A 52529-nucleotide genomic window follows, 5' to 3' on the forward strand; every position below is an offset into this window, starting at 1 on the left:
TTGTTCTTGATAAGGTTACGCATTTGTGCAGTGAAATAGAGTTTATTCTTCAGCAATCAGGTTACATGAGGTTATTTAACGTCACGAAAAGACACTGGTAGCTTAATTATACAGGCAAGGGAGGTGCTGAGTTAATACAATACAGTGTGATCTATTTTTTTGTTTGTTTGTTTTTTGAGACAGAGTCTCATTATATCGCCCTGTCGTCCTCGGTATAGTGCCGTGATGTCACAGCTCACGGCAACCTCAAACTCTTGGGCTTAAGTAATTCTCTTGACTCAGCCTCCCAAGTAGCTGGGACTATAGGCACCCGCCACAATGCCTGGCTACTTTTTGTCACAGTTGTCATTGTTGTTTAGCTGGCCTGGGCCAGTTTCGAACCCACCACCCTGGGTATACTGGTTGGCACTGTAACCACTGTTCTATGGGTTCCGAGCCAGTGTGATCTATTTTTGTTAGAACACAGTAAAGGGGTAATGTGTTTCACGTGGCTATACATCATTAAGTCAAATACAGCTCAAGATTGTATTTGTTATGAAAATGGTGTGGAGGGAGAGGGAGGGGAGGCATGGGCAGAGGATGGGTGGAGGGAGGGTGATTGGTGGGATTACACCTACAGTGCATCTTACAAGGGTGCATGTGAAACTTAGTAACTGTAGAATATAAATGTCTTAACACAATAACTAAGAAAATGCCAGGAAGGCTATGTTGACCAGTGTGATGAAAATATGTCAAATGGTCTATGAAACCAGTGTATAGTGCCCCATGAGCGTATTAATGTAGACGGCTATGATGTAATTTTTAAAAAAGTAAAAAGAAAAAAAAAAGAAAATGGTGTGGATAATGTAAGATGCGATAGGAAACTACTAAACCTAGTTCAACCTATAAATTCTATAAATTTATAGATTAAATTAAAGTCTATTAAATTAAAAGCTATTAAATTCCTATAAATTCTGTTTATCCTGATGATGTTAAGATAAAGGATTTTGGGTGGTTTTTTTTGTTTGTTTTGTTTTTTGTTTGTTTTTTGTGAGACAAGTCTCACTATGCCGCACTTGGTAGAGTGCTGTGGCATCACAGCTCACAGCAACCTCTAACTCTCTTGGGCTTAAGCAATTCTCTTGCCTCAGCCTCCTGAGTAGCTGGGACTACAGGTGCCCACCAAAACGCCTGGCTATTTTTTGTTGCTCTTGTCATTGTTGTTTAGCTGGCCCAGGCTGGGTTCAAACCCACCGCCCTCAGTGTATATGGCTGGCACCATAACCACTGTGCTATCGGTGCTGAGCCAAGATAAAGGTTTTGTTGTTGTTGTTTGGGGAGCTTTTTTTTTTTTTTTTTTTTGAGACAGAGTCTCACTGCATGCCCTAGGTACAGTGCTGTGGCATCATAGCTCACGGCAACCTCAAACTCTTGGGCTCTAGCTATCCTCTTGCCTCAGCTTCCTGAGTGGCTGGGACTACAGGCGCCAGTCACAATGCCCTGCTAGTTTTTTCTAGGGGCCCAGACTACAGGCACCTGTCACAATACCCTGCTAGTTTTTTCTATTTTTAGTAGAGACAAGGAGTCTCCTTCCTGCTCAGGCTGGTCTGGAACTCCTGAGCTCAAGCAATCCATCCACCTCAACCTCCCAGAATGCTGGAATAACAGGCATGAGCCACAGCACCCAGCCAAGATAAACAATTTGAAATGCAGCTTCTCAGTTACTGTGCCAAAACATTTACATTATGATTTAATAAAAAAAAAAAAAGAAAGAAAAAAAAGAAAGGAAATGCAGCTTCCTGTTGGAAGGTGAAATAAAGATGATTCGAGGCTTGGTGCCCATAGCTCAGTGAGTAGGGCACCAGCCACGTACACAAAGGTGGCAGGTTCAAGCCTGGCCGGGGCCTCCTAAACACCAATGACAACTGCAACTGAAAAATAGCCGGGCTTTGTGGCGGGCGCCTGTAGTCCCAGCTACTCAGGAGGCTGAGGCAAGAGAATCGCTTAAGCTCAAGAGTTTGAGGTTTCTGTGAGCTGCGATGCCATGGCACTCTACCAAGGGCGACATACTGAGACTCTGTCTCTAAAAAAATAAATAAATAAAAATAAATAAAGGTTATTTTAATAGCTTTTTGGATCCAAACCTCAAAGCTTATTTTGCCTAATTATATCTTCTGTCTTTAGAGACCCAAGCCTCAAGCTTTCCAGCAGCATCCAACTCCAAGTGCTCTCCATCATACACACACAACCTACTCTTCACATCGCAGGGATGTCTGGAGGCCGGTCAGTCACTCTAAGAACTGGAGAACTTTCCAGGGGTCTACGCATGTATGATTTTTTTCTACTATTCATGTTTGGGTTGGACAAGACCATGCAAAGCGGCCTACACCACTCTTTCAAAAGAAAGTCGTGTTTCTTCTCTCTTCTCTGAAAAGTCGTGGTTCTGATTTCTCATGATTTGCAGACTCAGCCTTGTCCCCGTGGCCCTTAGACACAACCCTTGTGTATACAAAAAGTGCCATTAGAGAGTGGGTAGAACTCAAGGGGTGGAGCCTCAGTCCTTGCGCCAAAAGCTACTGTCCCTTAGTGCGCCTGCGAGACTCCCACGCCCCGGGAGGGATTCCTATCGATTTGTTCTGCGCTCGGCAGCTCTTTCTGGTAGCAGGCGGCCATCTTGCCTGGAGCCTGAGAAAGAGAAGAGAGACAGAAGGAACGGGGTGGCAGTGGTCTCAGGGCCGCCCCGGGGGCCTCAAGAGGCGGAGGCAGCCCCGGAGGTGGTCCCAGATTCCGGGCTATGCTCTTGGACCTGAGAAGGGAAGGCGGAGGGCGGTGGGGACAAGATGGGTGGGAAATGTCAAGCAAGGATTGCTAGACGGGGGAGGGGCGTTGCCGTGGCGACCGGGGAGGGGCGTTGTCAGGTCTGAATAGCTGCTGTGTGTCATGCGGGCGCTGCCCAGGAAGGGCAGGGCTGGGGTGATGGCCATAGTAACAGCTGGGTGGGATTTCGCGACACCTCCGGCGCTGAGGGATTCGGTGTCAATGGTAGTGGTCGCCTGGCGAAAGGGGCGGGACTAGATCCCTTCATTTGGAACGCTGACTTTCCATGCCCTTTTCTTGCAGGCTCCCGTGGGCGGACACGCCAGGGGAGGAGGCCGGGGAATGGCCGCGGTGTGGCAGCAAGTCTTAGCAGTGGACGCAAGGTGAGGCGTGAAGTCGAAGCCTGTGGGAGCAGAACTTACTGTGGTGCATGCGCAATGGCGATAAGTGAGGCTGGGAGAACTTACGCGGCTGGGGGGCATGCTGGAGGTGAGCATGCGCAGTAGCAAGGTGTGGGTCATACCAGAAGTGAGATGGCACCAGCACTGCCTGGCTGGGAAAAGGGCCAGATAGAGTTCAAAGAGCATGCTAGGAAAATGCGGCCAGGTGTGGGCATGAGCAAGCCTTTTGGGGGGAGGGGGGTGGGATGAAGCTCAGCTTGGTGACAAGCTGGCCCCCATGGGTGCTCCCAGACTTCTATTACCATCATCACTTCCCCATTCTGACCTTGTTGCCACCCCACACTGGTTCCCCATTGTCATGTCAGTTTGACTTATGTTATCATGCCAGATTGACCCCAATAGTCACCCCATACTGATTCCAGCAGAGCTGCAGACTGACTCTATTGTCCTTACACTGACTCATAATTATGCTCGTTATTACTGTGGAATCACTCTCATCACCACTGCTGATCATTCTTTTCACCCTGACCCCAATCATTGCCACACACCTCATTCTATTGCTCTATTCTTAGAGCTGATTGATTCCGTCTGTCCTGTGCCTACTGCCTGCCCCACCTCCTGACCCCACAGGTACAACGCATACCGCACGCCAACATTTCCACAGTTTCGGACCCAGTATATCCGCCGGCGCAGCCAGCTGCTGCGGGAAAATGCCAAGGCTGGGCACCCCCCAGCACTGCGTCGGCAATACCTGAGGCTTCGGGGGCAGCTATTGGGCCAACGCTACGGTCCCCTCTCTGAGCCAGGCAGTGCTCGTGCCTATAGCAACAGCATCGTCCGCAGCAGCCGTACTACCCTTGACCGCATGGAGGTGAGCTCCTGGCCACACTGCCTGGTGTGTACACCACCTGCTTCCACACATTCACTCCTCAGATTTTTGTCAAGCACCTGCTGTGTGTGACTACTGTTTCAGGCTCTTAGCATCAGCAAAGGACAAAAAGAGATAAATATCAAATAAGTCAGTAAACAGACAATAAACTTGATAAATAGGTCAATAAACAGCAAACATCTTGAGTATCTGCTAGGTGTGGCGAGGGTGGGAACAGTAGAACTAGTGAAGAAGCCACTTCAGTGAGAGCATGGAGACAGAGATGCTATTGATAGGGGGGACATGGTAAAAGGGGATCTGGTTCTAGTTTTGAAGGCTCCACACTTCAAAAGTTCTCAGGAGCTCTATTTGGGATGTGCCAACCTGACCCTCTCCATTTGTAGGACTTTGAGGATGATCCTCGGGCGCTAGGGGCCCGTGGGCACCGCCGTTCCGTCAGCCGTGGCTCCTACCAGCTGCAGGCGCAGATGAACCGTGCCGTCTTTGAGGACAGGTATGCACCAGGAGGCAGCGAGGGCTGAGGGATTTGTGAGGAGGAGAGGGACCATGGGACAATGGCAGGCCAAACACTCGTACCTACTGTCACCCCTCACTTCCTATTGGGACCCAGGCCCCCTGGCAGCGTGGTGCCCACATCAGCAGCAGAGGCTAGTCGGGCCATGGCCGGGGACACATCACTGAGTGAGAACTACGCCTTTGCGGGCATGTACCATGTTTTTGACCAGCACGTGGATGAGGCAGGTGAGCCAGTGGGTGGCGGGTCCCAACACCAAATGTTTGTCCAACTGTGACAACCACCCAGGGCATCCTTTTCTGAATGCGAGTCCCCTGGCACACCTCTGAAGGAGGAATTACCATCTGTAAAGCTTTTTACAAACTAAAGAGCCCTCTGCAAAGTGGTCTGCAAAGTCCCAGTATACTGTATAGGGCCTCAGAAGCTTAAGAGAGCACTTTGCAGCAGGCTGACTTGGTTCCTGGCTCGCTTGGAAGAGTTCAAAGCCTTTGCTAATGATAAATCCCCTTGCAGTGGGCGGCGCCTGTGGCTCAAGGAGTAGGGCGCCAGTCCCATATGCCGGAGGTGGCGGGTTCAAACCCAGCCCCGGCCAAAAAAAAAAAAAAAAAAAAAATCCCCTTGCAGAGGGCAGAATGGGCTTCAGAGCATCAAGGGCTTTGCAAACTGCCAAGACTTTGGTGATTATAAAGTGCTTTCTGAGATGCAAGAGCTTTTCACCTTGCAGAAGACTTTTGCAATCTGCAGTGTAACTGCTGTGATTCTGGTGGGAGGCTTTTGGCAGAGGGCCTTCTGGGGTTACAACTCTCTTTGTCAGCCAAGGAAAGCCCTTTGCTGAGGCCACTGTGTGTTGTGCATTGGGGCCCCAGCCCCTGGTACATATGTCGGAGCCTTTTATAAACAAAAGTGCCTAGTGAGTGTGCTAACTTCCACAAATGGCTCCTTGGCCTTGCAGTCCCAAGGGTACGCTTCGCCAATGACGACCGGCACCGCCTGGCCTGCTGCTCACTCGACGGCAGCATCTCCCTGTGCCAGCTGGTGCCTGCCCCGCCCACCGTGCTCCGTGTGCTGCGGGGCCATACCCGCGGTGTCTCCGACTTCGCCTGGTCCCTCTCCAATGACATCCTTGTGTCCACCTCACTCGATGCCACCATGCGCATCTGGGCCTCTGAGGACGGCCGCTGCATCCGGGAGATCCCTGACCCCGATGGCGCTGAACTGCTCTGCTGCACCTTCCAGCCCGTCAACAACAACCTCACTGTGGTCAGGCTCCAGGGTGCCCGCTCACCAAGGGCAGCATGCTGGGTCAGGAGGGCTGTCTGAGGGAGTCAGTATAAATGGGGGTGGCCTAGAGGGTCTGGGACCCCCCATTCCCATCACAGCAGTCCTACTATGGTTAAACCGAAAGGAAAACAGGTCAGAGGACGATAATGCAGTCCTTAGTCTGGGCTGGCTTTGCTGTGGTGGACTTCAGGGGAATATCATTTGGGGCTAGGGACATGACTCTGGGGCTCCTGTAGTCCCATCAGCAGCAGTTCTGTTGCAGGATGGTAAGGCTGAAACCTCATCTGGTCTATCAGCAGTAGCCCCATCATGGTCAGACTCCAGAACAGATTGGTCAGAGAGCAGGGGAAAGAAATTAAAAATCTGGCATGGCCCAGGGTAGGGTGGCAGGGACCTGGCCAAGGTCATGTTTGTGGTCGGGGATCCTTCCCATGTCAGCAGCAGCAACCCCACAGGATCTGGGCAAGAGCAGCCAGGAAACAGAGGAAAGCCATTGTTAGAGGCCTAGGAGAGCCCCATGGTTTTCAGACTGCAGGCAGACTGGCTGGGGGACAGCATTCTGGCTCTGAGACCCCGTTAGTTCCATCAGCTATCCTACTCTGGGCACATTGCAAGAGGAGCTAGCTTGAGAGGAGGATTACATGCCTGGGTTACCTGCTCATCTGCCAGCCACAGTCTCACTGTGAGGAGACTGTAGTAGGGACCAGCCAGTCCAATCAATAGCAACCCGATTGTGGTCAGACTCAAGGAGGTACTGTCTGAGAGCAGTATGATGGCATGTGCATTCTACCCACAGGTGGGGAATGCTAAGCACAACGTGCATGTCATGAATATCTCCACGGGCAAAAAAGTGAAGGGCGGCTCCAGCAAGCTAACAGGCCGTGTCCTCGCCCTGTCTTTTGATGCCCCTGGCCGGCTTCTCTGGGCAGGCGATGACCGTGGCAGTGTCTTCTCCTTCCTCTTCGACATGGCCACAGGTAGGCAGGCTATGGGCCTGCATCTGGGGCTCTCACCCTCAGGACTCTGAGGGCCCACCCCATACCCTTCCTTTTGCCTCCTTCCCTCCACTGTTGCAGGGAAGCTGACCAAAGCCAAGCGTCTGGTGGTGCATGAGGGTAGTCCTGTAACCAGCATCTCGGCCCGGTCCTGGGTCAGCCGTGAGGCCCGGGACCCCTCGCTGCTTATCAATGCTTGCCTCAACAAGCTGCTACTCTACAGGTGGGTCCCACCAACAGGGCCACCTGGATAGAGGGCCTGCCTCCTTCAACAGACTGGACAGGAACCAGTTTCTTCCATCAGATTAACTTCACTGATCCCTCAGTAGTAGCGGTAATAGTAATAGCAATAGAGAACACTTATCCAGCAATGGCTGTGTGTTCAAACACCTTCTACGTATCACCTCATTTAATCTTCACAACAACCTGTGAGGTAAGTGCTGTTATTATCTCCATTATACAGTTGAGCAAACTGAGGCAGAAAACAGACTTAGGGCCCCTTTAGAGCAGAGGCCTGTTTTCCTTCCTTTCTTTTTTTTGGGGGGAGTGGGTTTATTTTATTATCCCCACTTGCATCTGTCATGGTACCCAAGTGCAGTTCTCAGCCTGGGTCACACACTGGAATGACCTAAGAGCTTCAAAAAGTCCTACCCAGAGTGAGTCATGGTTCCTGCCTGTAATCCTAGCACTCTGGGAGGCCAAAGGGGATAGATTGCTTGAGCTCAGGAGTTCAAGACCAGCCTGAGCAAGAGCGAGACCCCCATTTCTGAAAAAAATAGAAAACTTACCAAGGCTTGGTGGTGTATGCCTGTAGTCCCAGCTACTTGGGAGGCTGAAGCAGGAGGATCACTTAAACCCAGGAGTTTGAAATTCCTGTGAGCTGTGGTGATGCTCTGCACTCTGTTTAGCCAGTACCACAAAGAAAAACCTGTTGCCAAAAAAATCCTGCCCAGACTCCACTGCAGGCCAGTGGTTTCAGAAGCTCTGGGGTAGACCTGGACTTTGGTAAATAGAAATATTCCCTAATCAATGTCCAGCAGGCCTGAAAACCACTACCTGATAAAATGCTTTTTTTCTTTTTGTTTTTTGAGAGTCTCACTTGTTGCCTTGAACGATTCTCTTGCCTCAGCCTCCTGTGTAGTTGGAACTACAGGCGCCCACCACAACACCCAGCTATTTTTAGAGACGGGGTCTCGCTCTTGCTCAGCCTGGTCTTGAACCTGTGAGCACAGGGCAGTCCACCCACCTCGGCCTCCCAGAGTGCTAGGATTACAGACGTGAGCCACCATGCTTGGCCTGATAAAATGCTTTTTATCATACTTTTTTTTTTTTTTTTTTGAGACAGAGTCTCAAGTTGTCTCCCTGGGTAGAGTGCCATGGCGTCACAGCTCACAGCAACCTCAAACTCCTGGACTTAAGTAGTTCTCTTGCCTTAGCCTCCCAGGTAGCTGGGACTACAGGCACCCGCCACAACACCTGGCTATTTTTTTGTTGCAGTTGTCATTGTTACTTAGCAGGCCTGGGCCGGATTCGAACCCACCAGCCTCAGTGTATATGGATGGTGCCCTACCGCCTGAGCCACAGGTGCCGCCTATTGTAGTATTTTTTTTTTTTTTTTTTTGAGACAGAGTCTCACTTTATCGCCCTTGGTAGAGTGCCGTAGTGTCACACAGCTCACAGCAACCGCCAACTCCTGGACTTAGGCGATTCTCTTGCCTCAGATTCCCGAGTAGCTGGGACTACAGGCGCCCGCCACAACACCCAGCTAGTTTTTTTTTTTTGTAGAGACAGAGTATCACTGTACCGCCCTCGGGTAGAGTGCCATGACGTCACACGGCTCACAGCAACCTCTAACTCTTGGGCTTACGCGATTCTCTTGCCTCAGCCTCCAGAGTAGCTGGGACTACTGGCGCCTGCCACAACGCCCGGCTATTTTTTTGTCGCAGTTTGGCTGGGGCTGGGTTTGAACCCACCACCCTCGGCATAATGGGCCGGCGCCCGCTAGTTTTTTTTTGTTGCAGTTTGACTGGGGCTAGGTTTGAACCTGCCACCCTCTTTATATGGGCCCGGCGCCATAGGCACTGCCTGTGGCTATGGCTTATTGTACTATTTTTGATTGTGCTATTTTAAATTTCTTTTTGTTTTTGTTGTTGTTTTGTTTTTGTTTTTAGAAACAGAGTTTCACTTTGTCACCCTGGCGTCACAGCTCACAGCAACCTCCAGCTCTTGGGCTTAGGCAACTCCCTTGCCTCACCCTCCCAAGTAGCTGGAACCACAGGTGCCCACCACAACGCCCAGCTATTTTTTTGTTGCAGTTTGGCTGGGGCTAGGTTTGAACCCGCCACCCTTGGTATATGGGGCTGGCATCCTACTCACTGAGCCACAGGCACTGCCCCTTTTTTTTTTTTTAAGATAGAGCCTCAAGCTGTCGCCCTAGGTAGAGTGCTGTGGCATCACAGCTCACAGCAACCTCCAACTCCTGGGCTTAGGTGATTCTCTTGCCTCAGCCTCCCAAGTAGCTGGGACTACAGGCGGCCACCACAACACCCGGCTGTGTTTTGATTGTAGTTGTCATTGTTCAGCAAGCCCGGGCTGGATTTGAGCCCGCCAGCTCGAATTTTTCTTTTCTTTTCTTTTCTTTTTTGAGACAGAGTCTCATTCTGCTGTCCAGGCTAGAGTGCTTTGGTGTACAGCCAAGCTTCCAGCACCCTCAAGCTCCTGGGTTCTAGGGATCCTCCTGCCTTAGCCTCCTGTCTAGCTGGGACTGTGGGTACCCACCACATGCCCACCAGCTAATTTTTCTATTTTTATTTTTGAGACAGAGTCTCACTATGTCACCCTTGGTAGTAATTTTTCTATTTTTATTAGAAACAGGTCTTGCTCTTGCTAAGGCTGGTCTCAAATTCCTGAGCTCAAGCCATTCTCCCACCTCAGTCTTCCAGAGTATTAGGATTACAGGTGTGAGCCACCACACCTGGCCACTCTTTAGCCAGTACCACAAAGAAAAACCTGTTGCCAAAAAATCAGACACACACAGGGTGCTAAAAAATGTATACATATTTTTTTTTTTTTTTTTTTTTTGTAGAGACAGAGTCTCACTGTACCGCCCTCTGGTAGAGTGCCGTGGCGTCACACGGCTCACAGCAACCTCTAACTCTTGGGCTTACGTGATTCTCTTGCCTCAGCCTCCCAAGCAGCTGGGACTACAGGCGCCCGCCACAATGCCCAGCTATTTTTTTGTTGCAGTTTGGCCGGGGCTGGGTTTGAACCCACCACCCTCAGCATATGGGGCCGGCGCCCTACTCACTGAGCCACAGGCGCCGCCCAATGTATACATATTTTAAGAAAGGAAAAAACTATTAAATTTGTGATACTCATATTTGTGATACTGATAACATTTGTTATCTTTTTTTATTTTTCCTTTGAGACAGTCTCACTATGTTGCCCTCGGTAGAGTGCTGTGTCATCACAGCTCCAGCAACTACAAACTCTTGGGCTTAAGTGATTCTCTTGCCTCACCCTCCCAAGTAGCTGGGACTGTAGGTGCCCACCACAATGCCTGACTATTTTTTGTTGTTGTTGTCATTGTTGTTTGGCAGGTCCAGGCTGGGTTCAAACCTGCCAGCTCTGGCGTATGTAGTTGATGCCCTAGCCATTGAGCTACAGGCACCGAGCCTATAGATCGTATCTTGTATCTCTTGTAATTACAAAAGAAATTGTAATTTTTTTTTTTTTTTTTGCAGTTTCTGGCCAGGGCTGGGTTTGAACTCGCCACCTCTGGCATATGGGACTGGTGCCTTACTCCTTTGAGCCACAGGTGCTGCCCCCTGTAATTTTTTTTTTTAAACAGTCTCAAGCTATCACCCTGGGTAGAGTGCCATGGGGTCATCATAGATTGCAGCAACCTCCAACTATTGGGCTCAAAGGATCCTCTTACCTCAGTCTTTTTTTTCTATTATTTTTAGTAGAAGACAGGGTCTCACTCTTGCTCAGGCTGGTCTCGAACTCATGAGCTCAAGCAATCCACCTGCCTCAGCCACCCAGAATGCTAGGATTATAGGTATGAGCCACCGGACCTGGCCTGTAATTATAATTTTAAAAGAAATTTTCCGGGCAGCGCCTGTGGCTCAGTGAGCAGGGTGCTGGCCCCATACACTGATGGTGGTGGGTTCAAACCCAGCCCCGGCCAAACTGCAACAAAAAAAAAATAGCCGGGCGTTGTGGCAGGCGCCTGTAGTCCCAGCTACTCTGGAGGCTGAGGCAAGAGAATCGCGTAAACCCAGGAGTTGGAGGTTGCTGTGAGCTGTGATGTCATGGCACTCTACCAAGGGTGGTAAAGTGAGACTCTGTCTCTAAAAAAAAAAAAAAAAAAGAAAGAAAGAAATTTTCCTTTCTGTGCTATTTTTTGGTTGCAGTTGTCATTGTTGTTTTTTTTGTTTGTTTGTTTTCTTTGTAGAGACAGAGTCTCATTTTATCACCCTCGGTAGAGTGCCATGGCCTCACACAGCTCACAGCAATCTCCAACTCCTGGGCCTAGGTGATTCTCTTGCCTCAGCCTCCTGAGTAGCTGGGACTACAGGCGCCCACCACAACACCTGATTATTTTTTGGTTGCAGCTACCGTTGTTTGGCGGGCCTGGGCTGGATTCGAACCCGCCAGCTCAGGTGTATGTGGCTGGTGCCTTAGCTGCTTGAGCCACAGGCGCCGAACCATTCTTTAGCAGACCTGAGCAGGGCTTGAACCCACCAGCTTCGATGTATATGGCTGGCGCCCTACCCACTGAGCTATGGGCGCTGAGCCCTTTCTGTAAAATTTTTAATTTAAGGCCAGATGCAGTGGCTTACGCCTGTAATCCTAACACTCTGGGAGGCCAAGGCAGGTGGATTGCCCTGAGCTCACAGGTTTGAGACCAGCCTGAGCAAGAGCAAGCCCCCATCTCTAAAAATAGCCAGGCATTGTGGCAGGCACCTATAGTCCCACCTACTGGGGAGGCTGAGGCAAGAGAATTGCTTATGCCCAACAGTTGGAGGTTGCTGTGAGCTATTACACCATGGTATTCTACTGAGGGTAACAAAGTAAGACTCCATCTCATAAAAAAAATAAAGGGCGGTGCCTGTGGCTCAAAGGAGTAGGGCATCGGCCCCACATGCCAGAGGTGGCGGGTTCAAACCCAGCTCTGGCCAAAAACTGCAAAAAAAAAATAATAATAAAATAAAATAGCCAGTATGTAGTGGCCAGCACCTGTAGTCCTAGCTACTTGGGAGGCTGAGGCAGGAGGATTTCTTGAACCCAAGAGTTTGAGGTTGACATGAGCTGTGATGCCACAGCCCTCTATCCAGGGCAACAGAGTGAGACTATCTCCAAAAAATTTGATTTAAGTGTATTCTTAAGTTTTTGCCCATTTCTCCCTTCTAATATTCCTCCTTGCCACCCCAGGCCTCCTCCTGCCTCAGTAAAGCATGTTTACAATTATGTATTTTAATATTTAATTTTATCTCCATGAGTTCTAGGTATGTACATGTACCCACATGTTTTGAGGGGGACGTGTTGTACAGAAATGGGTTCCTCCTGCATTCTTTTCCACATTGCGTTTCTCACCAGACGAAGCCCCATGGAAACCCCCCCACCACCACAGTGATGGGCAGTGTGGTTCATTCTCTTTAACAGCTGTGCAGTTTTCCATAGTGGGGGTATACCATGGGGTGTTAATGTCTTCTTTTTGTGCCTGTGTTAACACCAGGGTCTTTTAGAGACCTTAGAAAGAAAAACTAGTAAATGAAACTGCTGAATTGGGCGGCGCCTATGGCTCAGTGAGTAGGGCACCGGCCCCATATACCGAGGGTGGCGGGTTCAAGCCCGGCCCCGGCCGAACTGCAACAAAAAAATGGCTGGGTGTTGTGGCGGGCGCCTGTAGTCCCAGCTACTCGGGAGGCTGAGGCAAGAGAATCGCTTAAGCCCAGGAGTTGGAGGTTGCTGTGAACTGTGTGATGCCATGGCACTCTACCGAGGGCCATAAAGTGAAACTCTGTCTCTACAAAAAAAAAAAAAAAGAAACTGCAGAGTTTTGGAATTATCGCTAACTCACACATCAACCTGTATTTACAGATTTGTGTGGTCATCTCAACACTGGATTTCATAGCCAGGTATTGTGGCGAGTGCCTCCCAGCTACTCGGGAGGCTGAGGCAAGATGATGGCTTCAGCCCAAGAGTTTGAGGTTGCTGTGAGCTATGATGCTAGAGCACTCTACAGAGGGCGACAGAGTGAGACTGTCTCAAAAACAAATCCCCCAAACTGAGTTTCAGTCAGGTACAGTGGCTCTCACCTATAATTCCAGCACCATAGGAGGCCGAGGCAGGAGGATTGCTAGAGGCCAGGAGTTCAAGACCAAGCTGGGCAACATAGTGAGATCCAGTCTCTAAAAAATAAACAAATAAAAACTGGATTTCATGAACCTTGAAAAGAACTCAGGCACAGGGGTGGGGACACAGAGTGGCCCACCACTGGTCCCCCTTCTGGAGCTGCAGCTGCACCCTGACTCACTCTCTTGTCCTTTCAGGGTGGTAGACAACGAGGGGACCCTGCAGCTGAAGAGAAGCTTCCCCATTGAGCAGAGTTCACACCCTGTGCGCAGCATTTTCTGCCCCCTCATGTCTTTCCGCCAAGGGGCCTGTGTGGGTGAGTCGTAAGGACCAGAGGTCTGGGTAGCTGGGAAGGGGCAGGGACCTGGGCTGGTGCCAACTTCGCTCAGACATCATGGTACCCTGATGCTCTGACTTCCTGGGCCTTGCAACCTCTCATGCCCCAACATGCTCATGCTGGGACCCAAAGCCCCAAATGGCCCAGAGAACTCACACTCTGAACATAGACCCAGGGAGAGTCTAGAGCTCTACACTGCACACAGACTCCAAACAGCCATGTGACTGCCCATCCTTAGACCTCCCCAAGCCACGGAACCCCACACCTTGGACATAAACCCCTCAACACTCAGACATCTCAGGAACTTGACACCTAGGGCACCTCTCTCTCTTGCCTTGACAGTGACAGGCAGTGAGGACATGTGCGTGCACTTCTTTGATGTGGAGCGGGCAGCCAAGGCCACTGTCAACAAGCTGCAGGGCCACAGTGCACCTGTGCTTGATGTCAGCTTCAACTGTGATGAGAGCCTGCTGGCCTCCAGTGACGCTAGTGGCATGGTCATCGTCTGGAGGCGGGAGCAGAAGTAGGGTGCTGCACTCTCTGCTGCCCCATCCACCTCGCCTCATGTTGTAAATAAAGATTCTGTGGTGGTGCTGAGGGCCACTCCCAGGTATGCCAGGGGCAGGGCAAGGAAGCAGGAGCTCCAGGACCCACGGTGGAGTGCAGTTCCTTCAGTCCTTCCTGCATCAGTGTTTTCACTCAAACATTTATTGAATGTCTCCTGTATCACAGGCACAGCCTTTAGTGTTTTACACAGTCATGCTTTCAACAGACATTACTGAGTACCGACTGTGCACCAGAACTGTTCTAGTCCCAGCTCAAGTGGGGATACAGCTGTGGCTTAAAGTGATGGAAATCTGTCCTTGCGGGGCCTGCATCTTATTGGAGGCAAGTAGACAATGGACAACATAGATAATATCTTACTAACAATGAGTGATGTAAAGAAAAATAAAGTGAGGATGGGAGACAGCTGCAGGGCAGGTTTGGGCTCCTTTTGGTGACTTGATCAGGGAAGATATTTCTGACAGCGTGAGGTTTAAACCGAGACCTGAATGAAAGTGAGAGAGCATGTGGGGGGGGGCAAAAGTCCTGATGCCAGAAGGATCACTATATAGGCCGGAGTCTTGCTGGACCAGAGTGTGACAGTAGATGACATCAGACAAGCTAGGAATTATAGAGCTTTGTGGGCCATGGCTAGGACTTTGGCTTTTTTTCTAAGTGTGGAGTGAGTTAATCATGGGATGGTTTTAAGCAGAGAAGGGACATAGTCTCACTTGGTAACAGCAGCCTCAATTTGGCTGCTGTGAAGAGAACAGACTGTAGGGGTGAGGGCAGAAGCAGGAGACCACTGCCAGAGCATTGATGGGGACTTGTACCAGGCTCCAGCAGTGGAGGAGATGGGTTGGGAAATGTTGGGTTCAACCCTAGGGTTTCATGATATTAGGCTGTAGGACTCTGCTGGCTCCCCAGCAGCCTGAGGTTCCCAGACTGCCCCACATGGCAGCCCTGCCTGGGCCCCACCCCAGTCTGTGCATCAGGTTGTTTCAAGCAAGCAGGGAGCAGAGGTATTGAGTACTTGGTTCAAGGGTAGCCAGGGCCTACGGCTGAGCTGGGGGATCCTGCTGTGGGGTGGCAGCAATGGGGAGTGTCTCCATCCCATGCCCACCTGGGGCCCAAATTCAAGCCCTGGAACAGCTCAGTGACCAAAAAGTGTTGTTCAGTATTTGAGGGGAGCCCTGAGTGAGAAGTGGAAGCTTGAGCATTGACTATGATAAATAATCAAAATCCCTTGTCAATGGCCCGAATCGATAGAAAATGTCAAAGTTACCAGGAATGTCAATGAGGCTCTTGCTCCACCCCCTCATTTTTCTCAGCTCCATGTACTGCCACATGGTATTGACTGGAACTGTGGCTAACATCTTGGGAGCTCAGGGTCAGTCCACAGAGTTGCAGGGACTCCAACCTGGTCCAATGTTGAGCTGCCGAACCCACACTAGCAGCCTTGTTGGGGGAAGAAATAACCTTCTGTTTGTTCAGTCCACTATTATTCAGCAGTGTGGCCCCTGATACCCAAGAGCGTTTCTGACTGGTACTTTCATCTGACAGAGCTTAGGGCACATGATGATGAGATAGGAGTATTAGTGAGCTGGATGGTTCATATGGTCAGGATTCTGTCTGTGTGTCAGGGTCCCCAATATCACCCCTATGCTCAGTGATTTGCTAGAAGGACTCATGAGATTCAGCATATGGTTGTATTCATGGCTATGATTTATTGTATAAAAAGATAGGAAATTCAACAAAGTGAAATGGTGCATAGAGGTGGGTCCTTTCCTAGTGGAGTCACAGGTTGTGCTCAGTTGCCCCAGTAATAGGTTGTGACAGCATGTGTGAAATGTTACCAACCAGGGAAGCTTAAAAAGAGACTTGGCATCCAAAGTTTTTATTGGGGGCTGGTCACAGGTACCCCTTGCCTGGAACATTCCCAAATCCCAGACTCTCATAGGGAAAACAGGTGTTCAGCATAAACTGCATTGTACAGTTCAGGCACAGTGAGCCACTGTGACCATGTAGGGAATGGTGGGATCCCTCCTGAAATCTGAGTTCTCAGACACAAGCCAAGGGCCAATTTTGAAGCAGGCCTCAGGCCTGCTGTGTGAACTCATTTCTGCACAGTATGCAACAGCAAATAGATGCCCAGTGTCAAGCAAGGTCTGTGGATGGCAAGATAATTTGGGGGAAACCTCAATCTCTAACACTTTCTGCTTTTCTTTGTACTATTCATGTTATTTATTGAGTCTGGACTCACAATGATTGATCATGAATTTTGTGCATGATTTTGGGGGTTTTCTCCTTGTGAAATTTTGAGGTGGCAGAGTTGATGTTCTATTTTAAATTCATCTTTGTAATACTTTTCTTGATTCACAACCTAAGAGGAAATAAATTCATGAGTGAGGTGCTATGGTGACGAAAGAAATAAAAATTAGAAATAATGAGCAAATAATAATGAATAAAAATGTTATTGGTCAAACTTGAGCCTGTGTTAGTTAACTTGCCTGTCATCACTGTGCCTCTGCTTTGACATCAGATGTGGAGCTGTGTTAACCATTCTACCATCAATGCCATACTAGTTTTGCCTCAAATACAGTCCTCCATTAGCTATCCCATGCCTTTGTCTGACTCTGAACCTGTGTGTTAACTACTTCACCATCAACAGCCTCGCTGGGGCCGGGTGCGGTGGCTCACACCTGTAATTGATTACATCTTAGCACTTGCTAGCCTAGCACTCTGGGAGGCTGAGGTGGGTGGATTGCCTTAGCTCATGGGTTCAAGACCAGCCTGAGCAAGAGCGAGACCTCCTCTTTTTTTTTTTATTTGTAGAGACAGAGTCTCACTTTATCACCCTCAGTAGAGTGCCATGGCGTCACACAGCTCACAGCAACCTCCAACTCCTGGGCTTAGGAGATTCTCTTGCCTCAGCTTCCTGAGTAGCTGGGACTACAGGCGCCCACCACAATGCCCAGCTATTTTTTTGTTGCAGTTTGGCCAGTTTGAACCCACCACCCTCGGTATATGGGGCCAGCACCCTACCCACTGAGCCACAGGCACCACCCAAGACCTCCTCTCTAAAAATAGCCAGGCGTTGTGGCAGGTGCCTGTAGTCCCAGCTACTTGAGAGGCTGAGGCAAGAGAATTGCTTGAACCCAAGAGTTTGAGGTTGCTGTGAGCAATGACGGGATCGCACTCTACTATGGGGCAATAGCTTGAGACTCTGTCTCAAAAAAAAAAAAAAGAAAAAAATATGGTTCTTTTTGCCTCTGTAGGTTCCTAATGCCATTTATTTACTGCTGGTTACATCATTATTAATGATGCTACATCATCCATTGAGCTGCCCATGAATAATGGGTACCAATGACTCTTTTGGAATTTGTTACTGTGTTTTTTTTTCTTGTTTGTTTGTTTTGTTTTGTTTTTTTGTAGAGACAGAGTTTCACTCTATGGCCCTAGGTAGAGTGCCGTGGCCTCACACAGCTCACAGCAACCTCCAACTCCTGGGCTCAAGCGATTCCCCTGCCTCAGCCTCCCAAGTAGCTGGGACTACAGGCACCCGCCACAACACCTGGCTATTTTTTTTTGTTGCAGTTTGGCTGGGGCCGGGTTTGAACCCGCCACCCTCGGTATATGGGGCTGGCACCCTACCGACTGAGCCACAGGCACCGCCCTGTTACTGTGTTTGTTGATAAGAACTACAAAGCAAGCCTTACCCAGAGTATGTTTGTGAACAGTACTTCATTTTCTGGTCATGGTAAACTTACTGTTTGAAAAGAAAAATTTTTGACCCTTTTTTTTTTTTGGTAGTTTTTGGCCGGGGCCAGGCTTGAACCCACCACTTCTGGCATATGGGGCCAGCGCCCTACTCCTTTGAGCCACAGCCGCTGCCCCCGCTAATTTTTTTTTTTTTTTGAGACAGAGTCTCACTATGTCGTCCTTGGTAGAGTGCTGTGGCGTTACAACTCACAGCAACCTCAAACTCTTGGGCTTAAGCGATTTTCTTGCTTCAGCCTCCCAAGTAGCTGGGACTATAGGCACCTGCCACAATGCCTGGCTATTTTTTGTTGTAGTTGCCCTTGTTGGTTAGCTGGCCTGGGTCAGGTTCAAACCCTCCACCCTCAGTATATGTGGCTGGTGCCGTAACCACTGTGCTACGGGTGCCAAGCCAGAAAAGAAATTTTTTATTGAGACAGAGTCTTTCTTTGTCACCCTTGGTAAAGTGCTATGGCATCACAGCTTACAGCAACCTCAAATTCCTGGGCTCAAGTGATTCTCTTGCCTCCCAAGTACCTGGGATTACAGGCGCTCAGCATGATGCCCAGCTATTTTTAGAGACTGAGTCTCACTCTTGCTCAGGCTGGTCTCAAACTCCAAAGCTCAAGGGATCCACCTGCCTCGGCCTCCCAGAGTGCTAGGATTATAGGCGTGAGCTATCGTGTCTGGCCCCTACTGTTTGAAATTTTATAACAAATTTAGAACAACACATCTTTTAATCATGTACTCTTTAAACAATAATCATTGTATTCCTAGAATGAGTTATATTTCAAGCTTGACTGCACTCCTGTCTTCCATATACCACTGCCAGTGGGGAGGATAGGCAAGGGACCATGAGCTGAGTGAGAATTAGAGTCCCACTATACAAGGAATGTCCATTCCTCATCTGGCCTCGCTTGAGCCTGAACTGGGGGAACATTGATGGAGTCCAAGAGAGGACATTGAAGTTGAGGCCCCACTGGAGTTTTACAGCAATAATCTTGAAAGTATTTGGAGGTGTGATGGGCTAGAGTACCACCTGACACCTGGTGTGAAGCTGTGGAGGGAATGTCTGTCCTGTGTGCCGGTGGGGGGGAGCAGAGAGGGTAAAGGCACTTGTCACCACCCTTGCCACCTTTGAGTGCTCTAGAGTAGGCAGCCCCTCATGGGTGAGAGATAATAAATACGTGGGCCTACACATTCAGTTCACACCAAAGGGTTGGCAGTAGATTATTGGCAGCCCAGAGCTCTGAACTTGTCTTGTAAATGACATTTAGGAGAGTCACCCAAAGTCAGAGTGTAAGCATCATTATGATGGCCCAATCTCATTAGATCCTCTGAAAGAAATGCCGCACCAGTCAGCAGAGGCAATCCACTTGCCGTGTCACACCCCTGTAACTGGAGCCCTTGAGTCCTGGGACAAGCCCATAGGCATAAGTGCCAGAGATCCTAGCGCATCTGTCTGACCCCATACATAGGGTTGAGGGCAAGTGAGAGCACCTTTAAAAAGGAGAAATAGGATTCAGGACCCAGATGGATCATGGTCTAGGCTCAGAGCACCTCACTCATATAGTATTTCTGGCTCTAGCCAGTGCCAATCACCAAAGGGGATTTAGAGAAGTTTGAGGAAGGCACTCTAAAGCATGAGGTCCTTGAGGCTCAGGTCCTTGCACTGTCTGTGTTTTAAGGTTAAGTCATATTAGGTTCCACATTATTTTTCATTAAGGAAGTTAAACTTTAATATATTAGTGTGGTGCTTTCATAATATGTCCACAAATTCTTTGAAATGCCTCCATTCAAGATATGGTGCCTAATCCATTCCATTTAAGAGGGGGGTTAGCTTGGTAACTCGATTCTAACAAATAGAATTTGGTGAAGTGACAGTATGTAACCTCCAAGACTAGGCCATAAAAGGCATTGCAGCTTCCTTCTTGCTCACTCTCTCAGATCACCTGCTCTGGGGGAAGCCAGATGCCAGGTTGTGGGAGGTATCAAGCAGCCCTACAGAGGAGCCCTCATGGCAAGGAACTGAGCCATGCAGATAAGCTTGGAGCACATCCTCCTGCCCAAATGAGCCTTCAGGTGAGACCACAACCCTAACACTACAATATCCTGAGAGAGCTTGAGCCACCCAGCCAAGGTACTCCTGAACTTCTGGCCCTTAGAAAATGGGCAGGATAATAAATGTTTGTGATTTTCAGTCACCAAGGTTTGGGGACAATTTGTTACATAGCATTTAGTTAGTACAAATACTATTAGTTAAAATTATTTTTATTTATTTATTTGTGAGACAGAGTCTCACTATGTCACCCTCGATAAAGTGCTGTGGCGTCACAGCTCACAGCAACCTCAAACTTTTGGGCTCAGGCAATTCTCTTGCCTCAGCCTCCCAAGTAGCTGGGACTACAGGTGCCTGCCACAATGCCCAGCTATTTTTTGTTGCAGTTGTCTTTGTTTTAGCTGGGCCAGGCTGGATTTGAACCTGCCACCCTCAGTGTATGTGGCTGGCACTTTAACCACTGTGCTACAGGCACCAAGCTGTTAAAATTATTTAATAAAACTATAAATTCAGGCTTCCAGTCCATGGGGGGGGGTGAAGTAGAGAAAAGAGAGGAAGGATGTATTTGACTTTATGAAGTGGAGAGATCTTCATGTTTAAGTATGTGAGCTGCCACCATTTGTAAATTAAAAGTGGTGCTAATTACAGGGGTGTATCATTTTAAAAGGCCCCCAAAGAGCAAGTGAATAATTCTCATTAATCCTGAGTTACTGCATATACTTTGAAGTGTAAAGCTGCATTTTTAAACTATGATTTTTTTGAGACATTATCTCACTCTGTTGCCCAAGCTGAAATGCAGTGACATCATCAAAGCTCACTGCAACCTGAAACTTCTAAGCTCAAATGATCTTTCTGCTTCAAGTAGCTGGAACTACAGGCACTTGCCACCATGTCCAGTGGGGTCTTGCTATCACTTAGGCTGATCTTGAACTCCTGGCCTTGAGTGATCCTCTTGCCTTAGCCTCCCAAAGTGCTTGGATTACAGTGTGAGCCACTACACTGGCCTAAAACCATGCTTTCAAAAACTATAATTAAACTTGCAAATGATTTATATTTGTTTTTTCTTCCAGCTAGGCTTTTTTTTTTTTTTTTTTAAGACAGAGCCTTATTCTGTCACCCAAACTAAAGTGTAGTGGCTTGGGGCAGTGCCTGTAGCTCAGTGGGTAGGGTGCCAGCCACATACATCCAGGCTGACAGGTTCAAACCCAGCCCGGGCCAGCTAAACAATAATGACAACTGCAACAACAACAACAACAAAATAAATAAAAATAAAAATAAACAAAACTTTTACAATAATTAAAAAAAAATAAAAGATAAAGTGTAGTGGCTTCATCACAGCTCACTGAAATTTCAAATTCCTGGACTCAAGCAATCCTCCTGCCTCAGTCTCCCATGTAGGTGGGACTATAGGGATATGTCACCACACCCAGCTAGCTTTTCTATTTTTAGTAGAGAGTTTATTTTTATTTTTTAATATAATTTTTTAATAGAGATGAGGTCTCACTCTTGTTCAAGCTGGCTTCAAACTCCTGACCTCAAGCAAGCCTCCCACCTCAGCCTCCCAGAGTACTAGGATTACAGGCGTGAACCACCGTGCTCAGCCCAGTCAATATTTTTGATGTGTTGCCACAACTTGTTGCTAGAGTAATTAAATGTGTCCTGTGTGACTCATTTGATGATTTGGATGACGGGCTCAATTATTCACTAGAAGGATTTAAAAAGACTCAGCATATAGTTGTACTCATAGCTATGATTTATTACAGCAAAAGGACATAGAGCAAAATCTGCAAAGAGAAAAGGTGCATGTGGCAAAGTCTGGAGGAAACCAGGAGCAAGCTTCTAGGACTCCTCTTCCAATGGACTCACATAGAACATCTTTAATTCCTCCAGCAACAAGTTCTGACGACACTTGGAAATATTGTCTACAAGGTAGTTCACCTGAGCTAAAGAGTCTGGAGATTTAATCAGGGGCCAGCCCCACAGGCAGCCTCTGCCTAGCAGGTACTAAAATCCCAAATCATAGAAGGAGAGCAGGTGTTCAACATAACCCACATTGTTTGCATAAACAGATTAGGCACAGTGCACCACTCTTGTTTAGGGATTGGTGGGACCCTCCCAAAATCTAAATTCCAGATGCCAGCTTTATTAGTCAGCTATTGAAACATATAGATAACTAACGTATATATAACTAAATCTGATCACAACGCAAAATTCATAGTTTAAGATAACACTATACAAGACATCATTGAAAATTTTCTGCACAGATGTTAACAAGCTCAGCCCCCTCACCATGTGATGCTGTGTAAAACCTCGGGACTTTGTCGAGTCCCTACCAGCAAGAAGGCTCTAACCAACGGTGTTCCCACCACTTTGGATTTCTCAGCCTCCTCAACTGTTAAAGAAATCATTTCCATAAGAATTATGTGTCCAAGAGAAGAATCAGTAGGCTGGCCAGGAATGACTCTTGGGCTTAAGGAATTTTTTTTTTTTGTATGTGTGGGAACTGTATATTTAATCTTTCTGTTATTTATTTTTTCAATTGGTCAATGGGGCTAATTCATGGAATAATTGTGAAAATAGTATGTGCTTCAAGACTTCCGAGTGAATATAATAAAATAGAATTTTTGCTACATGTCCTCTCTCAAATCTTTTCAAAAGGAAAATGCAAAGAACAAACTAAGAAATAAACAATACAACAAATAATTTCCTTGGCTCCAAGTGATAAAAAGTGAGAAGCCAGAACTGAAACATTGCTGTGAGTTCCCAGTGCCATCTCAGATATTGTAAAAGTTAAGGCTCAATATTCTGAAAAGCATAGCTGGGCGTTGTGGTAGGTACCTGTAGTCCCAGCTACTCAGGAGGCTGAGGCAAGAGAATAGCTTAAGCCCAAGAGTTGGAGTTTGCTGTGAGCTGTGATGCCACAGCATTCTACCAACAGTGACAGAGTGAGACTCTGTCTCAAAAAAAAAAAATTATGAAATTTTTGAAAAGCATAATTTTCAAATATTTATGAAAAGCATAATTAACATCTCTCTTATTGAAACCCCTTGAGATCTCGGGTCATAAGAAAGGTTAGGGAGGTCAATTCAGAGGCTGCAGTATGATAACACAGAGCCACAGGGCAGGGGTGTTAAAGAAAAACATGTAAGATATACGACTGTTATGTACCTATAATTATTAAAAATAAAAACAATTTAAAAAGAAAAAAATTTTTCTACACAATTATAAGAGGGACTTTACCTAACAAATACAATCAGTGTAACCTGGTTCTTTGTACCCTCAATGAATCCTCAACAATAAAAAAAAGGAGGGTGGCGCCTGTGGCTCAGTGAGTAGGGTGCGGGCCCCATATACCGAGGGTGGCGGGTTCAAGCCCAGCCCCGGCCAAACTGCAACAACAACAACAAAAAATATCAGGGCGTTGTGGTGGGCGCCTGTAGTTCCAGCTGCTCGGTAGGCTGAGGCAGGAGAATCGCGGAAGCCCAAGAGCTGGAGGTTGCTGTGAGTCCTGTGACGTCATGGCACTCTACGGAGGGCGGTAAAGTGAGACTCTGTCTCTAAAAAAAAAAAAAAAAAGGAAAAATTGGGCAGCATCTGTGGCTCAAAGGAGTCGGGCGCCGGCCCCATATACTGGGGTGGTGGGTTGAAACCTGGCCCCAGCCAAAAACTGCAAAAAAAAGGAAAAATTTCTAAACAACTTAAAATACCAAAACTGAAGTCAATAGACAAATGATGAACTGTGGAAAATATTTGCAACACGTGACAGATGAAGGGCTAACTTCTTTAATTTATAAATAAGAAAAACACAAAGTAAATAAACGATGGACAAAATAGATGAATGAAAAGTTCACAAAAAAAAAAAAAAGACAAATAACCAACAAACATGAAAATACGAGTTCTGACAAGTTTGTAAACTTCCCACTGTGTTTGCTTAAGTTGACAGCACTGGACAAACAGCTCAGTGAAATTTCATAACCTTGTACAGCAATGTCTCACAACTGTGTTTGTGTTGACATGTGGCAGTGTCTTGCTGAGTGGTATTATTATTGTTGTTGCAAGTTTTTATGTGCCATTGTGAGAATGTTGGAGCTTGAATTACAGCAACGAACAAACATTTATAAATTTCTTGTTAAACTTGGCAAGAGTGGAAGTGAAATGAACATGTTAGTCCAAGTTTATGGGATAATGCCATAAAGAAAATGGCAGTACAGAAATGGATTAAATGTCTATTTTTTTAATTAAGTCACATATACATAGATCATGAATACATTTATGCTTTTGTGGGATTCAATGTGTTGATTATTTGTACAAATTGGAGTGCTAACATCCTACTAATTAACATAGCTTTCACCTCATTTACTTAATCAGATTAAATGTTTTTCTTTTTCTTTTTTTTTTTTTTTTGTGGTTTTTGGCCGGGGCTGGGTTTGAACCTGCCACCTCCAGCATATGGGACTGGTGCCCTACTCCTTGAGCCACAGGCGCCACCCAGATTAAATGTTTTTCTTAGGGGAGAGAAAGTGTTACAGATGAGGAGAGGTCAGAGTAGCCAATAACAAGCAGAAATGATGAAAACACGCAAAAATTTGTCGAATTGTGCATCAAAATCATCAGATGATTGTGAGAAGCATAGGAGACCAAGGAAATATCAATAGAGAAACAGGAAACTCTTAAATGAAAATCTTGGCATGCGGGCGGCGCCTGTGGCTCAGTCGGTAAGGCGCCAGCCCCATATACCAAGGGTGACGGGTTCAAACCCAGGCCCCGGCCAAACTGCAACCAAAAAATAGCCGGACGTTGTGGCGGGCGCCTGTAGTCCCAGCTACTCGGGAGGCTGAGGCAAGAGAATCGCTTAAGCCCAGGAGTTGGAGGTTGCTGTGAGCCGTGTGAGGCCATGGCACTCTACCGAGGGCCATAAAAGTGAGACCCTGTCTCTACAAAAAAAAAAAAAAAAAAAAAGAAAATCTTGGCATGAGAAAGATGTGTGCAAAAATGGCCCAAAGGAACTCACTTATGAAGAAAAGCAACTGAGAGTTGAACCTTGCCAAGACCTTTTGGAGAGGCAAGATGTTTTGGGCTGTGTGATGAAACATGGATGTACCAATATGACTCTGCAACAAAGCATGAAAGTGCACAAGGGAAATCAGCCAATTCTCCACTACCAAAAAAAGTTGCATCAGTCTAAATCAAGAGTCAAAATGATGTTGCTAACCTTTTTTGATAGCAGAGGGATTGTTCTTAATTAATTTATACCAACCAGATAAACAGATGATCAACTTTACCATTTGGAAATGCTGAAAAAGCTGCATGAAAAAGTTAGATGAGGGCGGCGCCTGTGGCTCAGTCGGTAAGGCGCCAGCCCCATATACCGAGGGTGGCGGGTTTAAACCCGGCCCCTGCCAAACTGCAACCAGAAAAAAAAAAATAGCCGGGCGTTGTGGCAGGCGCCTGTAGTCCCAGCTACTCGGGAGGCTGAGGCAAGAGAATCGCTTAATCCCAGGAGTTGGAGGTTGCTGTGAGCTGCGTGAGGCCACAGCACCTATCAAGGGCCATAAAGTGAGACTCTGTCTCTACAAAAAAAAAAAAAAAAGGAAAAGTTAGATGAAAAAGACCTTAGCTCAGTGCCCGTTGCTCAGTGGTTAGGGTGCCAGCCATACACACCAGAACTGGTGGGTTCAAACCCGGCCTAGGCCTGATAAACAACAATGACAGCAACAACAAGAAAAAATAGCCAGGAGTTGTGGCTGGCGCCTGTAGTCCCAGCTACTTGGGAGTCTGAGGCAAGAGAATCGCTTAAGCCCAAGTGTTTGAGGTTGCTGTGAGTTGTGACGCCACGGCTCTCTGCTGAAGGTGACATAGTGAGACTCTGTCTCAAAAAAGAAAAAAAGAATAATAACTGCAATTAATTGAAATATATTAACTAGGGCAGCGCCTGTGGCTCAGTGGGTAGGGTGCCAGTGGGTAGGGTGCCAGCCCCATATACTGAGGGTGGCGGGTTCAAACCCGGCCCCAGCCAAACCGCAACAAAAAAATAGCCAGACATTGTGGTGAGAGCCTGTAGTCTCAGCTACTTGGGAGGCTGAGGCAAGAGAATCGCCTAAGCCCAGGAGTTGGAGGTTGCTGTGAGCTGTGATGCGACAGCACTCTAAAAAAAAAAAAAAAAAAAGGAAAGAAAGAAATATATCTGTAAGATCATAAAATTGCTACAAAATCTCACTGGCCACCCTTGGAGGATGCTAAGAAGGCAAGTAATTATTCTGACAACTGGCAAATAAGGAGAAAGAGACAAAATGACTAACTGGATAATTAATGACATTAAAGAATTATTGTTAATTTTTTGAGATATGATCACAATTATGAATATAACTGTAATTTGTTGTTGTTATTGTAGCAGTTTGGCTGGGGCGGGTTTGAACCCGCCACCCTCAGTATATGGGGCCAGCACCCTACCCACTGGGCCACAGGCACTGCCCAGATATAACTGTAATTTGTTCTAAAGAGTTTTTTTTTATTTTTTCTTTCTTTCTTAATTATATAATTGAACAGAGAAATACATGTCTACAATAATTGTTCAGAGTTCAATATCCTCATAATTTTTCCCTCATATTTTTTCTTTTTTTATTATATAATTGAACAGAGAAATACATTTCTACAATAATTGCTCAGAGTTCAATATCTCACTTTCAATAATGGATAGATAAGTTAAAAAAATAAAGGACTTAAATAATACAATAAATCAACGAGATCTGACAGACGGATACAGACCACTCTCCCAAACAACAGCAAACACATTGTTCTCAGTCTCCCTGGGACATTTTCCAGGATAGACCCTATGTGAGGCCATAAATTAAGTCCTAATAGATTTTTTTTTTTTTTTTTAGTTTTTTGAACCAGGTTACATTGATTGGTTTGTTAGGTAAAGTCCCTCTTATAACTGTGTCCCACCCCCAAAGGGTGTGTCATATACCATGACCCCCTAACCCTTCTCTCTACTCTCCCCTTCCCCCACCCCTCACAGTGTACTAGGTCATTAATTGTCCTTATATTAGAATTGAGTACATGGGATTCTTGCTTCTCCATTCTTGTGATGCTTTACTAAGAATGACGTGTTCCACTTCCATCCAGGTTAATACAAAAGATGTAAAGTCTCCATCTTTTTTAATGGCTAATACCATGATATACATATGCCACAGCTTGTTAATCCATTCCTGGGTTGGGGGGCATTTAGGCTGTTTCCACATTTTGGCGATTGTAAATTGAACTGCGATAAACTGTCTAGTGCAAGTGTCCTTATGGTAAAAGGATTTGCTACCATTACTGGTAGATGCCCAGTAATGGGAATGCAGGATCAAATGGTAGGTCTAGCTTGAGTGCTTTGAGGTTTCTCCATACTGCCTTCCAAAAGGGTTGTACTAGTTTGCAGTCCCACCAGCAGTGTAAAAGTGTTCCCTTCTCTCCACATCCATGCCAGCATCTGCAGTTTTGAGATTTTGTGATGTGGGCTATTCTCGCTGGGGTTAGGTCCCTCATAAGTTTTGCTTTTCCTTCTGCTGATAGGCCAAACTAATATTTTCTTCTCTTTAAATGTTAGATATGTGCCTTTGCAAAATATTTAAAATACAAAAAAAGCAGACAATTCTATGAGCAGTATTTTACTTGAAGTTACTTGGATTCAGTAACAGATGACGGTGTGACTTGAGTTAATCAATTCTACAGGCTCTCACACAACTTTTTATCTAAGAGCCTTTCTGCAAATAAATGCCCATCATTTGAGGAATGCATTTATGTGTTTTATTTTGAATAGAATATTTTGCAGTTTGAAAAATAAAGGGCAAGGCTGCCAGCTTCTCCCAGATGGAGCCCTTGTCTTGTCCTCGTCACAGTCCCAGGGCCTGAGAAAGACCACCCCAAACCGTCTGAAGGCCTAAACGGTTTGTTTGTTTTTTTTCCATATTCAGGGGTATCCATAACATGCCGGGGAAAGCCTCTTCTATAATTTCCATCTTCACCCCTCCTCAAAAATGCTCTGCAGCTGCGTCTCCATTGGAACCATCCCTGCCTTCCCAGGGCGCCCGGCATGGCCGGGCCAGGCTTCGGGAATAAAGGGACTGAGGGGCCAGGACCTCGTTTACAGCAACATCTTGAGACACGTATGGATAAAATGAAATCATATCTGTGTTTTGCTTTAAAATAATCCAGTGGGAAAGATCAGTGCCGTGGCTCACACCTGTAATCTCAGCACTTTGAGAGGCCCAGGAAGAAGCATCATTTGAGGCCTGCAATTCAAGGTTGCAGTGAGCTGTGATCGAGCCACTGCATTCCTGTCTGGGCAACAGAGTGAGACCCTGTCTCCAAAATCAATAACACCAACAAACAAAATAATCTAGCGGGGATGGGGAAGAAGGTAGAGGACATAGAAAAAACAAGATTAGCTGCAAACTGATAAACATTGAATTGGGTGATGAATACTTTATTATACTGTTCTTTCTACTTTTCTATACGTTTGAAATTTTCCATACCAAGGAAATAATTTTATGGAGACAAAAAGCTATAAACAGTGTTCTGTGCCTATATTGAGAGCATGACTCAGGCCCACACTGTAGCCATGCTGGCTTAAATTGCGGAAAGCCAGAATTAAGCAATGTCTTGACAAAGCAAGTAAGTTTTGCATGGGTAGGCAAATATCTGTCATTTCTGGCAGAACTGCAAAGAGTTTCCTGGAACCAGGCAGACGTGCTCTAAATACTTTCTCCATATGAATTCACTAACACTTTCATGAAATAGGTACTATTATTTCCATTACACAGATGAATTACAGAGAGGATGAGTAACTTGCCCAGGGTCACACAATGAGAAAGTGACAGAACTGCGATTTCAAGCCAGCTATGTTCATAGTGCTTTAAATTGTCCCATTTCAATCTGTAGGGGTAGTCTTCAAGTTGGCTTCTGGGTTTTCCTTTTCTTTCTTTCTTTCTTTCTTTCTTTTTTTTTTTTCTTTTTATAAGATGACACCTCACTCTGTCGCCCTGGGTAGAGTGCTATGGGGTCATAGCTCACAGCAACCTCAAACTCTTTTTTTTGAGACAGAGCCTCAAGCTGTGGCCCTGGGTAGAATGCCGTAGCATCACAGCTCACAGCAGCCTCCAACTCCTGGGCTCAAGCGATTCTTCTGCCTCCACCTCCCAAGTAGCTGGGACTACAGGCGCCCACCACAACGCCCGGCTATTTTTTAGTTGCATCCGTCATTGTTGTTTGACGGGCCTAGGCTGGATTCGAACCTGCCCGCTCAGCTGTATGTGGCTGGCGCCTTAGCCGCTTGAGCCACAAGCGCCGAGCCCAACCTCAAATTCTTGGCCTCAAGCGAGGCCCTTGCCTCAGCCTCCCAGTAGTTGGGACTACAGGTGCCGCCACACCCAGTGGCCTCTGGCTCTTTTTCACGGTTTCTCTTTTCTAGCATTGCAGGCTTATCTTGTTTATCCACATAGCTTGAGTTTAATTATCACAGGTTCCTCTTGGTGACAGTGTTGCTCCAGAAACAACAAAAAGGCTCACGCTCCCTCACCCCGCCCCTAAATCTATGGCCTCTCCTCCCGCCTTTTGAGTCTGAAAAAAACGCCGCGGAGCCAGGCGTGCAGCTCGCTCTGCGGGAAACCTGCTCACTGCGCCCGCCCCCGCCGCTGCAGCAGCTGCAGCTGCTGTCGCTGTGACAGTTCTGTTTCCTCTTTGAATCTGAAATCCTTCTGAAGTCTAAACTGTGAGCTCTCGTCCGACATCGCATCTATAATTCCATTTATACTCGGTTTGGATGTGTGCGTCCGCGTCGGTTCACTGCACGTTAGTTAGTTCCCAGCAGTTTTCCTGTTTGGCAACTTGCCAGATTGAGGGAGCCAGCAAGGTACACCCAAAGCCCTAGGCCCAGAGGAGGACATTACCATCCACTGATTAAGGAGGCCCAGGGCTTCATGCCCCTTGCAGGCTCCAGGTGCCCGCCATTTGCTAACCCAGACGCTGGGCCAGTAGTTCTCAAAGTGGGATTCCCGGACCAGCAGCAGCCGCATTTCTGGAAACTTGTTTTGTTTTGTTTTTGTAGAGACAGAGTCTCGCTTTATGGCCCTCGGTAGAGTTGCTATGGCATCACACAGCTTACAGCAACCTCCAACTCCTGGGCTTAAGCGATTCTCTTGCCTCAGCCTCCGGAGTAGCTGGGACTACAGGCGCCCGCCACAACGCCCAGCTATTTTGGTTGCAGTTCAGCCGGGGCCGGGTTTGAACCCGCCACCCTCGGTATATGGGGCCGGGTTTGAACCCGCCACCCTCGGTATATGGGGCCGGCGCCTTACCGACTGAGCCACAGGCCCCGCCCTGGAAACTTGTTAGAAACTTGTTCTCAACCCCCCACCCTCAGGACTCCCTGAATCAGAAACTGTGGGGATGAGGCCCAGAAGTCTGTTTCCGTAAGTCCTGCTGGGGATTCTGATGAGCGCTAAAGTTTCAGAGCTTCTGGGCTAGGCCAGGTATGCCAAATAGCTACGTTGTAGCTTATTTATAAATTGGCTATTTTGCGCAGGTCCTCACATGACTGGCCGGAGGATCCCCATCAGTTCATAAATGTACACTGTACAATGCTTCCCTAGGGGGATACACGTCCGTTTGTGTGTATGGCGTGTGTGTGCACGCACGGAATCCAGTCGGAGGTGAGGGACAGTTTTGCCTCGTGGTTTTATCACCTACCATTGGAACAAGAGCCCTTTCTCCTACTATTACATAGCTTTTCACTGCTTCCTATTTCCTTGGAATTTTTTTGTTGTTGTTCATCAGGCCTACGTTAGGCTGGAACCCGCGATCGCTGGTGTGCGGGGAGGGCACGCTAATCACTGACCTATGGCAGCCAGCTTGCTTCCTATTTCCTTTGCTTTCATTTCAGAAAAGGTGTTTTATCTTTAGAAAAGCCTCATCCACGAGGCTTGCAAGTTTTTCAGAAAAGAAGGAACTAACGGGTAGAAATAAATGGCAAGCATACACCCGATACCCTAGGATTAATTTCTTATTTCTGTACTTTCAATGTTTATATCTTTCGAAATGCCCATGTTTATATTTACATAAATATTTTTATAAAACTGGGTTTACTTGTACATATCGTTTTGAATTGTACTTTTTCACTTCTGTACATATTGTTATGTAACATGCAGTTTTCCAGTCATACCACCTTGAGAAAGCATACTTTACCACTTTTTGTTTTTTGAGACAGTCTCACTCTGTTGCCCTGGGTATGAGTACCCTGGCATCATAGTTCACAGCAACCTCAAACTCTTGGGCTCAAGTGATTCTCTTGCCTCAGCTTCCTGTGTAACTGGGACTACAGGTATGTGCCACTACTCCAGGCTAGTGTTTTCTATTTTTGAGTAGAGACAGGGTCTTGCTCTTGGCTGGGGCTGGTCTAGATCTCCTGAGCCATGCAATCCACCTGCTTCAGCCTCCCAGAGTGTGCTAGGATTACAGGCCTGAGCCACCCCTTCCAGCCCATATTTTCCAATTTCTAATAAAAACAATACTTGATTATAGTGAAGAATTTAGAAATACAGAAACATATCAAATAAATATTTCAACTCTCAACTTTCTAGAAATATGTACACTATTATTGACTTGGTTTGCATAATTTCAGATTATATTTATTTATGTACAATTATTCAACTATATCTAATAAATGAGTATGGATACAAAATGCCCAGAATTTATCAGTACAATGTATATAATACTTACCTTGTAAGATAAATTTAAGTATAGATGTAAACATATTTATAAACAATACATAACTTTTTATTTTTTTTTTTTTTTGTAGAGACAGAGTCTCACTTTATCACCCTGGGTAGAGTGCCGTGGCATCAAACAGCTCACATCAACCTCCAACTCCTGGGCTTAGGCAATTCTCTTGCCTCAGCCTCCTGAGTAGCTGGGACTACAGGCACCCTCCACAATGCCCGGCTATATTTTTTTGTTGCAATTTGGCCAGGGCCAGGTTTGAACCCACCACCCTTGGTATATGAGGCTGACGCCCTACTCACTGAGCCACAGGTGCTGCCCATAACTTTTTTTTTTTTTTTTTGAGACAGCGCCTCAAGCTGTTGCCCTGGGTAGAGTGCCTTGGCATCACAGCTCACAGCAACCTCCCAACTCCTGGGCTCAAGCGATTCTGCTGCCTCAGCCTCCCAAGTAGCTGGGACTACAGGTGCCCGCCACAATGCCCAGCTACTTTTTGGTTGCAGCCGTCATTGTTGCTTGGTGGGCCCAGGCTGGATTCAAACCCACCAGCTCAGGGCACTGAGCCACAATACATAACATTTTTCTCTTATACGATTAAAATCATACCATATACAGTATTTTACACCCTCACTTTATCATTTGCCTTTAGAACAATGTTTCTAATGTATTGGCTTTTTTCTTTTTTAAAAAAAAATAATGAACAAAATAAAATAAAATTTTAAAAATTAAAAAATAAAAAATAATTAGAGATGGGGCCTTGCTATGTTGCCCAGACTGGTCTCAAACTCCTGGCCTCAAGTGATGTTCTTGCCTCAGGAGCCTCTGCCCCAGCCTGGTGAAGTATGTGTTCATACCTTTTCCCCATTTAAAAAAATTGGTTTAGCCTATAACCCTAGCACTCTGGGAGGCCAGGGCAGGTGGATTGCTTGACCAGCCTGAGCAAGAGCGGGACCCCTTCTCTTATAATAGCCAAGTGTTATGGTGGATACCTGTAGTCCCAGCTACTTGGGAGGCTGAGGCAAGAGAATTGCTTGAGCCCAAGAGTTTGAGGTTGCTGTGAGCTGTTATGCCATGGCACTCTACCCAAGGTGACAAAATGAGACTCTGTCTCAAAAAAAAAATGGTTTGTTTTCTTTGTTTTTTCTCTTTTCATATCCAATGGGTAATGTGCTGACATCTTAACAAGTTTTGAGGGAGCACATCTCACACATAAGCATGAACAACCAATCATCACACTTATGAACTATAAAAAGATCTGGTTTGTTTTCTTATTAAGTTTTAAGAATTCTTTATATATTATGGGTACAAGTCCTTTGATATATTATTAACAAATTATTTTCTTCTAGTCTATACATTGTCTTTTCATTTTTTCTTTTACTATTTTTAAAATTATCTTGGAGAACAGTTTCTTGTCTTCACATTTTTTTTTTTTTTTTTTGCAGTTTTTTGGCTGGGGCTGGGTATGAACCCACTATCTCCGGCATATGGGGCTGGCGCCCTACTCCTTGAGCCACAGGCGCTACCCTGTCTTCTCATTTTTTTTAACAGTGACTTTCACAGAGCAAAAGTTTTAAATGTTGGTGGAATTGAATTTAATCAATTATTGTTTCTATTATAGATCATTGTATTTGGTGTCATATCTAAGAACTCTTTTTCTAATTCCTGGTTACAAGGATTTTCTCCTATATTTTCTTTTAATAGTTTGATAGTTTTACATTTTACATTCAGATCTATGAGCCAATGAGGTTCATTTTTTCATTAAAAAATTTCTTTTTATTTTTAATTTCAGCTTGCTTGTTCATTCTTCTTCGTTTGAAGTACTTTTTTTTTTGTTCATTTTCTTCTTTTTTTATTGTTCTTCCTTTGGCGGTTCTCTTTCCCGTTGCCTCCCCAGTAGCTGGGATTACAGACGCCCACCACAATGTCCGGCTGTTTTTGATGTTAGTAGAGACGGGGTCTTACTCTGGCTCACTGCTGCTCCTACTGGTCTCGAATTTCTGAGCTCAGGCAATCCACCCGCCTCGGCCTCCCACAGTGCTGGGACTACAGGCGTGAGCCACCACGCCCGGCCCTTTTTTTTTTTCATTTTTAAAAAACATTTTATTTTCAGACTAATATGAGGGAACACATCATTAGGTTACATTGTTTGCATTTGTAAGGTAAACTCTGAGTTGTAGTTGTTTCCTTCACCCCAGAAGTGTGCCGTATACCAGTGTGTTGTTCCCTTTGGGTGGGAACTTGCAAAACCCTCTCCCCCATTATTTTTATTTTTTTAAGTTCAATATACAAATATCTATTGTATACCATTAACAATTAGAGAATTAAAGTTAACATAACAACACAAAATATGAAATACATAGAAATAATTCTTCAGAAATATATAGTATTTTACATGGAAACTTTCTAATTATTATTCGGCTTGGTGCCTGTGGCTCAAACGGCTAAGGTGCCAGCCACATACACCTGAGTTGGCGCGTTCGAATCCAGCCTGGTCCCGCCAAACAACAATGATGGTTGCAACCAAAAACAAATAGCTGGGCATTGTGGCGGGCACCTGTAGTCCCAGCTACTTGGGAGGTGGAGGCAGGAGACTCGCTCCAGCCCAGGAGTTGGAGGTTGCTGTGAGCTGTGATGCCACAACCCTCTACCCAGGGTGACAGCTTGAGGCTCTGCCTCAAAAAAAAAAAAGGAGGGCAGTGCCTGTGGCTCAAAGGGGTAGGGTGCTGGCCCCATATGCCAGAGGTGGCAGGTTCAAACCCAGCCCTGGCCAAAAACTGCAAAATAAATAAATAAATAATAATAATAATAAAAGGAAACTTTCTAATTATTATTAAAAATATAAAAAGACACATGTCTGTATATATTTCAAAATTGTTATTAATGATTTTTTTACTTGTTTAGGTATTCCTTCTGTTATAACGAAGGTTATTGTCTTTCTAGGGATATCAAGGATGGTAGCAAACCACTGACCCATGGGCGCACACATATCTAATTGGGTGTTATATATGCAAGTATCTGCAGGCTTTCATGTACATTCATAATAAGAGTAAACCAATAACAATTTTGACAGTTTGTCTAGTTTGGGCTACCTTTTGTTTCTTTCTTTTTTTTTTTGTAGAGACACAGTCTTACTTTATCACCCTCAGTAGAGTGCCATGGCATCACACAGCTCACAGCAACCTCCAACTCCTGGGCTTAGGTGATTCTCTTGTCTCAGCCTCCAGAGTAGCTGGGACTACAGGCGCCCACCACAATGCCCTGCTATTTTTTTTGTTGTCGTTGCAGTTTGGCTGGGGCTGGGTTTGAACCCGCCACCCTCAGTATATGGGGCCGGTGCCCTACTCACTGAGCCACAGGCTCTGCCCTGGGTTACCTTTTGGATGCATTTTTCACAACCTTCATCATGTCTGACACCTAAGATTAAAGAAGGAAGGTGAAATAGTCCAAAGCAAAGAATCAGTAATCACTCCCATGCCACTCATACCAGTCAGCTCCTGGTATGTGACTAGGGCAGGGCTGTAGTCTGTTTTTTCAGGGTAAGATGGTGGGGATGCTCTGGGTGTCGTTGGACCGTTCACTTCCCATCACTGACTGGTTTCACACATGAGTGATGATGTATCCAGGCAGGAATGCCATTCACCTTCACTGCTGTTGGTGTGGACAGGATCACCAAGTAGGGTTTCACCAGGGTTTCAGCGGGCTCAGGCTCCAATCTTTAATCCACACCTGGTTACCTGGAGAGTGGGGATGGGCTGAGGGAGATAAACTAACAGGATATTTATCATTCTATCATTTTTCATGAAAAATGAAATCTATTTTTCATTATTTTTCTCAGTGACATTACTTGGTTAGTAAGCTGGTAAGTTTTATTTCTTCCAGTTCTGTCAGGGTCCCTGGTAAATTTCTTAAAATGTGAGGGGTCCTGTGATATAGTATTTTATAGGGTGAGTAACCTATTCTTTTCTTTTCTTTTTAGTTTTTTAAACCAGGTTACATTGATTGCATTTGTTAGGTAAAGTCCCTCTTATAATTGTGTCCAAACCCCAAAAGGTATGTCCCATACCATGACCCCCCAAGCCCTCTCCCTGCTTCCCTCTCTCTACTCTCCCCTTCCTCCACCCCACACCGTTCACTAGACCTAAAATCAGAATTGAGTACATAGGTTTCTTGCTTCTCCATTCTTGTGATGCTTTCTGAAGCTCTATTCTGTTCCATTGATCTAAAAGTCTATCCTTCTACCAGTACTACACTGTCTTAATTTTTGAAGTTTTACAGTATCTTAAATTTTACAATAAGTAAATTGTTTTGACACATTTTCATCACACTAGTTAACATAGCTTTCGTGGCATTTTCTTAGTTATTTTGCTAAGACCTTTACATTCCACATTTACTAGGATTCACATATACCCTTGTAAGATGCACCGCAGGTGTAATCCCATTAATCCCCCTCCCTCTACCTACCTCCCCCCTCTCTCCCCTCCCTTTCCCCCTTCTCCCTATTCTTAGGTTGTAACTGGGTTACAGTTACATGTGAAGTTACACCTTCATGTGAAGGTCCTACATTAATTTCATAATAAGGGTGAGTACATTGGGTACTTTTTCTTCCATTCTTGAGACACTTTACTGAGAAGAATATGTTCCAGCTCCATCCATGTAAACATGAAAGAGGTAAAGTCTCCGTCTTTTTTTAAGGTGTCAATTTCTATAGCAAAGCCCACTGGGATTTTTCTAGAGATTGCATTAGATTTATAGATTAAAATCTATAAATCTAATAAATAAATCTAATGCAATCTCTAGATTTTACAATAAGAAAAATTTTACAAGCAAATGTATTCATGATTATATCCAAAGGAATAAAATACTTAGGAATAAATGTAACAAAATAAGTGCAAAATTTGTCCACTGAATACTTAAAACATTGATGAGAGCAATTAAAGAAGACATAAATAAATGCAGAAATGATTTGTATTGATGGGGAAGACTCAATATTGTTAAGATGGCAGTTCTTCTAAAACTGCTCTATACATCTAATGCAATCTCTAGAAAAATCCCAGCAGGCTTTGCTATAGAAATTGACAAGTGGAAGGTAAAAGTTTTGTGAAATGCAAAGAACCTAGAATAGCCAAAACATACAAGGCTAGTGGGTTAGAACCTGGCCTAGGCCAGCTAAAACAACAATGATAACTGCAACAAAAAAATAGCCGGGTGTTGTGGCAGGCACCTGTAGTCCCAGCTACTTGAGAGGCTGAGGCAAGAGAATCTCTTAAACCCAAGAGTTTGAGGTTGCTGTGAGCTGTGATGCCACTGTATTCTACTGAATATGATAAAAAAAAAATCTGAAAGACTTCTACTACCTGATTTCAAACTATAATATAAAGCCACAGGAATCAAGAGAGGCTAGTACTGATCCTTTTGTAATTCATAAGCATGCCAATTGGGTGTTCATGCATAAGTGCAAGCATGAGATGGGCCTCCCTCAAACTTTGTTAGGCCATTAGCACTTTACACATCTGACATGAAAAAAAAGAAAGAAAAGGACTGTGGTGTTGGCATAAAGGTAGACATATAGTTCAAATGGAATAGAATTGAGAGTCTTAAAATGAACCTACACTTATGATAAATTGATTTTGACAAAGGTACTAAGATAAATCAATGGGAAAAGTTCAGTCTTTTCAACAAATGGTGCTGAGACAAATGAATATCCATATGCAAAAAGTAAACTCAAACTTATCTCACACCATACACAAAAATTAACTAAAAATGGATCATGGACTTACATGTAAAACTATAAAATGTTTGAAAGAAAGAAAGGAGAAACATTGTTACAAACTTGGTTTAGGCAAAGAGTCCAGGTACTGAAGAATTTAGAAAAGAAAAAAAATTGGTAAATTGGACATTGTTGAAATTAAAAAGCATTTGCACTTCAAAAGACATCACTAAGAAAATGCAAAGACAAACTAAAGACTAGGAGAAAAATTTGCAAATCATGTATATGATAAACAACTTACATTCAGAAAATACAAAGATTCTTAAAACTCAATAAGAAAACAACCCAGTTAGGAAATGAGCAAAAGATTCTAATATACATTTCACCAAAAAGATATAGGAATTGCTAATAAGCACAAGAAAAGATATTCAACATCATTAGTCATTAGGGTAAATAGTAAATAAAATTTGGTATAGCCACATGGATGAACCTTAAAAACATACCAAGTGAAAGAAGCCAGATATTAAAAAAAAAAAACAAGATGACAGAACAATTTCTTGGGCGGCGCCTGTAGCTCAAGGAGTAGGGCGCCGGTCCCATATGCCGGAGGTGGCGGGTTCAAACCCAGCCCCGGCCAAAAACCACAAAAAAAAAAAAAGAAAGAAGCCAGATACAAAAGATCACATATTGTATGACTATTTATATAAAATTTCCCAAAAAGGCAAATCTAGGCTGAGTACAGTGGCTCACACTTGTAATCTTAGCACTTTGGGAACCTGAGGCAAGAGGATTGCTTGAGTCCAGGAGTTCAAAACCAGACTGTGCCACATAGTTTGACCCCATCTCTACAAAAAATAAAACATAAAAAAATTAGCCAAGTGTGATGATGTGTGCCTGTGGTCCTAGCTACATGGGAGGCTGAGCCAGGAGGATCAGTTGAGTCTGGGAGTTGGAGGTTGTAGTGACCTGTGATCACTCCAGTCTGGAGCATGTTTCTTTCTCTCTCTCTCTCTCTCTCTCTCTCTCTCTCTCTCACACACACACACACACACACACACACACAGACACACACACACGAAGGCAAATCTATAGAAACATAAGGTCAGTGGTTGCCTGAAGTTATAGAAGAGGAAGTGGGGAGTGACTACAAGGGGACTTGAGGGAAAATTTGGAGGTGATGGAAAAGCTCTAAAATTGAATTGTGATGATGTTTGTACAATGCTATACATTTAATAAAAATCATTGAACTGACACTTACATGGGTGGATTTTATGGTATGAAAATTATACCTCAATAAAGCTATAAATATGTACCTCAAGGTGTTTTTTCTTTTTGAGACAGAGTCTCTTGTCTAGGCTAGAGTGCCGTGGTATCAGCCTAGCTTGCAGCAACTTCAAACTCCTGGGTCCAAAGGATCCTCCTGCCTCAGCCCCCCCACCCCCAGTAGCTGGGACTACAGTCACCTGCCATGATACCCTGCTAATTTTTCTATTTTTAGTAGACACAAGATCTCACTCTTGCTCAGGCTAGTCTGGAACTCTTAAGCTCAAGGGATCCTCCCACCTCAGCCTCCCAGAGTGTTAGGATTACAAGTGTGAGCCACAGTGCCCAGCCTGCCCAGAGGTTTTTTTTTTTTTAGAGACAGAGTCTCACTTTGTAGTCCTCAGTAGAGTGCTGTGACGTCACAGCTCACAGCAATCTCCAGCTCTTAGGCTTAGCCGATTCTCTTGCCTCAGCCTCCCGAGTAGTTGGGACCACAGGCGCCTGCCACAACGCCCAACTATTTTTTTGTTGCAGTTTGGCTGGGGCTGGGTTCGAACCTGCCAACCTCAGTATATGGGGCCAGCGCCCTACTCACTGAGCCACAGGCGCCACCCCTGCCCAGAGGTTTTTAATTACTGATTTGATCTCCTTATCCGTTATTGGTCTGTTCAGATTTTCTATTCACTTATGACCAGATGGCTTTACTGGTGAATTCCACCAAACATTAAAGAATAATTTTTTTAGTGTACGGTGCCCCATGATCATATTGATGTACACAGCTATGATTTAATAAAATAAAATAAAAAACAAACAAAAACAAACAAAAAAAATAATTTTTTTTTTTTTTGTAGAGACAGAGTCTCATTGTACCACCCTCGGTAGAGTGCCGTGGCGTCACACGGCTCACAGCAACCTCCAGCTCTTGGGCTTACATGATTCTCTTGCCTCAGCCTCCCGAGCAGCTTTTTTTTTTTTTTTGTAGAGACAGAGTTTCACTTTATTGCCCTTGGTAGAGTGCCGTGGCATCACACAGCTCACAGCAACCTCCAACTCCTGGGCTTAGGCGATTCTCCTGCCTCAGCCTCCAGAGTAGCTGGGACTACAGGCGCCCGCCACAACGCCCCGCTATTTTTTTGTTGCAGTTTGGCCAGGGCTGGGTTTGAACCCGCCACCCTCGGCATATGGGGCCAGCGCCCCGCTCACTGAGCCACAGGCGCCGCCCATAATTTTTTTTTTTTTGAGACAGAGTCTCACTATGTTGCCCACGGTAGAGTGCGGTTGCATCACAGCTCACAGCAACCTCTAACTCTTGGGCTTAAGCTATTCTCTTGCCTCAGCCTCTTAAGTAGGTGGGACTACAGGCGCCCACCACAATGCCTGGATTTTTTGTTGTTGTTGCAGTTGTCACTGTTGTTTAGCAGGACCAGGCCGGGTTTGAACCCACCTGCCTTGGTGTAGGTGGCCGTTGCCCTAACCCCTGAGCTACAGGCAGCAAGCCCATTAAAGAATAATTGACAGCAATTCTTCTTAAGTTCTTCCAAAAAATGAAGAGAAGGAAGCACTTCCAAAGTGCTGGTCTCATTTTATAAGACCAGCATTAACAAACTCACATACACAAGAATATCAATATCTCTGATGAACTTGGATACAAAAATTCTCAACAAAATAATAGCAAACCAAATTCAACAGCAGGTTAAAAGGATCCTATACCATGATCAAGTGGGATTAACCCCGGGATGCAAGGCTATTTCAACATAACAAATCAACAAATGTGATATACCATATTAACAGAATGAAGGAATAGTATCATCTCAAAAGATTCAGAAAGAACATTTCACAAAATTCAACATCTTTTCATGATAAAAACTCCAAACTAGGTATAGAAGGAAACTGGCTTAACATAATAAAGGCCATATATGACACACCTACCACTAACATCATAGTCAACAGTGAAAACCTGAAAGGTTTTCCTCTAAGATCAGGGACAAGTCAAGAATGCCACTTTCATTGCTTCTATGCAACATAGTCCTGAAACAAACGATCACATATTGTATGACTATGTTTGATAAGAAATAAAAATAAAAGGCAACCAAATCAGAAAGGAAGTAAAATTATCTCTATTTGCAGATGATACAATCTTTTTTATTTTTTAATTTTTAATTTTTAATTTAAATTTATTTATTTTTTATTTTTTTAATTTTATTTTTTATTTAATTTAATTTTATTTTATTTTTTCAGACAACAGATGATATAATCTTATACCTAGAAAGCTCTAACTCCATAAAATAACTGTTAGAATTAATAAATAAATTCAATAAAGTTTCAGAATACCAAGTCAACATACAAAAATCAGCTGTATTGCTATACACCAACAATGCAATTAAGAAAATAATTTCATTTACAATGGCATCAAAAAACAATGCTCAAGAATAAACAACATAATTAAGATGAAAGATTTCTGCACTGAAAAGTATGTAACATTGATCAAAGACATTGAAAACAACACAAATACATGGAAAGACATCCCACATTCATGGGCTGGAAGACCATGAATATTTTTTTTTTCTATGCTAGATACTTTTATTCATTCATTAGTATTAATCAGTGGTAAGTAGTTAACATATCCAATTTATGAAGTTTTACTATACACATTGAACAACTACAAGTAAATAACTTTAAAAAATTGATTTATTATATCCTATAATCATGGAAGCAGCCAAATTGCTCAATCACAAATTATTAAAATTTTGGCAATCATTAGCCTTTGGTGGCAACAAATTACAGCAAGTCTTTAATAAAATACATATATGTATATATATATATATATATTTTTTTTTTTTTTTTGAGACAGAGCCTCACTATGGCACCCTTGGTAGAGTGCACTGGCGTCAAAGTTCACAGCAACCTCAAACTCCTGGGCTTAAGCGATTCTCTTGCCTCAGCCTGGCAAGTAACTGGGACTACAGGTGCCCACCACACCAGGCTATTTTGTTGTTGTTGTTGTTGTTGTTGTTGTTTTTGCAGTTGTCATTGCTTAGCAGGCCCGGGCTGGGTTCAAACCTGCCAGCCTCAGTGTATGTGGCCAGCTCCCTACCCACTGAGTAACCGGTGCCACCGTCTACAAAAATTTTTAAATACAGTATGTATGAGGTCTGACAAAAGTCAGAATATCCTCACACTCTGGGAAGCCAAGGCAGGTGTATTCCTGGAGCTCACAAGTTCAAGACCAGCCTGAGCAAAAGTGAGACCCCATCTCTACTAAAAATAGAAAAAAACCAAGGCAAGAGGATCACTTGAGCTGGAGTTGGAGGTTGCTGTGAGCTATGAAACCACAGTCCTCTACACGGGGTGACAGCCTGAGACTGTCTCAGAGAAAAAAAAAGAGTCAGCTTAGAAAAAGTGCTATATACCTCATTGCTGAATATCATTACAGTCACTGGATAGACAAGGGAAGTAATTCAAAGGTGACCATAATGATAGTCAGCAATGAAGTATGCAGCACTTTTTCTATGATGAGATCATGAATTTAATTGTCTGACCTCATATATTAAAATAGTATGGTACTGGCATAAAAAGAGACAATTCAATGGAACAGAATTGAGAGCCCAGAAACAAACCCACAACTAATCTTTTACAATGGTACCATGCATACACATGGGGAAAGGATAGTATCTTCAATAAATGGTACTAGGAAAACTGGATATCCACATGAGAAATAATTAAATTGAAACTTTACCTTACATTGTACCCCAAAATAAATTCAAAATGGATTAAAGATTTAAATGTAAGACTCAAAACTTTAAACTCATAGAATAAAAAGCTTAGTGACATCAGGCTACGAATTCTTGAATATGATACCAAAAGCACCAACAACTAAAGCAAAAAATAGATAAGATTTCATTAAACTAAAAAATTTCTGCACCAGTAATGGAAGCAATTAACAGAGGCAACCTCCAGAATGATATGGGGTGAATATCCAAATGTATAAGGAATTCCCACAACTCAATATAAAAAAAAAAATAACTGGATTTAAAATTGGGCGAAGGATTTGAATAGACATTTTGCCAAAGAAGACATACAAATGGCCGAGTACATGAAAAGGTGTTCAACATCACTAATAATCAGGAAAACCCAAATCAAAACCACAATAAGAGGCCAGCACATACCTGCAATCACAGCAGTTTGGGAGGCCAAGGCAGAAGGATTACTTGAGGCCAGGAGCTTGAGATCACCCTGGGCAACATAGTGAGTCTCATTTCTATAAAAACTTTAAAAAATAGCTGAGTACAATGGTACATTCCTGTACTTGAGAGGCTGAGATGAGAAGATTGCTCAAGCCAAAGAGTTTGAGGATGCAATGAACTATGATGATGCCACCGCACTTCAGTCTGGGCAATAGAGCAAGACTCTGTCTCTAAAAAAGAAATACGATATCACTGCACATCTTTTAGATGCCTATTATTTTTAAACAAGATAACAAATGTTGGAGAGGATATGGAGAAACTGGAACCCTTGTACATTGTTGGCTGGCATGTAAAAGGGTGTAGCTGCTATAGAAAACCATATGGAGGTTCCTCAAAATATTAAAAATAGAGCTTCTATGTGATCCAGTAATCCTTCTGGTGTATATCCAAAGGAAATAAATGAAATCACTATCTCAAGGAGATATCTGCACTCTGATTCACTGCAGCATTTTTCACAATAGCCACAATGTGAAACAACCCAAATGTCCATTGAAGGACAAATGGGTAAAGCAAATGTGGCATATACATACAATGAAATATTATTCAGCTTAAAAAAGAAGGAATCCTGCCATATGAGACTACATGGATGAAGCTTGAGGACATTATGTCATTGTGCAAACATTAGAGTGCACTTCCACAAACCTACATGGTATAGCCTACTACACACGTAGGCTCTGTGGTACAGTATATTGCTCCTAAGCTACTACCCCATTTCCCCGAAAATAAGACATCCTCCAAAAATAAGACCTACTTACAGGAAAGATAAGACGTCCCCTGAAAATAAGACCTAGCACATCTTTGGGAGCACACCTTAAAATAAGACACTGTCTTATTTTCGGGAAAACAGGGTAACCTGTACAGCAGGAGACTGTATTGAATATCAGAGGCAACTGAAACACAATGGTGAATATTTATTATACATATTTAGATACACAAAAATATGGGACAATAAAAATATAGTATAAAAGATTTCTAAAATGATCTATCTGTATAGAATGCTTACCATGCATGGAGCTTGCAGGACTGGAAGTTGCTCTGGGTGAGTCAGTGAGTGAGTGGTGAGTGCATGTGAAGGCCCGGGACATTGCTGTATACCACTGTAGACTTGATAAACACCATACACTTAGGCTACACTAAATTTACATTTTTCTTTCTTCAATAATAAATTAGCCTTAGCGTACTGTAATGTTTTTACTTTATTTATTTTATTTTTTTTTGAGACAGAGTCTCACTATGTCAACCTTCGTAGAGTGCTATGGCGTCGCAGCTCACAGCAAACCTCAAACTCTTGGGCTTAAGTGATTCTCTTGCGTCAGCCTCCCAAGTAGCTGGGACTACAAGCACCCACCACAATGCCCAGCTGTTTTTTGGTTGTAGTTGTCATTGTTGTTTGGCGGGCCCGGGCTGGATTCAAACCTGCCAGCTCTGGTGTATGTGGCTGACGCCCTAGCCACTGAGCTACAGGCACCAAGCCAATGCTTTTACTTTATAAACTTTAAAATTTTCTACATTTTTTATTCTTTTGTGATAACATTTAGTTTAAAACACAAACACAATGTACAGTTATACAAAAATATATTTTCTGTGTATCTTTTCTTTTTTTTGAGACTGAGTCTCACTTTTGTCACCCTCCGTAGAATGCTGTGGCATCATAGCTCACAGCAACCTCAAACTCTTGGCCTTAAGAGATTCTGTTGCCTCAGCCTCCTAAGTAGCTGGGACTACAGGCACCTGCCACAACACTCGGCTATTTTTTAGAGACCGAGTCTCACTCTTGCTCAGGCTGGTCTCAAACTCATGAGCTCAAGCAATCCTCCCATCTGGGCCTCCCAGAGTGTTGGGATTACAGGTGTGAACCACTACGCCCAGCCCTTTCTGTATATCTTTATCCTATAAGCTTTTTTCTATTTTTAATTTTTGTTTTTACTTCTTAAACTTTTTCGTTTAAAACTAAGACATTTACTTGTAGCTCAAGTGGTTAAGGTGCCAGCCACATACACCTGAGCTGGTGGGTTCGAATCCAGCCGGGGTCTGCCAAACAGTGACAACTACAACCAAAAAATAGCCGGGCATTGTGGCGGGCACCTGTAGTCCCAGCTACTTGGGAGGCTGAGGCAAGAGAATCGCTTAAGCCCAGGAGTTGGAGGTTGCTGTGAGCTGTGATGCCACAGTACTCTACCCAGGGCAATAGCTTGAGGCTCTGTCTCAAAATTAAAAAACAAAAAAACCCACTAAGACATAAACACACATATTAGCCTAGGCCTACACAGGGCCAGATCATCAATATCACTATCTTCCACCTCCACATCCTGTCCCACTGTTAGGTCTTTAGGGACACACATGGAGCTGCCATCTACGACAACAACACCATCTCCTGGAACACTTCCTGCAGGACCTACCTGAGGCTGCTTTACAGTTAACCTTTGTCATAAGTGGAAGGAGTACACTGTACACCCATGTTAAAAAAGCATAGTATAGTAAATCAGTAGCATAGTAAATACGTAAATCAGTAACATAGCCATTTATTATTATTGTGGGATATTATGTACTGTATGTGATTATATATGCTATTCAGTGCTTTTATACGACCAGGAGGACAGTAGTTGTGTTTACACCAGCATTACAAGTGCCTGCAATCCTAGCATTCTGGGAGGCCAAGGTGGGAGGAGTTCAAGACCAGCCTGAGCAAGAGGGAGATCCTATCTCTACTAAAAAATAGAAAAACTAGCTAGGTGTGGTGGCAGGTGCCTATAGTCCTAGCTACTTGGGAGGCTGAGGCAGGAGGATTGCTTGAGCTCAGGAGTTTGAGTTTGCTGTGACCTATGACACGATGGCACTCTAGCCTGTGTGACAGAGTAAGACTCTGTCTCAAAAAAAAAAAAAAACTATAATAAAATAATGCATTATGCTGTGACTAGGTGATAGGAATTGTTTAGCTCTGTTATAATCTTTTTTTTTTTTTTTACAGTCTCACTCTGTTTTCTGTTACAATCTTATGAGGCCACCATTGAACATGTGGTCCTTCATGGACTGAAATGTCATTATGCAGTGCGTGACTGTGTTGCATGATTCCACTTATATGAGGTATCTAAAGTAGTCAAGCTCTTAGAAACAGAGAGTAGATTGGTGTTTGCAGAGAGCTAAGAGGAGAGAGAAATGAGTTGTTGCTCAGTGGGTGAAAAGTTTCAGTGATCGTGACGAATTAAGTTCTAGAGATCTGCTGTCCAGCACAATGCCTGGAGTTAGCAGTACTGTGTTGTACGTTTAAAAATTTGTTAAGAGGATAGATTTCATGTTGTTTTTGAGAGAGAGAGAAAATGTGCCCAGAACTAGGAAGGATCAACAGGTTTATCTTGCCCCCACCACCACAGCAGTAGCAACCACAGTTTGTGTCTGGAAGTTAAGCCCAGGGCTTTGCCCTCACCCCACAGATGAGAAACAAGCACTCAGCATGCTGACACCACCACCTTTTCCTGGCCAAAGAAGGTCGACTTCCTCAAGGGCCTATTAAAGTTAGAAGTTTCTCTATGGGGTCTTCACAGAAAAAAATATTTTATTTTCTTGGCTTGCAATCTGACCGGCCCAGGCTTCCACAAACGGACCGTGGTTCCTGTGCCACGTTTGTTCCCCCCATATCATCACCATACCAAGTGAGGTGCAGCCAAGCCAATTTCTGACACTAATAAGGGATCTTGGCCCACAGGTGCTGCTGGGCCTTAACACCATCACAAATACATTTGTTTGCCTCTAGAAAAACATCCCCATCTCCCTCAAAAAGCCTGCCAAAGTTTTGCCAGTAACCCCGACTTATTCCCTTATCCCTTCCCCAGATGTCTCAGCCTATAGCATCTGGAAAGCTGCAAATCTCCTTACTGTCCTCTCACTCTCCTGCATGGTCTCTGACACCTTTACACCCGTGCTTTTTATTATTATTATTAAATTTTGATTGGCAAACAATAATTATGTATATTTCGGGGTTACAGTGTGATGTCTTGATTTATGTATATAATGTAGAAAGATTTACTCAACCTAATTATCATCTCACCAATTTATCATGTTTTTGTGATAAGAACATTAAAAATCTTTAAGCAATCACATCCATTCTTGCTTCCTTCTCTGAAGCTTCAGAGGATGGCCCAGCTTTATTCTAAGCCAATGTCCTTCCTACTTTTTGAATGTGAAGACAGTGTTCTTTCTTTCATAAGATGATGACAAGAATAGTTAGAGGTAGAGGCTTTGATAGTTTGTTTGAAGTTCTAACTTAGCAGAATTGAAAGTTGGCAACTTAAAAAAATAATAATAAAATAAAAATAAATAAAAACAATAAAAGAAAGTTGGCAACTTGTGCCCCCTCCCACATATACACATCCATGGTTAAACCTGATTTTCGTGGGGGAGGCTGGAGAATTCATTAATACATAAAAAAGTTTGACTACTGTCCATATTATGCATTTAATTTTCTTTTCTCTTCTTTTTTACTTTTTTTTTTTGTGTGTGACAGAGCCTCAGGCTGTCGCCCTGGGTAGAGCGTGGTGGCATCACAGCTCACAGCAACCTCCAACTCCTGGCTTACGCGATTCTCTTGCCTCAGCCTTCCAAGTAGCTGGCACTACAGGTGTCCGCCGCAATGCCTGGCTACTTTTTGGTTGTAGTTGTCATTGTTTTTGGCTGGCCCGGGCTGGATTCAAACCCACCAGCTCTGGTGTATGTGGCTGGCACCTTAGCTGCTTGAGGTTGGCTGGCACCTTAGCCGCTTGAGGTACAGGTGCCAAGCCAAGGGTGGATTTTCTAAAAGAATAAAACAAAAAAAGATAATAGCTCAAAGTTGTGTCCTATGCCACGCATTGTCCAAAGGAAGTGGCCAGAGGCAATCTTTGACGAATGAAGTGAAGAAGAAATGGGGAGTGGAAATGCAGGCTAGGGGTTTGGAGGGCACAGGAATCTCCAGTCTCAGGGAGCTGAGAGACTTCTGAGAAAGTGGATATCGTGCATTTTAATTTTACGCTATTTTCTGCTGCGTGGCCTGGTTTGTCACCTTTCTCCTTTGGCCCCACAAACACATAGAAACAGAAAAAAGAACATGAATTCTGACAATAATGGAATTAGAACCAGAGGGGACCCACAAGGACATGTTACCTAGGTGGTGGCTGCCAAGAAGTAAGTAATATACAGGGTGCCCATAAAGTTCGTATGCAATTTAAAATGAACTTTATGGGTAACCTTTATAATGTAACTAACAGTTAAAACATGATGATGATGGCTGGCTGCAGTGTGATCCTAGCACTCTGTGATCCTAGCACTCTGGGAGGCCAAGGCAGGTGGATTGCTTGAGCACACAAGTTCAAGACCAGCCTGAGGAAAAGAGAGACCATTATCTCTACTAAAAATAGAGAAACTGAGACAAGAGGCTCGCTTGAGACCAAGAGTTGGAGCTATGACAACATAGCTCTCTACACAGGGTGACAGCTTGAGACTGTCACAAAAAAAAAAAAAATTGTGATGATGGAGAGAGGGGAATGGGGGATCATGTTGTATGGCACACCTATTGGGGGCAGGACACAATTCTAAGAGGGACTTTACCTAACAAATGCAATCAGCGTAACCTAACTCTTTATACCCTCAATGACTCCCAAACAATGAAAAAAAAAAAATGAACGGGTGGCACCTGTGGCTCAGTGAGTACGGCGCTGGTCCCATATATCGAGGGTGGCAGTTCAAACCTGGCCCTGGCCAAACTGCAACAAAAAAATAGCCGGGCATTGTGGCAGGCACCTGTAGTCCCAGCTACTCGGGGGGCTGAGGCAAGAGAATCGGCTAAGCCCAATAGCTGGAGGTTGCTGTGAGCTATGACGCCACAGCACTCTACCAAGGGCAACAAAGTGAGACTCTTGTCTCTCTAAAAAAAAAAAAAAGAAAGAAAGAAAACAAAAGAAAAAAATGATAATGCCGGGCGAGGTGGCTCATGCCTGCAATTCTAGCACTCTGGGAGGCTGAGTCGGGTGGATTGCCTGAGTTCACAGGTTCACAGGTTGCCTGAGTTCACAGCTTGAGCAAGAGTGAGACTCCTCCTCTAAAAAGAAAATATATAGCCAGGTGTTGTGGTGGGCACCTGTAATCCCAGTTACTCAAGAGGCTGAGGCAAGAAAGTCGCTTGAGCCCAAGAGTTTGAGGTTTCTGTGAGCTGTGATGCCATGGCACTCTACCCAGGGTAACATAGTGAGACTCTGTCTCAAAAAAAAAAAAAAATGATGATGGCTCGGCGCCCATGGCACAGTGGTTATGGCACCAGCAACATACACAGAGGGTGGTGGGTTTGAATCCGACCTGGGCCAGCTAAACAACAATGAAACTGCAACAAAAAAACAGCCGGGCATTGTGGCGGACGCCTATAGTCCTAGCTACTTGGGAGGCTGAGCAAGAGAATCGCTTAAGCCCAAGAGTTTGAGGTTGCCGTGAGCTGTGACGTCACGGCAATCTACCAAGGGTGACATAGTGAGACTCTGTCTCAAGGAAAAAAAAAATGATGATGATGACAACAGAAAGAATACAATGCAGGAAAACTTGAACTCTTGGCTAATTGGCTTTGTTTAATTAACCACACAAAATTCAATTACAATTACTGTCAAATGTTATTCTCTGTCAGCCCTGTACTTTGCTTTCCATCCCTTCTTAACCCTGTTTCCAAAATAGATGTGTCTGGTTGGCACATGTTAAAGAGAAATTTGCTTTCTACCTCTATACTGGTTCATTCTGACTCTGCTCTTTTTCATGTACCCTTATGTCCTTTTCTTTTTTTTTAATTTTTGAGTGTTTTTATTGAACATTAATGCATGTTGGATTCAGCCAAACATATGTGTTTACACTCCTGTGTCTTTCTACAATGATAAATTTCCAGAAAGGAGAGGCTCAGAAGTTGGAGGTTGCTGAGGCCATGGCACTCTATCCCAGATGACAGAGTAAGACTCTATCTTTAAAAAAAAAAAGTATTTTCTGAACAAAAAAATGGAGACATTGTCTCACTCTGTCACCTCAGGTGGAGTGCAGTGGCATCATAATAGCTCACTGGAACCTCAAACTCCTGGGCTCAAGTGATCCTCCTGCCTTGGCCTGCTGAGTAGCTGGGACTAAGGCGTGTCTGATTAGTTTTTTTCTATTTTTGGTAGAGATGGGGTCTTGCTATTGCTCAGGCTGGTTTAGAACTCCTGAGCTCAAGCAATCTCTTGCCTCGGCCTTCCAGAGTGCTAGGATTGATTACAAGCGTAAAGCAATGCACCCAGCCTAAAAAAACAATTCCTAACTCTTTGGAATCATTGTAGCACTATGACCAAGCAAAGGCCATAGAATTCAGTCACAATTACACAGTTACAGCATATGCTATTTCTTTCCTTTTCTTTCTTTCTTTCTTTCTTTCTTTCTTTCTTTCTTTCTTTCTTTCTTTCTTTCTTTCTTTCTTTCTTTCTTTCTTTCTTTCTTTCTTCTTTTCTTTTCTTTTATTTTATTTTTCTTTCTTTCTTTCTTTTCTTTCTTTTTGAGACAGAGTCTCACTATGTCGCCCTAGATAGAGTGTCATGGCATCACAGCTGACAGCAACCTCCATCTCTTAGGCTTAAGCGATTCTCTTGCCTCAGCCTCCCAAGTAGCTGGGACTACTGCCACAACACCTGGCTATTTTTTGGTTGTAGTTGTCATTGTTATTTGACAGGCCTGGGCCAGGTTCAAGCCCTCCAGCTCCGGTATATGTGGCTGGCGCCCTAGCCGTTGAACTACAGGCCATATACTACCCTGTTTCCCCCCAAATAAGACAGCGTCTTATTTTAAGGTGTGCTCCAAAAGATGCGCTAGGTCTTATTTTCAGGGGACGTCTTATCTTTCCTGTAAGTAGGTCTTATTTTCGGAGGATGTCTTATTTTCGGGGAAACAGGGTATTTCTGTTGTGAAGATTCCAAATAAGTGTCAATTGGTTAGTAAAGGAATTGATTGAAAGGATGAATTTTTCAGTGAGATCCCAATGTTTCCCCCGTGATTTCAAACATTGACTTTGTTTATTCATTTTCCCCAGAAGGTGGCAGCAGTGGTCTCTTCTATTGCCCAGGGGTTGCCAGGAGGGGTCCTCAAACTTTTTAAACAGAGGGCCAGTTCACTGTCCCTCAGACCACTGGAGGGCCGGACTATAGTTAAAAAAAAAAAACAACTATGAACAAATTCCTATGCACACTGCACATATCTTATTTTGAAGTAAAAAAACAAAACGGGAACAAATACAATCACACTGCCACATGTGGCCCGTGGCCTAGTTTAAGGACCCCATAGGTCACTCGGAAATGAACTAAAAGATGCAGTTTCTGGTTAGAGGGCCCTTGCTCTCAGCTCAGGCACACAGACTCACACATTTCCTCTCCCTTGAAGTGGGGGTGGGGGTGGGGGCGGCTGCATGGGGCCTCAGGAAGCGCCGGGGAGCAGCGGGGAGCAGTGAAGACCAGCGGGGATCCTCCCTAGCTGGTGCCTAATTAGAAAGCCAACAATTTAACAGAAGGCCAAGAAGACTCACAGGGCCAGGCCTGGGGTTCTCTTTGTTCCATTTCTTTTCCAATGCTGAGAACTGAAAGAAAAAAGCATTGCATGACAAGAATTAATGGTGTCAAACAAATACCATCAAAAACAATTTATGAATTACTTTTCTCTGTGGAAAATGGATGAAGACAAAAGAATAGTGGCTTCCTTTTTACCCATTAACTAACCTAAGACCAGCAAACATTATTTTTGTGGGAGGTTTGTTGCAGTTTTTTTTTCTTATATATCCATTCAGCTTGATTAATGCTCATGAATGTTCAATTCAGAGACTTTTTTTTTTTTTTTTTTTTTTTGTAGAGACAGAGTCTCACTTTTTATGGCCCTGGGTAAAGTGCCGTGGCCTCACACAGCTCACAGCAACCTCCAACTCCTGGGCTCAAGCGATTCTCTTGCCTCAGCCTCCAGAGTAGCTGGGACTACAGGCGCCCGCCACAACGCCCGACAATTTTTCTGTTGCAGTTCAGCCGGGCCGGGTTTGAACCGGCCACCCTAGGTATATGGGGCCGGCGCCCCACCGACTGAGCCACAGGCGCCGCCCAATTCAGAGACTTTTTAAGGAAGCAGTTTGCTACAAAGTGTATAGTTTACACTGATCATAACCATACCTTATTTATAATCATAACTTTGTTTATAATCTCAAGATATCAATATGCCTAAAGTGATTACCTTTCTTACCAAAAACTGACTTTAAAGAGAAGTTATAAGGGGCGGCACCTGTGGCTCAGTGAGCAGGGCGCCGGCCCCATATACCGAGGTAGCGGGTTCAAACCTGGCCCCGGCCAAACTGCAACCAAAAAATAGCTGGGCGTTGTGGCGGGTGCCTGTAGTCCCAGCTACTCAGGAGGCTGAGGCAGGAGAATCGCCTAAGCCCAGGAGTTGGAGGTTGCTGTGAGCTGTGTGACGCCACTGCACTCTACCGAGGGCGATAAAGTGAAACTGTCTCTACAAAAAAAAAAAAAGAGAGAGAGAAGTTATAAGTTCACAGCAAAATTGTGCAGAAAGTGCTCAATTTGCTTGTACACCCTGTCCCCACACATGCACAGCCTCCAT

General features: G+C 44.5%; 1 protein-coding gene, 1 non-coding gene and 1 pseudogene across 5 annotated transcripts; 2 read left to right on the plus strand and 1 right to left on the minus strand.

Annotated features, from left to right (window-relative positions):
* Positions 1-2636: 2636 nt before the first annotated feature.
* Positions 2637-14231, plus strand: WDR13 (WD repeat domain 13). 4 transcript variants are annotated; one of them, XM_053579387.1, is made up of 10 exons: positions 2637-2753; positions 3100-3179; positions 3828-4068; positions 4470-4579; positions 4697-4827; positions 5553-5860; positions 6678-6858; positions 6958-7099; positions 13434-13552; positions 13916-14231. In XM_053579387.1, the coding sequence occupies exons 2-10, from the start codon at positions 3139-3141 to the stop codon at positions 14098-14100; spliced, it is 1458 nt and encodes a 485-aa protein (XP_053435362.1). In that variant the 5' UTR covers positions 2637-2753; positions 3100-3138; the 3' UTR covers positions 14101-14231. The 4 variants fall into 4 exon arrangements, with proteins under 4 accessions (XP_053435362.1, XP_053435364.1, XP_053435361.1 ...); XM_053579386.1 differs by lacking the exon at positions 2637-2753 and adding an exon at positions 2803-3021; XM_053579389.1 differs by lacking the exon at positions 3828-4068 and having other exon boundaries at positions 2670-2753.
* Positions 14232-32846: 18615 nt separating this feature from the next.
* Positions 32847-32949, minus strand: LOC128578888 (small nucleolar RNA U13). Its single transcript, XR_008377982.1, has one exon. It is a non-coding gene; the product is annotated as a small nucleolar RNA U13 (small nucleolar RNA).
* A 4151-nt stretch (positions 32950-37100) lies between these two features.
* LOC128578896 (uncharacterized) lies at positions 37101-37210 on the plus strand (annotated as a pseudogene).
* The last annotated feature ends 15319 nt before the right edge of the window (positions 37211-52529 follow it).

This window comes from Nycticebus coucang, chromosome X (genome assembly GCF_027406575.1).
Source record: "Nycticebus coucang isolate mNycCou1 chromosome X, mNycCou1.pri, whole genome shotgun sequence".
In the NCBI taxonomy this organism is placed as follows: domain Eukaryota; kingdom Metazoa; phylum Chordata; class Mammalia; order Primates; family Lorisidae; genus Nycticebus; species Nycticebus coucang.

Excerpts from the sequence above, each read along its gene's own strand:
- WDR13 (XM_053579386.1), top strand. The coding sequence starts at position 2,920 with ATGCGGGCGCTGCCCAGGAAGGGCAGGGCTGGGGTGATGGCCATAGTA. Across the intron at positions 5,861-6,677 it reads TCAACAACAACCTCACTGTG|GTGGGGAATGCTAAGCACAA; the intron begins GTCAGGCTCCAG and ends TTCTACCCACAG. Across the intron at positions 6,859-6,957 it reads CCTCTTCGACATGGCCACAG|GGAAGCTGACCAAAGCCAAG; the intron begins GTAGGCAGGCTA and ends CCACTGTTGCAG.